This window comes from Rana temporaria, chromosome 6 (assembly GCF_905171775.1).
Source record: "Rana temporaria chromosome 6, aRanTem1.1, whole genome shotgun sequence".
Lineage (NCBI taxonomy): Eukaryota > Metazoa > Chordata > Amphibia > Anura > Ranidae > Rana > Rana temporaria.
The window spans coordinates 5571755-5622895 of NC_053494.1; the positions used below are offsets into that span (position 1 = coordinate 5571755).

A 51141-nucleotide genomic window follows, 5' to 3' on the forward strand; every position below is an offset into this window, starting at 1 on the left:
CTGATCCGCCGTCGTATCTGTGAGACCCGACGGTCGGATCTGTGAGATCCCACGGTCGGAGCTATGCGACTGATTCATAAGAATCAGTTACGCATAGATCTCCCTTGGATCCGACTGGTGTAAGTGACTTACACCAGTCGAATCTTAGGCTGTAATCTCCCGCCGGCCGCTAGGTGTCGTCGCGATTTTTTACCCGTCGCATATGCAAATGAGGAAAACCGCCGATTCACGTCCGTACGCCCGCCCGTCGCTCGTTTTCTACGTCGTTTGCGTTCGGGTTTTTCAGGCGGATAGCTACCCCTGCTTCTATGAGGGGTAGCCAATGTTAAGTATGGCCGACGTTCCCGCGCCGATTTAAAAATTTTCTACGTCGTTTGCGTACCGCGATCGGGAATACCGATGGCCGCAAACGACGTACCCGCCGCAAACAATGACGTCGTAGCGACGTCATTTGGAGCATGCGCACTGGGCTTTTTCGCCCCGGCGCATGCGCAGTTAAATCGGCGCGGGAACGCGCCTGATTTAAATTGTACACTCCCCCTAGCCGCGGAATTTGCATTCCGCCGGGGGGAGTTAGGATCCGACGGTGCAGTTTGCGAGGTTAGTGCTTTATGAATCATGCACTTGCCTCGCTAAATTGCACCGGCGGATCGTAAACCAGGTAGATCTAGCGGATCTAAAGGTCCCCAGATCTATATGAATCTGCCCCATTGTATTTAAGCAGATTAGGTTGTTATTCTTTGTATATCAAAGATGTGATAAAAAAATAAAAAATAAACTGGATTGGCAAGGATACGCATAAGCCCTTCTTGTTTGAGGCAATATCATTGACCTTTCTAATGGGATTATAGATACAAATATTATGAGAAAATACATTTCAAAGTTGCTGTGGCGTGTGCCAAAGGGAGCGTTGTGTGTTTCTAATTTGTAGCGAAACTTTATAAAAAGAAGGGAGAAAAGCTGACCTGTATCATCTGTGAAGAGCGGGCGTTGGGTCAGTTTATGGAAGCGAGGAATCAATACAGAAAGTAGAATTCCATAATGAGAGGCGGAATGTCCCTCTCCTTCCTCCTGGTCCTCCTGTGTTCTTCTAATGGATGGACACGTAAGTATTCCTCTTGACAATCTCTCTGTATATACCTGAATTGTGTGAGTTCGGGGAAGGAATGGGGGTTGGTATACTCTTTGGAGGACCATTAGCTACTCACCTTCTATAACAGGGGTGCCCAACCTTTTGAAGAGTGAGGACCACTTAAGTGACTTGGTAACTGGTAGTGGGCCACAATGAACGGAGTGGGCAGATGGCAGGTCCGTGTCCACTCTGCATATGCAGAGCCAACACGGACACATCCCACTCTACTCTATGGAGCCCACTCTAGTCTTTTTTTTTTATTAGCGGATCGTATTGGAGATAGGCCGATGTAAAGGGACATCTGTCACACCTTAGAGGTGAATGGAGGGTTTGATTGGGTCAGGCTGACCATGTGAAAGGGGCCTAAGGCTGCTTTTACACTGATGCACTGAGGTTTACCTGCACCACAGTGCACTTTTGTCTTTCCTGCTGGTTAGCTGCACTTTGCCATAGACTTCTATTATATTGTGCAGGTGTGGTGCAGAATATATATATATATATATATATATAGCTGTGATTTTAATAATAAACTTGCCTTTAACCACTTAAGACCCGGAACAAAATGCAGCTAAAGGACCAGGCCCCTTTTTGCAAATCGGCACTGCGTCGCTCTAAATGACAATTGCGCGGTCGTGCGACGTGGCTCCCAAATAAAATTGGCGTCCTTTTTTTTCCCACAAATAGTGCTTTTTTTTGGGTGGTATTTGATCACCTCTGCGTTTTTTATTTTTTGCGCTATAAACAAAAATAGAGCGACAATTTTGAAAAAAATTCAATGTTTTTTACTTTTTGCTATAATAAATATCCCCCAAAAAAATATATATATAAAAAAAAAAATCCTCCGTTTAGGCCGATACGATAGTTTTATTGCATTTTTATTAATACTTTTTTTTTTTACTACTAATGGCGGCGATCAGCGATTTTTTTCGTGACTGCGACATTATGGCGGACACTTCGGACAATTTTGACACATTTTTGGGACCATTGTCATTTTCACAGCAAAAAATGCATTTAAAATGCATTGTTTACTGTGGAAATGACAGTTGCAGTTTGGGAGTTAACCACAGGGAGCACTGAAGGGGTTATGTGTGACCTAATATGTGTTTACAACTGTAGGGGGGTGTGGCTGTAGGTGTGATGTCATCGATTGTGTCTCCCCTATAAAAGGGAACACACGATCGATGACGGAGCCACAGTGAAGCACGGGGAAGCTGTGTTTACATACGGCTCTCCCCGTTCTTCAGCTCCGGGGACTCCAGCGGCGATCGGGTCCCCAGGTCGGACCTTCGGACCAGGTCGCGGGCGCGCGCCCGTGATCCCACGGCTGGGCTTAAAGGGCAACGTACATATACGTTGATGTGCCCAGCCGTGCCATTCTGCCGACGTATATCGTCGTGCAGCGGTCCTTAAGTGGTTAATGAAATTGTTATGAAAACTTGTATTATTTTTATAGAAAAAAATTGTACAAGTTTCTATGGGCGGTGCCTTAAATTGCTTGTAAACCCACTTTGACAACTTGGAACCTACAGGTAAGCCTAGATTAAGACTTACCTGTAGGTGCAAGAAATATCTCCTAAACCTACACAGCTAAAGCGGAGGTTCACCCTAAAAAACATCTGTATACCATTACATCCAGCATACTTCCGACAGCTACAGTATGCTGGTATTTTTTTTTTTTTCGCTGTACATACCGTTTTATAGTTCTTTTTCTTTTCTTCCTCCCGCGGGGAATAGGCGTTCCTATGAAGAGGCGTAGATGATTGACGTGCAGATAAGGCGCGTCACGTGTTCCGAAAACAGCCGGACTGGGACTCGGCTCTATACGGCGCTATACGGCACCTGCGCACAGACTAGGAGCCGTGAAGAGCTGACTGCGCCGGCGCCGTATATAGCGGAGTTCCAGTTCGGCTATTTTCGGGAAACGCGTGACGCGCCTTATCCGCACGTCAATCATCTACGCCTCTTCATAGGAACGCCTATTCCCCGCGGTAGTAAGAAAAGAAAAAGAACTATAAAACGGTATGTACAGCGGAAAAAAAAATACCAGCATACTGTAGATGTCGGAAGTATGCTGCATGTAATGGTATATAGATGTTTTAGGGTGAACCTCCGCTTTAAAGGGTTAGTAAAGGAATTATTTTTTTCTTTTAAAATAACAAACATGTTATGCTTACCTCCACTGGGGTCCCCCGGCGGCTGTCTCTGGTCCTCCCCGCAAGTACTGACCACAGTCATGCGAGAGAGCTTGCATGGTGGTGAGTAATTGCGGGCGCGCTCCCGTGATACAGCAAGTGGCCATAGCCGCTCACTGTATCACTCGGCCCCGCCCCTCGGCGCGCCGCGTCACTGGATGTGATTGACAGCAGCGCCAGCCAATGGCTGCGTTGCTCTTAATCAATCCGCTCTAGCCAATCAGAGGCCAGGCTGAGCAGCGAAGAGGATCTCGGGACCGCGCGCGGGACTTTCGAGGGGTCAGGTAAGTATAACGGGGGCTCGGGGGGGGGGGGGGGGGGTCAGCATCCGATGTTTTTTCACCTTAATGCATAGATTGCATTAAGGTGAAAACATTTTTTACATTACAACTCCTTTAAGGAGATATATGCAGAAAACACTGCACCGATGTCTATGGTGCATGTGCGTCATAAACAACGGCGCAGGCGCACTGAGTGTCCCGGCATTCAGAATGGGATAATGCCGGTTACGTGCGGGAGTGACGTCATCGCCGCTCCTGCCAATCACAGCGCCGGAGCGGCGATACCAGGAAAAAGCTCAGAGGGGAAATGGTGGCAGCGGCGGAGGGGAACGAGGAGCACTTTGGAGGCTTTGATTTCAGGTAAGTGGCACATAATGAGCTAGTATGCTATGCATACTAGCTCATTATGCCTTTCTCTTGCAGGTGTTTTTTTTTTTCTGGATTGATTTAAGAGGGTTTACTTCCTCTTTAAAAATCTATGATTCATACTTTTACCAATATACTGTAGAGTATATGTACTCAGTATGATGTATTGTGCTTTTCTAGGGAGGGGGTTACCTTTATGCAGACAGAATAGTTTAGATTGTTGCCCCCTAATACGTTTGCTTTTCTTTTCAGGTACTGAAGGCTACCATTGTAAGCAGAGAGGTAAGTCACCACGTGAGGAATCTCTGATATAAGTACTCTGTCTGACAAAGAGGTCTACATATTGATTTGATTGGCCTCCATAAATCCAATAGAGCTATAGACCAGTGGTTCTCAACTTTTTTTGTGCTGTGACCCATTGATAAAATTTCCCAAGTTGTGGGAACCCCTAACAGTAAAATAATTTTTATTATTGAGAAATGTAGTGGGGACTTTTAATGGCAACTATAATCACAGGTAGTGTTACTCACTTTGTCTCCAGTCTCACTGTGTCTCTGACTTTGTGGTGTCTCGTAGCAGTGACACCCATGCCAAAATTAGGAGATAGGGTCACCTCCTGCCCCTCCCACTTCACATTCCTCACCAGTCAACTGACCTCTAGTCTCTGTATCCAAGCCATGCCGTGAACTGAATGGGCAGCTGCGAAGAGGCCGAGTGGGAGGCTGCAGGCTCCAGGAACAGCCCAGCTGGGCGGCCACAGGCTCCAGGAACAGCTGGGCGGCCACAGGCTCCAGGAACAGCGCAGCTGGACGGCCACAGCCTCCAGGAACAGCGCAGCTGGGTGGCCACAGGCTCTAGGAACAGCGCAGATGGGCGGCCACAGGCTCCAGGAACAGCGCAGCTGGGCGGCCACGGGCTCCAGGAACAGTGCAGCTGGGCGGCTGCGAAAAAGGTTGGGAGAGCAGCACAGGCTTCAGGAACAGCCCAAGATTTGGTGACCCCTGGCAAATCGTCATTCGACCCCCGAGGGGGTCCCGACCCCCAGGTTGAGAACCACTGCTATAGACTGTCTAGGGTAGAAATGACCCATCTTAGGTCTTCAGAAGACATGTGGTCTCAGGAGATCCTATCACTGGGGTTGATTTTCCAAAGGAGGAGACATTACAACGTTTTGGATAATATAGCTTAGTGTGATGCTGTTACATAGTTTCATAGTAGGTGAGGTTGAAAAAAGTCTATCAAGTACAACCTATGTGTGTGATTTTATATCAGTATTACATTGTATATCCCTGTATATTGTGGTCATTCAGGTGCTTATCTATTAGTTTTTTGAAACTATTGATGCTCCCCGCTGAGACCACCGCCTATGGAAGGGAATTCCACATCCTAACTGCTCTTAACATAAAGAACCCTCTACGTAGTTTAAGGTTAAACTGCTTTTCTTCTAATTTTAGTGAATGACCACATGTCTTATTAAATTAAACCCTTTTGTGGGGTCACCAGAACTGTATTTGTAAATTGAAATCATATCTCCTCTCAAGCGTCTCTTCTCCAGAGAGAAACAGTTCAGTGCTCACAACTAGAGTTGAGCGAACCCGAACTGTAAAGTTCGGGTTCGGTACGGACTTTGGGTTTTTCCCGACCCCGGACCCGAACCCGAATAATTGAAAAAAGTTTGGGTCCGGGATCGGAGTTCGGGAAAAAAAAAATGCGCGGAGGTCCCCGCAAATTCAATATCCAGACCCTTTAGGTCTGATATGGATATTCAGGGGAACCCCGCCGTCAATTTAAAAAAAAAATTATGTGCGGTTCCCCCTAAATATCCATAACCAGACCCGTTATCCGAGCACGTTGACCTGGCGGGCCGCAGAAAAGAGGGGGGGACAGAGTGCGGCCCCCCCCTCTCCTGAACCGCACCAGGCCACATGCCCTCAACATTGGAAGGGTGCTTTGTGGTGCCCCCCAAAGCACCTTGTCCCCATGTTGATGGGGACAAGGGTCTCATCCCCACAACCCTTGCCCGGTGGTTGTGGGGGTATGCGGGCGGGAGGCTTATCAGAATCTGGAAGACCCCTTTAACAAAGGGGATCCCCAGATCCTGACCCCCCCCCCTGTGTGAAATGGTAATGGGGTACACTGTACCCCTACCATTTCACGAAGGAAGTGTAAAGTCTTGTAAAAGAAAAAACACACACACACAGTAGAATATCAGTAGAACATTATTTTATCTGAACAATTTGTGTTATAGAGGGGACCTCCCTTACGATATTGATGGATGAAACTCCGGCCTATCACAGTCTTTCATACAGTTTGGAGAAAGTTCTGAATTCTGTATCAGCCAGATTTCCCTGCGTTACACGACAATATACCACAATAACTCTGGACCGCACAGGTAAATACAAAATCGGCACACTATAACGGTTATCATATTTTACATTGTAATTTATAGATAGTCATATGGAAACTATCTCTAACAATTGCCCCTAGCTTTGTATAATCTGCTTCCTGAAGTTTTTTTTTTATGTTGTTGAACGCCACATTTTACTGCTCTACTTTGCTACTACTCTGCTTTAACCCTCTTTTTTTCTAATCTTAAATTGTGTCAGTTTGTCCTCTTCAGGGACCATATGCCTCATACACACGCACAACCGTTTTTCACCGTCGGGAAAACTGCCATGACAGCTTTTGGCCAGAAAAACCGCCCGTGTGTATGCTCCACCGCAGTTTCCCAGACAGGAAAACTGCCGGGAAACCCGGCGAGAAAAATTAGAACATGTCCTCTATTTTCCCTCCGGGATTCCCGGCGTTTTTTAAGCCGACGGTTTACCTATGGGGAAAGCCTGCGGTGGAGCATACACACGGCCGAGTTTCCCGACCAAAGCTCTCATGGCAATTTTCCTGCCGGGAAACCCAGTCATGTGTAGGGGGAAAAAGCTACAGAGCAGGTTCTTGGTTTTCCCCTCGGTTTTCCCGGTGGACTTTTACCGCCGGGAAAAATGATTGTGTGTACAAGGCATTAGAGTAAACAGTTTACTTCAATTACTGAAATCACCTATGATAGTTTTGTACATTGTAATCATCACCCCTCTTATGTGCCTCTTCTCCAGAATTAATAATGTATATAAAATATAGTGTGCTGGTGCAAGGAACCATTGACGACACAGGGAATCCCCACCCCTTTTAAGCAAAGGGGCAGGTATAGCAGTGACATCACTGCCCAAATATTTGTCACTGGTTCCTAATGAAGCCATTGATGCTTGCACCCATGGCATTCATGGAAACCATTGATGTTACAGGGAATCCCCACCTCTTTTAAGCAAAGGGGCAAGGATAGCAGTTACATCACTGCTCCAATTTGGCCACTGACCATATGTCACTACTATCCCCACCCCTTCTCTAGTATAGCTGATGATGGGGCACTGTCATTTGGCTATGAGCACCATGGGGATAAGTCGTGCATTTTTTTTTTTAGTGAGTCAGTGAGTGGTGGGCATTGTGATTGATGATGGATTTTATGTTAGGAAAATAATCTATACTCATGGGGGATGTATCTGGGGCACCCTAATATTAAAGGGGATTCCATATTCCATAAGCCTCTACCCACAGACCTCCACAACTAGGCATCTCCCCGTGTTGAGGGCACATGGCCTGATATGATGCAGGTACATGCTTATCCCCTCCCCTTACCTGGACATCTAAGCTGAATACTTAGATTAAAGGTGTGGTATAGCTTTTTAGGGGGACTTCACACTTCTTTGCATGTATTCCCCCTTTAAAATCCCTTTAAAATCCATACCAAACCCAAAGGGTCTAGTATGGATTTCCTGGGGAACTCTTACATTACAGAAAATCACCATCCCTTTCAAGTAAAGGGACGAGGATAGCAGTGACACCACTTATCCAATAAGGTCACTGGAAATATTTTTGGGCAATAGCATTGACATATGGCCAAATTTGGTCAATGATGTCACCACTATCCTTGCCCCCTCTCTAATATAGCTGATGACAGCCCAGGGCAGTGTAATTTTGCTATCTGTACCATTGGGATCAAGAGACTAGCACAGATGTTCATCAAGAGAACCCAACTATGTCCACCCTTTCCTTCCAGCTCTTCCATTCATAGAAGCTGTACTACAGCTTCTATAAATGAAGCACAACCTGTGAATGGAGCAAGCAGGCTTTTAGACATTAGTCTTCATCAAGCCTTAACAAAGGATCAATAGTGGATCCTGTCATGGTTTTACTAACTTCAACTGCTCAAGCCCTGAAGAAGGGGAAAGCTTTTTAAAACCGGAATTAATTGGATGCATGTGATGCTCTTAACCTTTAAATGTTCAAAAAGGTCCTTTAAGTAGGGTGAACTTTTGTACCAGGTGCTCCTCCATTCACATGCAAGAATTTCCTGACTGAGTGAAATTTGACAATCATGGAGGGGGGATTTAGACTGCAACCAGACAGGATGGGGCTCTTTATGTGCAGTATTTTTACTACATCGCTAAGCTGAGGACATCAAGACTTGTAAAGGTGTTTTTTATCGCTTAAGGTTTTTTTGATGCTGTTGTTAGCGGTTTGCTTTAGGCTTCATGCACACAGGGTGACATCAGGGCGGTGAAAATTCACAGCCATTGCCAAGCACTCCTTTACACTGGGTAGTCAGAGCTGCAGGATCATGTGACCGCACAGGAGCAGACTAAAAATAAATACCGTATTTATCGGCGTATAACGCACGCCGGCGTATAACGTGCACCCCACATTTTTTAAATAAACAGCTTTGAAGCAATGTTTGCCAGTAATTTTGACAGAGGTACAGACTACAGGGCTATTAGGAGCCTCCTCTGCCATCCTCACACACACACCCCTCCCTCCCCCTTTCTATTCGAGGAGAGAATTAAAACAGATTTGGAGACGTTGCAAGAGAGCAGTGTCAATGCTGCAATACACGCCGGCTGATTTATACAATTCATTTGGGCCAGTGGAAAGGATTGGCCGTCCACCTAATAAAACTTAGTGTACAGAGTACACTTACCTCTCACAGATACCTCAGAGGGGAACGAGCGCCCGCCGGAAATCACTGAGCCGTCATCTCCTCTCCACTTGGCTGTCACGTCACACACGCACAGTCCCGCCTCCGCCATCGGCATTGGACCATCTCCTGTGATAGACAGAACACTGGTCCAATGCTGGTGGCGGAGGCGGGACTGTGCGTGTGTGACGTGACAGCCGAGTGAGAGCCGAGAGTAGATGATGGCTCGGTGATTTCCGGCGGGCGCTCATCCCCCTCCTTCCCCTCCGAGGTATGCTATCGGCGCATAACGCGCACCCACAATTTTCCCCTGATTTTATGGGGAAAAAAGTGTGCGGTATACGACAATAAATACAGTAAGTACACATATCTGTTTATACAAGTGATAAAGGATAGGTGTGGGTAAACACTTTTAAGAGTAGCTAGTATTAGTCTTTACCACCAATTTTATCATTAAGTTTCTACTTTTCAATTGAATATATTTTTTTCAGAAACAAATGAAACTATCACCAATGACAAGAGTGATTTCTTACAATGTATAACAAGAAAGTCTTGGGATTATGCCTATTACTATAAGCATATGTCGATCTGCAATCAGTCCCTCCTCTATGGGCTGAAGAGAGCTCTGGAGATTTCCCCATCTGAGTCCCTCATTTTGGTTTATACCTTTGGCTGCATGGCAGATTACAATGACACTCGGCTCCTGTCTGAAGTTTACACATTGCTGGAGGAGAAGAAGTCCCAAGTAAGAACCTTCCATGTAAAATCGTACATCGTCTACGTATCTCTGATCCCTAGGTAAACATTGTTTTTTCTCTACAGGTTTATTTTTTGCGGTACTCTTGGTATTGTAAGATGGAAGCTTCCCAGAAAGATGTGTTTAATGAAATTGCATCTCTTAGTTATGGAGGTTTTATCGATATGAGAATGACTGATAATTATGAGGTAAGAACGCAAAATGTTCTCTGATTGGATGAGGGGAAGAGTCAGGGCAGTGATGTCATGCATGAAAATAATTCTCTCAAAAGGTAAGTGTGCTGAGCCCTCAACCTCCTGTGTTTACTAAATAGCAGGGTAGCCTCTCAGAACTGGACCTGGAAGCTAGTGGAGATAACTGTAGTAGTGGTGTAGTAGCCGTGTCATCTACAGTATAGGGATAAGCCCGATGTTCGAGTCGAACCTAACATTGGGTGTTCGCCCGTTCACTGAATTTAGAACATTATTGGGGGGGTTGTGGGAAATTTGAGTGCCCGCAGAACACCCCATAATGAATGGCGGGACCATCAATTCACTGAGAGATCATTGAAATTAAAATTGTATAGCCGGATTCAGAAAGACTTACGACGGCGTATTAGTAGATATGCCGTCGTAAGTCTGAATCCGTGTCGTCGTATCTTTAAGTGTATTCTCAAAATGAGATATGCTTCTCAGTTGCTAAGATACAATCGGCATAAGTCTCCTACGCCGTCGTATCTTAGCTGCCTATTTACGCTGGCCGCTAGGGGCGTGTACGTTTATTTACGCCTAGAATATGTAAATGAGCAAGATATGCCTATACACGAACGTACGTACGCCCGTCGCAGTAAGCTACGCCATTTACGTAAGGCGTTTTTCAGTCGTAAAGATAAACCACCAAAAAGATGGCGCAGCCAATGTTAAGTATGGACGTCTGAACAGCCTTCGAATTTCACGTCGTTTACGTCGTTTGCGTAAGTCGTACGTGAATGGGGCTGGGCGTAGGTTGCGTTCAACGATTGAGTCGTCTCCAGTAAGCGACACCCCTTATGCTGCCGATAAAAGTGATCTTGTGGCGAATCCGCTGCGGAGACCACTTTTATCTGAAAGAGGACCGCCCGCCGTTGAAGAAAATACTGGGGTTATGGCAGCTTTCTGGTGCTATAACCCCAGTATTCTACATCAAAGTATCGATGTATAATGATGGTCGGTTTGTGGCAAGTAGCTAATTGCAAAAAAAGCTCCAAGTAAAAATGTTTTTTTTTTTATGAATATTTGTAAAAATATACAATGTGGCCCTTGTACTGAGAAGTTTGGAGATCCCTAATATATATATATAGATAAACGGTTGCTTCAAAGACTAAGGCTACATTCACACCTTAGCACGGCATTTTGTACCGCGATTTGCTGCGACAAATTGCGGCGTTTTTTACCGCGGTTTCCGCTGGAGGGGTGATTTACACATTGTCGGCTATGCCGAACGCCAAAGCCGCCTGAAAAAAAGGGTCAGGGACTTGTTTTGAGCTTCAGGCGTACGGCGTTCGGCGTGGAGATGTGAACCATCTCCATAGAGAACAATGTTAAATCCCCCCTCCAGCATATTTCAGGCTGCAATAGCGTCGGGCTTCAGGCGTTAAAACGCCTAGGTGTGAATGGAGCCTTATAGCAGAGGGTATGTGTTCATTAGCACATTCGTCCTTTTATAATTTTATGTGTTTGATTCAAATGAATATATCTTATTTTTTACTTTTTTTGGGCAGCTATGGCGATCATTTGAATTACTTTTGTCTAAGCCTCTAAATTCAACTCTGCACCTCCTAAACATCTGCTTAAAGGTCACTGAGGAATATACCAAAGTGTTTAGTGTCCCAACTTCCTTATCATATTTACTGATCACAAGAAATCAACGAGTCATTTTAAAATTTACTGATCCAAATGGTAAGTTCATGGTTGTAGAATTACAGTAAGAATGTCTTAATGTTTACACTGCCTTATTTCCATCAACCACAAGAACATAAACCCAATGCCTTCCATTTCTATAAAAAAAAAAACGTCTTTGCTGCCACCTGTCATGGGAAGTGTCTTGTGAGTCAGTGGATTTCGTGCACTACATTATTTCGTTTTAAATTTCAAATTCTCTAAAATCTAGTAGAGAGGTTTTCTTTTCTTCTTGGTTCACCAGAAACCTGAGATGTGAGCACATTAAAGGGGTTTCAAAGCTTTGTGCTTTTTCACCTTAATGCATTCTATGCATTAAGGTTAGGGTTGTCCCGATACCACTTTTTTAGGACTGAGTACAAGTACCGATACTTTTTTTCAAGTAGTCGCCGATACCGAATACCGATACTTTTTTTAAATGTGTCCCCATATGCAGCCATGTCCCTCTAGCCATGTCCCTCACATATGCAGCCATGTCCCTCACATATGCAGCCATGTCCCTCTAGCCATGTCCCTCACATATGCAGCCATGTCCCTCACATATGCAGCCATGTCCCTCTAGCCATGTCCCCCCCATATGCAGCCATGTCCCCCACATATGCAGCCATGTCCCTCTAGCCATGTCCCTCACATATGCAGCCATGTCCCTCTAGCCATGTCCCTCACATATGCAGCAATGTCCCTCTAGCCATGTCCCTCACATATGCAGCCATGTCCCTCTAGCCATGTCCCTCACATATGCAGCAATGTCCCTCTAGCCATGTCCCTCACATATGCAGCCATGTCCCTCACATATGCAGCAATGTCCCTCTAGCCATGTCCCTCACATATGCAGCAATGTCCCTCTAGCCATGTCCCTCACATATGCAGCAATGTCCCTCTAGCCATGTCCCTCACATATGCAGCCATGTCCCTCACATATGCAGCAATGTCCCTCTAGCCATGTCCCTCACATATGCAGCAATGTCCCTCTAGCCATGTCCCTCACATATGCAGCAATGTCCCTCACATATGCAGCAATGTCCCTCTAGCCATGTCCCTCGATGCGGCGGCGCGATGCGGCGGCAGCGGCAGGGGGGGGGGAAGTATTCTATTTAGGTATCGGGGGTATTTGCGCGAGTACGAGTACTCCCGCAAATACTCGGTATCGGTCCCGATACCGATACTGGTATCGGTATCTGGACAACCCTAATTAAGGTGAAAAAACACCTTGCACTCTCGGGCTCCCCCCCCCCCCCCCCGCCACCCGTTTTTCTTACCTTAGCCACAAAACTCAGTGGACGCGATGCTTTCCCCCAGCTTGAGGCAGCTCTTCATTGGAGATTGATACCAGCACAGCCATTGGCTCCCGCTGCTGTCAATCAAACAAATGACATGTTACTGGTTTTGTGCACCTGCAGATACAGCAGCTTTAGTATTCACTCGTACCTATTGACCATTTGGTACCTTATTAATAATCATTATCATTATTATTAATAGTTATTTTTCACTTGGTTCACTTCCCACTACTCGCAGTAGCGCAATAGACCACTCACCCACAAACCAATGACATGGCGTGCTGGGGTGGCGGGGACAAGTGATACACTTGGCGGCTATAGCTGCCACTGTATCACACGGGAGCGTGCCCGCAAGCTAACCCCCTTGGAAGAGAGCTTCCCAGAACGGGGATTAGCTCTTGCGGGGAGGTGCCGAGACAGCCACTGAGGGACCCCAGAAGACCAGGATCCGGACCACTCTGTGCAAAACGAAACTGCACAGTGGAGGTAAGTATAACATGTTTGTTATTTAAACAAAAAAAATAACCCTTACAACCCCTTTAATGAATTAGCGACCCTGGTTCCAGTTCATTCTAAGGGCCTTTGTTGACAGGCTTTGGGCTTGTGTTGATGGCTTCACTTTTTACTTCAATTTAAGATATGTTGGAGATTATAGAGTACATTGAAAGGTGAATTTGACTTGCACTTGACATTCTTCAGATCTGCATTTGTCCTGCACCATAGACTTATATGGGTTTGAAATTGTGCAAATTCAGCTGAACTCGCACAATTTCAAACCAGCATTTCGGTCTGACTTCAGGGGCAATTTAACAGACATATTTGCGGGTTCATCTATTGAAATGGACCGTAAAGTCCCCAAAAGTAGTGCCGAAAGGCTTTTGGGAATCGGTGCGGCGCCACAGAGTGGGCGTCGCACCGATTTCGGATGGTGCCATTGCCGGCAATAGGTTCCGATTTGGCACGCGGAACCCAGCTTACCCTAGAGAGGTCGGGAAACACTCCTTGTCCAGCTCCCACGGTCCTTCCTATGTGTAAGTCACCCTGTGTCTATTAGGGGCACAGGGCAACCTGAGAACCTCAGTTGGTCTGTCCTAACCAGACTCACCTTACAACCACAATGGACTCAGCATTTCCTTTTACTTCAGGGTTCTATATGTGTGGTTTGTGTTGAAAGAATGAAGGGGCTCTTTCACTTGGGACAGTAATATTTCTGAACAATCTCCCTCAAGAAATATATGAAGATAAATAATTCCACCTTTCAGACTTCTAGAATATTGTATGAGCTTGGTCTCATAGACTGTTGCAGACTTTTTACCAGATCGTTTGAGGTGGGGTCAGGGTTGCTCTGTGTTTATTGTTAAATGGCTGTATCCCATTGTTCTATTGTTTCTGTCTGCCTTGGGAGCAGTGTAAGTGTATGTGGATTAGCTGCTAGAGGGGAAGTGAGATTTCTCCTGCAGCCCTTCCTAAAGGTTGTCTGTGTGTCTCTTGTTACCGAATGTAGTTTACCCCACCCTGTGACATTATGTAAAGAAGGGGGATTGTCCCAGAGGGTATATCTCTTTGTACCTGTGTTTGAACACACAGGCTTAAGGCTTTTACCACCCTACACTGATATCTCGACAAGTGACTTGGTGGGCTAAGGGATCTTTCATTATGCTGGTACCGGGCAAGGGAAGCTTTTACGGTAGACATACTTCTCTTGAGTAGTTGTCCGTCACATTAATCATTGCTACTATATCTTATAATTAGTATTAATGGGATTAGCAAGGCATCTAACCAGCTTGGTGTTACAATGGAGGGAACATTTTGAGATTGGTGTAAAAATTGCAGAAATTGTAGAATTGTTGGGATCAGACTTTTACATTCCTGACAATTATTATCTCAAATCTAGAATATCGTATGTGGGATTCTTCAACCAGAACAATTTCTGCTGCCCTTCCCTTTGGAATGTGTTATGTTATTGGAATATTAAATGTATTTTATTTGCCTTTTTTTAACATACTTTTTTTCCTTTTTATTTTCCTTTTTTTAAATTAGGAAGCACGTTTGCAATTGACAATACCTATTATTACAACTACTATAATTATTATGTTCAAAGTTCCAATTTGATAAAAACTCCGGCTGAGGGGTCCTGGATTCTGAATGCTCGGGGGAATTCATCACTTTCTCTTCAAATATTGGGATTTACTGGTAAATTACATCACCTCAGTGTATATGAATAATTCTTAACCACACATTTGGATAATGTATATTTTATTTATTTCAGGTACATAGCGCTGTCAATTTACGTAGCGCTCTACATATACAGTGGAACCTCGGATTACGAGCATGATCCATTCCAGGAGAAGGCTTGTAACCCAAAGCACTCGCATATCAAAGCGAGTTTCCCCATAGAAGTCAATGGAAACAAAGATAATTTTAACCACATTGACTTCTATTGTATGCAGTACCGCATGTGGCCAGAGGTGGCAGGGTGCAGGAAACGGCTCGGGGAGGCTCGGGGAGGCTCGGAAACAGTAGGAAATCGCTCTGAGAGGTTTGGAAACACTTGAAAACCCGCCACCTCTGGCCAAATGCGGTACTGAACACATTCCATGTGAAAGAACCCTTAGAAATACCAGTGCTTCTGCCACTTGCCAGGCCCAAACTTTGATTACAATTTTAGCAGTGCATTTGGAATAAAGGGTTAATTCTTATGGATGGGATGTAGTAGACAGCCCATCCATTTGCCCTGCTAAGAGAGCTGGAACAAAGTAAATAAAATAAGGGGGTCGGAGACTTTATAACTTATTTTGCCTCAACGGTTTCTCATATAAGTCCCCCTCCTGCCCCAAGACCCCAGTAATTCAGGCTGCTATGGCTATAGTCATCTCTGCCTTTTAGAAATCTGAGGGTCGCATATAGCCTACCTCATTGGGCCCCCATACCTTTCCCCCACTTGGTGTGACTGTAGTGTCAGTGCAGAGCAGTCCATCAAAAAGTGCAATGATCAGTACAAAGTAACAGTGCGGTCAGTGAGCAGTATTTAGGGGCAAGGTGGTCAGTGAACTGTACAAAGTGGTAGGGTGGTCAATGAGCAGTATGTAGTGGCAGGATGGTCAGTGAACAGTAGAAAGTGGCTGGGGGGGTCAGTGAGCAGTATGTAGTGACAGGCCTTTAAATGAGCAGTACAAATTTGCAGGGCGGTCATTGAGCAGTACAAAGTTACAATGTGGTCAGTAAAAAGTCCAAAATGACAGAGTGATCAATGAGCATTATGTAGTGGCAAGGTGGTCAGTACACAGTACAACGTTGCTGGGTGATCAATGAGCAGTACAAAGTGACAGGGTGGTCAGTGAGCAGTACAAATTGGCAGGGTAGTCATTAAGCAGTATGTAGTGGCAGGGTTGTCAGTGAACAGTGCAAAGTGGCAGGGCAATCAGTGAGCAGTATGTAGTAGCAGAGCAGTCATTTAGCAGTATGTAGTGACAGGGCTTTCAATGAGCGTTACAAATTTGCAGGGCGGTCATTGAGCAGTACAAAGTTACAAGGTGGTCAGTGAGCAGTATGTAGTGGCAGGGTGGTCAGTGAACTGTACACAGTGGAAGGGTGGTCATTGAGCAGTACAAAGTTGCTGGGCCCCAGAGAGCCTCCCCCACTTACATCAGGGTCCCCAGAGAGCCCCCTTACATCAGGGTCCCCAAAGAGCCCCCGCTTACATCAGGGTCCCCAGAGAGCCCCCCTTACATTAGGGTCCCCAGAGAGCCGCTCCTCTCTGCTGCCCGTGGCTGTACAGTGAGAGCCGAACAGTGGTGCTCTTGTGGCCTGGCTGCAGAGAGGCTATCTCTGAAATACTCGGGGCTATGGGCCCCAGATTCGGGGCTATAGCCACAAAAGCCACCCCCAGCGACGCTACTGACTCCAGATTATGTTTCTGTTATATAGATAATAACCCACCACCCCCTCAAGAGAAAATGTTTTATTTTTTTAGGGAATTATTTGGATTCTGACTGCCACCCGAATGCCACGTGTTCGGAGTTTGGAGGATACGGGGAGTGCACATGTAAAAAGGGATTTTCTGGAGATGGGACAACTTGTAACGATATAGATGAATGTCAGGACGATTACACCAACAATTGTGATTATTATAGTGGCGGTTCCTGTGTAAACACAATCGGATCTTACACCTGTAATTGTTCTAGAGGATATAAATATATATCAGAATTTGGCTGTGTAGACATTGATGAGTGTGCGGACAGCTCTCTTAACGACTGTGACCCAATAGCCATATGTAGAAACCATTATTATGGATCTTACACCTGTACTTGTCCCGATGGATATTACGGAGATGGAAGACACTGCGAGGTCAATGAATGCCAACAAGGAACACTGTGTGACTCTAATGAAGACTGCATGAAGTACATTGGATCATATTCCTGTGTTGACCCTTGCTCCAACCACACCGTACTTGATGACTCCTGGCGCAGCACTTCTAATAAAGCTAATTCTAGTAACTATCAGTATGACTGGTATCATTGTGACTATGACCTGTCCGGCTGGTATCGGTTTAAAAGAGAATATGACCAGCAAATCCCTGAGCACTGCATACCAGTAGACAGCTGTGGGGCTGATTTCCCCATCTGGATGAACGGCTCCCACCCTACAGTCAGTGACGGCATTGTGAATCGGACAGCTTGTTCCAGCTGGTATGTCGGATGCTGCACAATACCTAATAATATTTCTGTGAAAAAGTGTCCAGAAGGATTTTATGTGTATAAGCTACAAAGTACACCAACCTGCTACTCTGTCTATTGTACAGGTAAGTACTGACAACAAAAAAAGTCATTCACAATGTTGTCTTCATTAATAAAATATTATAGATTCATAAATGGTTAAACCTTCTATGTGTCCCTTCTCTTCCAGAATCCAATCATAGCTGCTCAGGATTGGACTGCGCTCCCGGTGAGGAATGTGGAATCGTGGACGGAGTTCATGGCTGTTACTGTAGAGATTCATCAAATACTACCGATGGGATGCAACTGGGAAATGTAGAAGGTAGTTTCTTCATGACGTTTTCCATTTTAAGGGGACCCTGCGCTCTCCTACGTGAATCTGGGCCTATGTTACTACACCACAACCACGGAGGCTCTGCATTTGGGCCTGCTGGAATTTATCAAATCTTTTTGCAGAAGTGTGTGAACAATTATTACAAATTACAAAGCAGGTCTGCAGTTGCACCCAGCATTCAGAGCGGCAGCGACCATAATAATAATAATAATAATAATAAAAGTAAATCACCTGAAATGATTTGCAAAAAAAAATGAATTTCCATTTATATTTGCTCTCTGTTTCAGGGAAGTTGAAGAAGTGTCCCAGAGAAGAAAAAGAAGAAAAATAAAATACTTCTTGGAGAGCAAAGTTCTACTTCTGTTCCTATATGCATGCGTTGTTTTTCCTTCCATCCAATGGGTTATATAAGGGCCAGTTTGATTGTTGTCACTGTTTTACAGTACAGGCACATTTATTTCTTTGAACGCTGCTTAATAACCAAATAATTTTGCAAATTTTTGCACATCCTTTTGTTAATTCACCGTCAGCGCTTACCATTTCATCTGCTTTGCAAATTTGTATTTCTGTGTGACGGAAAAAAATTCTTGTCTAAACATTGTCTGATGATGTGAACATCTCCTTACTCTTCAATCTAGTTCATCATTTTTGTTTGTTGATTTATTTTGTGTTGGTATAGGGCAGGGGTGTCCAACCAGTGGCCCGGGGGCCACTTATATTGCGGGTTACCTGCACTGAGCCATAGATTTCTGTTATTACCTGAGAGTTTGGTGAGCTTTCTGAAAGTGCACCAAACCTGCAGAATATAATATAATAGCCAGATTCAGAGAGACTTAGGCTAGCGTATCAGTAGATACGCCAGCCTAAGTCTGAATGTGCGCCAGCGCTAATTTAAGCGTATTCTGGTAATCAGATACGCTTAAATTAGGCTCAGATACGAGCGGCATAAGTGTCTTACACCCTCGTATCCTAAAGTGTAATTTTTAGGCTGACCGCTAGGTGGCGCTTCCATTGTGGTCGGCGTAGAATATGTAAATCAGTAGATACGCCTATTCACGAACGTACGCCCGGCCGACGCAGTACAGATACGCCGTTTACGTAACACATTAGCGGCCTAAAGTTATTCCATCAAATAGATGGAATAGTAATGTTAAGTATGGCCGCCGTTCCTGCGTCGAAATTCGAAAATTTTACGTCGTTTGCGTAAGTCGTCCGTGAATAGGGATTTACATCGTTTACATCCACGTCGAAATCAATAGGCCCGTGCGGCAGACTTAGCCGCAATGCACACTGGGAAATGTAGGCGCACGGCGCATGCGCAGTTCCAAAAAAACTGCAATCACGTCGGGTCAAGCCTAATTAAAGCGGGAGTTCACCCATTTATTAATTTTTTTTTTCTCCCCTTAGATTCCTGCTCGTTCGGTCTAGGGGAATCGGCTATTTGTATTAAAATATGAGCCGTACTTACCCGTTTTCGAGATGCATCTTCTTCCGTCGCTTCCGGGTATGGGTCTTCGGGAGCGGGCGTTCCTTCTTGATTGACAGTGTTCCGAGAGGCTTCCGACGGTCGCATCCATCGCGTCACTCGTAGCCGAAAGAAGCCGAACGTCGGTGCGGCGCTATACTGCGCCTGCGCACCGACGTTCGGCTTCTTTCGGAAAATCGTGACGCGATGGATGCGACCGTCGGAAGCCTCTCGGAAGACTGTCAATCAAGAAGGAACGCCCATTCCCGCAGCCCATACCCGGAAGCGACGGAGAGGATGCATCTCGAAAACGGGTAAGTACTGCACATATTTTAAAACAAATAGCCGATTCCCCTAGAGAAAACGAGCAGGAATCTAAGGGGAAAAAGTGCCCTCTTAGGGTGAACCCCCGCTTTAACATAAAACACGCCCCTCAGCCTATTTTGAATTAAGCGCCCTTACGCCCGTCCGCTTTAGGCTACGCCGCCATAACTTAGCAGGCAAGTACATTGTGAATCATGTACTTGCCTCGCGAACTTACGGCGGCGTAGCCTAAATGCCATAAGCTACGCCGCCGCAAGTATGCGCTCGCCATCCTGAATCTAGCTATAAGTCTATTGCAAAGTGCAGGAAAGCCAAAAGTACACTGTGTTGCACCCATAGTGCGGGTAAACTGCAGCACATCAGTGTGAAAGCAGCCTTGGGCCCCTGTCACACGGTCAGTTCGACAGTCTGACGAATTGGACCCTCCTTTCACCTCTAAGGCCTCGTACACACGATAGGTTAACCAGAGGACAACGTCCTGAAGGACCGTTTTCATCGGTCAAAACCGATCGTGTGTGAGCCCCATAGGTTATTTAACCTTCGGTTAAAAAAATAGGAACTTGCTTTAAAATGTAACCGATGGACGCCTAACCGATAGGTCAAAACCGATGATCGTTAGTATGCAAAAGCATCGGTTAAAAACCCACGCATGCTCAGAATCAAGTCGACGCATGCTTGGAAGCATTGAACTTCATTTTTTTTCTGCAAGTCGTTGTGTTTTACGTCACCGCGTTCTGACACGATCGGTTATTTAACCGATGGTGTGTAGGCGCGAAGGACCATCAGTCTGCTTCATCGGTTAACCTAAGACAACGGTCCTTTAGACCGTTGTCCCCTGGCTATCCTATCGTGTGTACAAGGCCATAGTAGTGGCAGACATAAACCGACTTGTGTCCTACCTCCAATCCGATCCCCATAAAAAAAAAAGAGTATAGTGGGCTCTGTCCATGTCCGCTCTGCATATGCAAAGCAGACACGGACATGCCATCCACCCGCTCTGCTCATTGTGGCCCCCGATTGGTTACCAAGTCGCTTAAGTGGCCCTCACTCTTTAAAATGTTGGGCACCCCTCGTATAGGGGATGGATGTTTTGTTATTGATAAAAAATACAATAAATCATTTTTGGACCCTTCAAAATCAGCCATTCTTTGCTGCCATTTATATTTAGGAAAAAGCATGTATTGTATATATGGGGGGAGATCAAAGGTAAATGAGTGAGGGCACAGCGAGGCTGCAGATAGGCACAGTGAGGCTGCAGATGGGCACAGTGAGGCTGCAGATGGACGCAATGGGCACAGTGAGGCTGCAGATGGACGCAATGGGCACAGTGAGGCTGCAGATGGGCACAGTGAGGCTGCAGATGGACGCAATGGGCACAGTGAGGCTGCAGATGGGCACAGTGAGGCTGCAGATGGACGCAATGGGCACAATGAGGCTGCAAATGGGCAAAGTGAGGCTGAGAACTGGCACAGTGAGGCTGAAAATGGCCATTGTTGACCAGCTTTTCCACTTACAGTAGCTGTTGCATTTCCCACCCTAAGCCTTTACTCGAGTCAATACGTTTTCCCAGATTTGTGTGGTAAACTTAGGAGCCTCGGCTTATATTCGGGTCGGCTTATACTCGAGTATATACGGACAATGAAACAATGAATGTTGAATATATGAACATAAATCGCACTGTCAGAGCGATAAGTACAAAATCATGCAATAACAAAATATATGAACTGTAAGGCCTCGTACACACGACCAGACATGTCCGATGAAAACGGTCCGCGGACCGTTTTCATCGGACATGTCTGCTGGGATCATTTGGTCTGATGTGTGTACACACCATCAGACCAAATTCCCCGCGGACAGAATACGCTGTGACGTGGCGGCGACGATGACGCGGCGACGTGCGCACACCAGGAAGTTCAATGCTTCCACGCATGCGTCGAATCACTTTGACGCATGCGTGGGATTTCGGGCCAGCGGACATGTCTGATGAGTCGTACTGACCATCGGACATGTCCGACGGACAGGCTTCCAGCGGACAAGTTTCTTAGCATTCTAAGAAACTTTTGTCCGCTGGAAACCTGTCCACTAGGCCGGAAAACTGTCCGGTAGGCCCTACACGCGGTCGGATATGTCCGCGGAAACTGGTTCCGACGGACCAGTTTCAGCGGACATGTTTGGTCGTGTGTACAAGGCCTAACTGAATTTCCATAGAAGCAGATGAAAAAAAAAAAGGCATCCTCCATGTTCTCTGTTACACATACAGCAAGTGAAGGGAAGATTATTTGAACCTAATATAGGGAATCAAAGAAGATCCTGCTCCACCCCCAGAGTTCTACAAACTGCTTACCAGATGACCACTGAACTACGGGTGGTCAAACAGGGCATGGGGGAATAAGGTCTCCCTCAAACCATATATGTCTCTCTCCGCTCACACTGCTCCAGCAGAACCCAGAGATAAAAACAAAAACAACTCTTCCATAATGCAGTATGTAAAAAACAATTTAATTATAAAACGAATGAATGCACTTACAAGAATCCAGATAAAATCAGCATGTTATAGAATCCAAGCGATTAAAAGTTATAGCGTCTTCCCTCCAGGCCCCCAATCAGAGATGAATCATGTGATGATGTCACAGTTGTAGGCTCCACCCTACCTACGTGTTTCGTCACAAAGGATGCCGCCTGGGGATAGGCTGGAGTTCGGGTTACACTACTCTCTAAATGTTCCATGAATATACACATATATAATGCTACAAAATGGCAGAAGTGTAAAGCGGCAGCAAAACAAAAGCAAGCATGAAAAGTTTTCTTGTAGGTTCAGCAGTGCCTGGAAGACAGAAACAAATATAAATTATGGTTTTACAATACGTAGGAAGAACCCGTCAACATGAGATGACAGTCACCCTATTCAGGTTAGTATGTAGAGAAATTTAAAGTTTCAAGTGCAAAAGATCACCTTATCATTTACACTGCAGACCACTGTAGAGCAGTAATGTCAAGTATGAGCTATAGGGGGGCTTCAAATCTGGCCTCTGACATCGCCAAAGGGCCAGAAATAACGCTCAATATACGAAATGCTTGAGAGAACGGTCAGAAACTGCAGACCTAATAAAGGGGATCAGAGAGTGTGGGCAGGATACATTTTTGGCTGGAGATATGCCTCAGAAGGCAATATGAACTTGGGAAACATGAGTCTGGTAAAGATCAATGCTATTAACCTAAACATTGTTCCCACTACAGACTACTGAGGTCCGAGGGCCACACATCATATACCAAAGGGATGCATGCCTGGGGAGCAGGTTGAACATCATGACTGTAGAGGCTCCTTAGCCTCTTGCCATCCATGCCATGTGTATGTAGCATCAAAGAGGATGGACTTTAAAGTGGTTGTAAACTCTTTACAACCACTTTTACCTACAGGTAATCCTAGGTTAAGGCTTACCCGTAGGTGCTCGAAAAATCTCCTAAACCTCCACAGGTTAAGGAAATATTTGCAAAAGATGTTACTGAAGGTATTGTGATTGTGCATTTATACAGTACAAATCAGCATTGTACAACACAACTTAGGATCTGCTTCCTTCTAGTAAAAACGAAAGATCTATATAGAGGAATCAGGACCTCTTTCCTCCTGCTGGTGACCCCTCTAGTGATACAAAGATCTATATAGAGGAATCAGGACCTCCTTCCTCCTGCTGGTGATCCCTCTAGTGATATAAAGATCTATATAGAGGAATCAGGACATCCTTCCTCCTGCTGGTGATCCCTCTAGTAATATAAAGATCTATATAGAGGAATCAGGACCTCCTTCCTCCTGCTGGTGACCCCTCTAGTGATATAAAGATCTATATAGAGGAGTGAGGACCTCCTTCCTCCTGCTGGTGATTCCTCTAGTGATATAAAGATCTATATAGAGGAATCAGGACCTCCTTCCTCCTGCTGGTGACCCCTCTAGTGATATAAAGATCTATATAGAGGAATCAGGACCTCCTTCCTCCTGCTGGTGATTCCTCTAGTGATATAAAGATCTATATAGAGGAATCAGGACCTCCTTCCTCCTGCTGGTGATTCCTCTAGTGATATAAAGATCTATATGGAGGAATCAGGACCTCCTTCCTCCTGCTGGTGATCCCTCTAGTGATATAAAGATCTATATAGAGGAATCAGGACCTCCTTCCTCCTGCTGGTGATTCCTCTAGTGATATAAAGATCTATATAGAGGGATCAGGACCTCCTTCCTCCTGCTGGTGATCCCTCTAGTGATATAAAGATCTATATAGAGGGATCAGGACCTCCTTCCTTCTGCTGGTGATTCCTCTAGTGATATAAAGATCTATATAGAGGAATCAGGATTCTTTCAATGTCCCTGTTAGGAAGATTAACCCTCTCTAATCAGGCAGGAACAGAGGATTCCCCCCAATATTGAGGGATTTCTTCTCACTTGGAAATCTCTCCAATGGGACACAAATTACAAATAAAACCTGATGGGGTTACATCCCTGCCTTACTTCATTCATTAAAAAAAAATCTAAAAATGTATTGAAATATTCTTTTAATAATTTACCTGCTAAATTTCTCAGTTGGATCCCTTCAGGTACATATTATTAATTTTTTAAATGACATCCCTGAACTCCATCCACAATTTTACATTCCTTACCCGGAGCGCAGTCCACCGCTGAGCAGCTATTATAAGATTCTGAAATAGAATGTAATATATGAGAGTTTATTATATTGAGTTTAAACACTAAACTCTGATTTAAAAATATATTTATTATATTCAAGTATGTATTTATTTATTTTTTGTTTTTTATTTTAAACTTTTTAATAGTTTTAGGAAAAATAAAAATTGAAAAATTAAAAATTACAAAAGGCACAAATATTGGTCATGTGGTTGGAAACTAATTTCCGACCTACCCCAAATGAGAGCTGTCTGTAGGCGGAGCTTAGTTTCCAATAGACACGTGCACACTGAAATATTTTGTCTCTGAATTTATTTTTCATCCGAAAAATACATTTATTTAGTTACTCTTCGAATCTGTCATTGAAGGCTTATGGTGTCTGTCGGATGTTCTAAGAAGATTCGTCGAAGCAGCTAAACTGTACAACGCCGCGATCGTACATTTCTTTCTTTCTTTTATATTTTGGACTTACAGTGCACTCTTATTTATTCACATGTATTTTACAATCCTGTGACTGCTGTTTCCACTGGACACAGCGGATCAACGATTAAAGTACAGAGCAGCTGTGTTCCACCCTGTTACCATGTGATCACTGTGACCAATCACAACAATCACATGTCCATTAGTAAACATGATTGTCTAATGCCTTGTATACATGATCAGATTTTCAGACGGAATTCCGTTCAAGCTGTCTTGCATACACACTGTCACACCAAATTCCGACCGTCAAGAACGCAGTGACGTACAACACTACGATGAGCTGAGAAAAATGTTCTCTTTCTAAATTCCGAAGGAAAAAGTCTAATGGGACACACACACGGTCAGAATATCGGATGAAAAAATTCCGTCTGACTTTTTCCATCGGAAATTCCGATTGTGTGTACAAGGCATTACATCCAGCTATTGAGAACTATGTGATTGGTTACAGTGATCACATGATACAGGGCCAATCACCGCCAAGTAAGAGACAAACACAGCAATCACAGTAGTTCTCAATGGCTGCATAAAGGCAGCATAGAACTGTCAGAAATTATTGCTTATACAGCCATTAGGGCTGTATAAAAGTTTCATTTGGGTACAGTATTTGTCATTCAAAGTGTGAGGCCTTGTACACACGACCGGATTATCCGATGAAAACGGTCCGCCGGACCGTTTCCATCGGACATGTCCGCTGCCGGATTTTGGTCTGATGGCTGTACACACCATCAGACCAAAATCCCCGCGGAAAACAAACGCAGTGACGTGTCGCGACGTGGCCGCGCCGTCGCCGCGATGATGACGCGGCGAAGTGTGCGGCCCTGGAAGTTCAATGCTTCCACGCATGCGTCGAATCAGTACGACGCATGCGAGGGATGGCGGTTGGTCGGATGTGTCCGGTGAGTCTGTACAGACGAACGAACACGTCCGACGGACAGGTTTCCAGCGGACAGATTTCTTAGCAGGCTAAGAAATTTTTGTCCGCTGGAAACTGTCCGATCCGCCGGACAATTGTCCGGTAGGGCCTACACACGACCGGATCTGTCCGCTGAAACTGGTCCGTCGGACCAGTTCCAGCGGATAGATCCGGTCGTGTGTACGGGGCCTTAGAGTTCTGAAAGCTTAACATTGGCAGGGGCAGGAAAGGGTTGAAGTGTCCGGATATTGAGGTGGCTAATTAATGAATTTAAAGCGGGGGTTCCGTGGGTTTAGCTATTTTTTTTAAATCTCCAAAGCCTGGTAACAGAGCTAGCTAGGTACTACTCACCTGCTAGGCGCTGTTACGTCCGTCCGCTCCGTTTTCGTTTGAAAGAAGAATTTAGAAAAAATCCACCAGGGCTTTTCCATCTTGCTTGTGGGCATTTTGAATCCCACAAGCAAGCACTTCCTGGATTTCTTGACGGAATGCCCCCATCATGCACCGCAGGATCCCGCGCATGCACTGTTTTGACGGTGAGCAGCGTGAGCCTCGCCTTCAACACTTCCTGATTACAGTCAGTACCATGACAACGGGTGACGTCATTTAGAATACACGCCCCGTCACTCCCAGGAGACCTTGCGCACAGATCACATTACGCCGAAAGTAGTCGGGGAAAAGGAGCGACATGCCCACTCCCCGCAGGGAAGAAGACCCGGAAGTCAACAAGAATACAGGTAAGGGTACACATATAACAAAAAATGACAATGCTACACTGATTTATGAAGGCTGGAGATAGGTTAGCTATACAGTTCACTTTGAGGGTGAACCTCTGCTTTAATTAATTATTTAGAAATGCCTCAAGCAGGAACAAAATGTACTGTGGCCACTAGATGGCGCTGAGCATGTACTGTATATCAATCACACATAATAGAGGAAGTACGGCAATTTTCGTCCTGATTGTACGAATGTTTGTCATCCACACAACAATTTTTTTTTTAATACATAGACCTCTTAGTGTCACTCTAAGGCCGCGTACAGACGAGCATACATGTACGACGAAACCGGTCCGCCGGACCGTTTTCACCGTACATGTATGCCCGGGGATTTCTGTATGGTGGCTGTACTCACCATCATACAGAAATCCACGCGTAAACAATACGCGGGGCGTGTCCGCGCCGTCGCCGCGACGATGACGCGGCGGCGTGGGCGGCCCTGCCAGTTAAATGCTTCCACGCATGCGTTGAAGTCATTCGACGCATGCGAGGGAGGGCGGGCGCTCGGACATGTATGGTAGGTCTGTACAGACGACCGAACATGTCGGAGCGGGCAGGATTCCAGCGGGCTGTTTTAAAACAAGTCCAGGAATATTTGTCCGCTGGGAAAAGGCCCGGCGGGCAAATGTTTGCTGGAATCCTGTCCGCTCGGCTGTACACACGACCGAACTTGTCTGCTGAAACTGGTCCGCGGACCAGTTTCAGCAGACATGTTCGGTGGTGTGTATGGGGCCTAAGGCTGGGTTCACACACTCGTCACATGTGGCTCACAGCAGGGGTCCAGTGCGTCCCCATTCAACATTTTAGGTCCGATTTCAGCCCAAACTTTGGGCTGAATTTGGACCTGAAACGAACCAAAAGATGCACAGGACACCTGTGCAAATATGCACCTGAGCCGCAGCGGAGATATGTGAACTGGCTCGATGCTATTGCGAATTGGATGCGGGGAACGCGCAATAGTGTGATCCCAGCCTAAGAAAAAAGGGTATAGCATTGACCTGACATTGTGTAAACACTTACCTACGCAGTAGGCCAGGGGGCAAGTTGGTGTCCGCTGCAGTTTATAGACATAATATCCTTCAGCACACTTTTTTGCAGAAATTGTAATAGACCAGGAACAGCAATTTTGATTCCAGTTGCCACAGGCTGTACGATTCACAATGCCATCCTCCATTGTTGGGTGTTTGCCGTTTAGCCACATAGGAACGTGTGTGCCGCAGCTGTATTTAGGTACACAGTACTCGGGCATCCGCTGATCATATTGTCCTGTAAGCCGATACCAGCCATTTAGAGCATGGTCACAATGAACCCAATCATAGGAATAGTCACTATCATTATGTACATTGGAAGTACTGCGCCAAGAGTCATTAAATACGGTGTGGTCGGAGCAAGGGTCAACACAGGAATAAGATCCAATGGACTTCATGCATTCTTCATTAGAGGCACACGGTGTTCCTTGTTGGCATTCATTGACCTCGCAGTGTCTTCCATCTCCGTAATATCCATAGGGACAAGTACAGGTGTAGGACCGATAATAACTGGTACACACGGCTAGTGGATGACAGTCATTCAGAGAACGGTCCGCACACTTATTCATGTTAACACAGCCAATTCCCTTTTCATGCTCGAATCCAGGGTTACATTTACAAAAGTAATATCCATTATAATTGACACATACTGCTGGTGGAAGACAGTCATTCAGAGAGCTGTCCGCACACTCATTAATGTCAACACAGCCAATTCCTTCTTTATACTCCAATCCAGCGTTACATTTACAGGTGTAAGAGCCAATGGTGTTCACACAGGTACCACCATAACGTCTACAGTTGTTGGCGTATTGGTCCTGGCATTCATCCATGTCCTCACAAGACGACCCGTCTCCTGCAAACCCCTCTTTACATGTGCATTGTTGGTCCCCACCAAACTCTCCACACGTTGCATTCGGGTGACAGTCAGAGTCGGAGCAGTTTCCTAAGAAAGAAGAAACAATTTTTTGTTATTTTCAAAGTGAAGGTGAATATTTTGCTTGAGCAGAAATATAAAATAGGTTGATTCATTGCAAATTCGAGGGCTGTACCAAAGGTGATGCAAAGGTAGGTATTAGGGTTGTCCCGATACCACATTTTTAGGACCGAGTACGAGTACTGATACTTTTTTTCATGTACTCGCCGATACCGATTACCGATACTTTCTTTTAAATGTGTCCATGTGTCCCCAAATGCAGCCATGTGTCCCCAAATGCAGCCTTGTCCCCAAATGCAGCTTTGTTCCCAAATGCAGCCTTATCCACAAATGCAGCCTTATCCACAAATGCAGCCTTGTCCCCAAATGCAGCCTTATCCACAAATGCAGCCCTGTCCCCAAATGAAGCCTTATCCACAAATGCAGCCCTGTCCCCAAATGAAGCCATGTCCCCAAATGCAACCTTATCCACAAATGCAGCCCTGTCCCCAAATGCAGCCTTGTCCCCAAATGCAGCCTTATGCACAAATGCAGCCATGTCCCCAAATGCAGCCTTATCCACAAATGCAGCCTTGTCCCCAAATGCAGCCTTATCCACAAATGCAGCCCTGTCCCCAAATGAAGCCATGTCCCCAAATGCAACCTTATCCACAAATGCAGCCCTGTCCCCAAATGCAGCCTTGTCCCCAAATGCAGCCTTATGCACAAATGCAGCCATGTCCCCAAATGCAGCCTTGTCCCCAAATGCAGCGTTGCTCCCAAATGCAGCCATGTCCCCAAATGCAGCCTTGTCCCCAAATGCAGCCTTATGCACAAATGCAGCCATGTCCCCAAATGCAGCCTTGTCCCCAAATGCAGCCATGTCCCCAAATGCAACCTTGTCCCCAAATGCAGCCTTATCCACAAATGCAGCCCTGTCCCCAAATGCAGCCTTGTCCCCAAATGCAGCCTTGTCCCCAAATGCAGCCATGTCCCCAAATGCAGCCTTGTCCCCAAATTCAGCCATGTCCCCAAATGCAACCTTGTCCCCAAATGCAGCCTTATCCACAAATGCAGCCCTGTCTCCAAATGCAGCCATGTCCCCAAATGCAGCCATGTCCCCAAATGCAATCTTATCCACAAATGCAGCCCTGTCCCCAAATGCAGCCTTGTCCCCAAATGCAGCCGTGTCCCCAAATGCAGCCATGTCCCCAAATGCAGCCTTGTCCCCAAATGCAGCCTTGTCCCCAAATGCAGCCATGTCCCCAAATGCAACCTTGTCCCCAAATGCAGCCTTATCCACAAATGCAGTCTTGTACCCAAATGCAGCCATGTCCCCAAATACAGCCTTGTCCCCAAATGCAGCCATGTCCCCAAATGCAACCTTGTCCCCAAATGCAACCTTGTCCCCAAATGCAGCCCTGTCCCCAAATGCAGCCATGTCCCCAAATGCATCCTTGTCCCCAAATGCAGCCATGTCCCCAAATGCAGCCTTGTCCCCAAATGCAGCCATGTCCCCAAATGCAACCTTGTCCCCAAATGCAACCTTGTCCCCAAATGCAGCCCTGTCCCCAAATGCAGCCATGTCCCCAAATGCAGCCTTGTCCCCAAATGCAGCCGTGTCCCCAAATGCAGCCATGTCCCCAAATGCAGCCTTGTCCCCAAATGCAGCCATGTCCCCAAATGCAACCTTGTCCCCAAATGCAGCCTTATCCACAAATGCAGTCTTGTACCCAAATGCAGCCATGTCCCCAAATGCAGCCTTGTCCCCAAATGCAGCCATGTCCCCAAATGCAACCTTGTCCCCAAATGCAACCTTGTCCCCAAATGCAGCCCTGTCCCCAAATGCAGCCATGTCCCCAAATGCATCCTTGTCCCCAAATGCAGCCATGTCCCCAAATGCAGCCTTGTCCCCAAATGCAGCCATGTTCCCAAATGCAACCTTGTCCCCAAATGCAACCTTGTCCCCAAATGCAGCCCTGTCCCCAAATGCAGCCATGTCCCCAAATGCAGCCTTGTCCACAAATGCAGCCTTGTCCCCAAATGCAGCCTTATCCACAAATGCAGCCATGTCCCCAAATGCAGCCTTATCCACAAAGCAGCCTTGTCCCCAAAGAGAAAGCCAAGGACTCCCCCCTCCCGCCGCCGCCGTCGCCATCTAGTTGATCAGTGCAGGGAACATTACAGCTTTCATTTGAATAGCTGTGTGTTCCCCGCCGCGCCTCGTCATGTATAGCCCCTCCCCCTTGTCCGGGCACTTTGATAGACAGATCACCCATCCAAAAATGGCCCGGTCTTTGGGCAGCCAAATCCTGCGGGGCTGAAGTGGTTTTAGGAACAGGCCATCAGTCAATGGGACCATTAGTAATAGTTCAGTTTCACAGCCAAATCTAGGTAGAAGCAGTCACCTTGTCTACAGGACTGAAATGGTAAAGCTGTAAAAAAAAGTACCATATCATCTATGAAGATCACCATTTTCCACCAGACTTACCTGAAATGTTCAACCCTGAAAAAAGATGTGAAGATAAGAGAGTTAGTTATTGTTTCCCTTGTATCTCTTTCAATTTGCATGTCGTTATTTTATATCAATTAACATTTTATGACAAAAATTATAACAAATTCCTAATTTACACAATATGCACAGGTTGCTTTACTGTTACTGGTGGAGAATAAAACGTCTCCTTGCAGAATGGAGCTTCAGGGTTCAAAAACTTTTAAGACTTTGATTATTCTCTTGTTCCTTTGTCTCCTAACCACCTGCTGAATAAAGCTTGTTGTTTGTTAAAATCTAATGGGTTTAGTTACATTTAGATGCATTATTTCTTTAGAACTGACAAAGCATTCTTTACTCCTGGAGTAAAAAGCTAATACAGTGGAACCTCGGATTACGGATTCTAGGAGAATGCCCGTAATCCAAAGTACTCACATATCAAAGCGAGTTTCCCCATTAAAGTCAATGGAAACAAAAATAATTTGTTCTGCATTGACTTCAATGGCCTGCAATACCGCATGTGGCCAGAGGTGGGGGGGCTCCGGAGAGCCTCGGAAACAGCAGGAAAGGCCCGAGGGCGGCTCGGCTGACCTCGGCAATCCTCGCAAAGACTCGTAGTATTTCTGAGTATTTCCGATCATTTCCGAACGGCCCCGACCGGCGCCCCACCTCAGGCCAAATGCGGTACTGCACACCGCTTTGGCCTGAATCCTGCTCGTTTTGTGAGACAACACTCGCAAACCGAGTTAGGATATTTCAAAATACAGTGGGCCAGATTCAGGTACATTTACGTTGCTCCGCGGCAGCGTAACGTATCTGATTTACTTTACACCGCCGCAAGTTTACAGCGTAAGTGCCTGATTCACAAATCACTTACCTGTAAAGTTTGCGGCGGTGTATTGTAGCTCCGCCCTAATCAAACCGTACCATTTTCTATGGCCCCACATCTGAAGCAGGACCCAGAATGGTGCAGTATGGTTCGGTTGTATGGGCCGCTTTCATAATGGAAACACTCAAAATAGCGTACCGTACCGAACCAACCCAAACCGATCCGCTCAGTGAAAACATTGAGCATTCGGCTATAGCCTTCACATTCACAGGATCCCGGGGGGGAAGGATATCAGCAAACACTCGATAGTAACAAACTCAACCAGCTGATTATCAGAAATTCTCAGATCGTCTCAAGATCCTCATTTGGATTCTCAGGGTCACCTGCAAATTCCATCGACTTGCAGTGGAAACGCTCACCTGAATAGGCCGGACCATTCTAACCCTTCCAAACTGTACCGACTCGAACCGCTCCGCTCAGTGTAAATGAGGCATTAGAGGCGCCTCTCTTCTATTTTATACTCAGTTGTGATATGATGCTACTTGTATATCAAGACATCGCTTGTGTATCAAATCAAAATGTATTAAAAAACCTTGCTTTTCTTGCAAAATGCTCTCAAACCAAGGTTTAACTGTACAATGCATCTTCACTGCCTGTAAAATGCTCTCTGAAGAGTGACCCAAACACAGATAATTCTTCAGAGATCAACGCACATGTGAACAAGCCCTAAGGCCCCATACACACCATAGAATCTATCCGCAGATAAATCCCATCGAATGGGTTTCAGCGGATAGATTCTATGGTGTGTACACTCCGGTGGATATTTATCCGCGGATATTTCCGAATTCCAGCAGATAGATATTTGTCGAGATGCACAGAATATCTATCCGCTGGAATCGGATCCCACGGATGGATCCGCTGGTCTGTACAGACTCACCGAATCCATCCGTCCGAAGGGACCCCCCGCATGCGTCGCAATGATTCAACGCATGCGTGGAATTCCTTATATGACAGCGTCGCGCACGTCGCCGCGTCATAATCGCGGCGACGGCGCGAAACGTCATCGCCAGAGGATTTCGGCGCGGATTTCAATGCGATGGTGTGTACACTCCATCGCATTAAAATCTGCTGAAATCCTCGAGAGGATTTATCTCGCGGAAACGGTCCGCTGGACCGTATCCGCGGATAAATCCTCCCATGTGTATGGGGCCTCAGAGACATGGGTTTAGCAGACAGGGCAAAGAACTAATGAAGTTCTATTATTCTATTGTTTAGTGTATTAGTCATATTATTTTCATATTCCGAGCCAGTAAAACTTACCAGAAAATCCTAACATTCGAACAGTAAGTGACCCTTCCCCCTGAGCATTAAGAGTCCAGGTTCCCGCAGCCGGACTTTTTACCAAATGATAACTTACAGAATCTAAAAATTTCTGTCTGCTGTAATAATCGGAAGGTACTTTTTCAAATTTGATCGTGTTTCCTAAAATTAAATGAAATAAACAAATCAATCAATCAATAAATAACGGCATATGCAACTTAAAAACAATGGGCCAGATTCACAGCGGAGATACTCCGTCGTATCTCTCAGAGTATCTATGCGGCTGATTCATAGAATCAGTTACGCATAGATATCCATAAGATCCGACAGGTGTAATTGTTTTACACTGTCGGATCTTAGGATGCAGTACCGCGGCCGCCGCTGGGGGGAGTTTGCGTCGTAAACCAGCGTCGGGTATGCAAATTAGGAGTTACGGCAATCCACGATGGATTTTCACGTTCGCTACGTCGCTGCTAGTCTAGTTTCCCGTCGCAAAGTTAGTCGTCGTTTTGGGTGCCTTAACTTTACACAGCAAACGTATTGCTGTATAAAGTATGGCCGCCGTTCCCGCGTCGAAATTTAAAAATTCACGTCGTTTGCGTAAGCCGTCCGGGAATACGGAATTACGCTACGCGCGTCGCCGTTCGAAAAAATTACGTCACTGCGGGCAAAGCACGGTGGGAATTTCGAAAACGGAGCATGCGCATTAGGTCCGGCGCGGGAGCGCGCCTAATTTAAATAGCACACGCCCATTTAAATTACGCGGGCTTACGCCGGAGGCCGCCGGCGTAATTTTTCACGCAAGTGCTTGGTGAATCAGGCACTTGCGATGAAAAATTGCGGCGGTGTAACGTATCTACGATACGTTAAGCCACCGCGATTCTACCTGAATCTGGCCCAATGTTATTTATACATTTGTATATCTCTAGTTTCTAATTAGACATGTGCGTTCGTTTTCGTCCGAATTTCAGGTATTTTCGTTATCGTTTTAACAAACGAAAACGAACGTGCAGAATACGAAAACCGAAAGATCCGACATAAACAAATGCTTTATTTTCGTTTTCGTTGGTCAAATGTGCCTAACCTTAACTCTATTAGTCCACGATTATTCTACATAAAGAGAAAAGATTCAACATTATAGAGAGAAAAGATTCAACATTATAGAGAGAAAAGATTCAACATTATAGAGAGAAAAGATTGGACATTATAGAGAGAAAAGATTCGACATTATAGAGAGAAAAGATTCAACATTATAGAGAGAAAAGATTGGACATTATAGAGAGAAAAGATTCGACATTATAGAGAGAAAAGATTCGACATTATAGAGAGAAAAGATTCAACATTATATAGAGAGAAAAGATTCGACATTATATAGAGAGAAAAGATTCGACATTATAGAGAGAAAAGATTCAACATTATAGAGAGAAAAGATTCAACATTATAGAGAGAAAAGATTCGACATTATAGAGAGAAAAGATTCAACATTATAGAGAGAAAAGATTCGACATTATAGAGAGAAAAGATTCGACATTATAGAGAGAAAAGATTCGACATTATAGAGAGAAAAGATTGGACATTATAGAGAGAAAAGATTGGACATTATAGAGAGAAAAGATTCAACATTATAGAGAGAAAAGATTCAACATTATAGAGAGAAAAGATTCCACATTATAGAGAGAAAAGATTCCACATTATAGAGAGAAAAGATCGCTGCTGGAATTGGGTGGGGGAAGTAAAATAAAAATAATGATGATGATGAATGTTATTGGCTGATTGTAACCAAAGAGGAGGAGCAGTAAAATAACTAGAACTAACATGACAATTCAACATGAACGACGAAGATTCGACGAAGCATCGAAAAACATACAAACGTCGAATCTGTCATTGAGGGCTTATGGTGTCTGTTGAATGTTCTAAGAATGTTCGGAATGGAATATCTTAAACGGCGTTAACCCCTGTCCCATTTGGGGTTCCGTTACAATCACTTTTAGCCGGTTCTCTACAACAACGATCTTACCTTTTGGATCAGTGAGTTGCAGGGCGAAGGTTTCATCTCTTGCGATCAGTAAAAATATCAAGGATTGTCCAACATTAAATGCTTCTGTATATGTGTCTGTAACACTTGCATTTACATCCAGGATTCGCACAGAGGAATTTAGAGGTTTAGACATAAGCAATTTCAGAGACTGAATAAACTGCCAAATAAGAGAGAGAAAAAAAATCAACCTTAAAAATAAATAAAAAATAAAATGAGGTCAAGTATGAAGTAGTATGTGCTGTTGATTGTGGTAAATCAGTATTTACTTTAAATGCCTGGTCTGCCCAGGGAGAAAAAAAAAAAAGCTACTGTATAAAGCTTTGAGAAAACTGTTCACACTATATAAAGCCTGTATACAAATTTCTATATTAAATTTTGTTTTTAACGACTTGCTTACTGGGCACATATACTCCCCTCCTGCCCAGGAGTCTGATATTGAGCCCCTGTAGTTCACTAACTCAGAGTTCCCCAGGGCAAGGAGTCTGAGCCCCAGCCTGCTTCTTCACCATGGGGGTGGACTTGCAGCAAGCTGGAACCAAGTCGCGGCCCCAAGGTATGCCCAACTGGGGGAGACAACTAGCATATGCAGAGTACAATAGCAGGAGACTGAAGGAAAAAACGGGAAGCAAGCTCAGGTTAGGGCACTTCCATTGATCTTTGTTAGCCTATCCAATAGACCCGATAGGCAGACCAATGGTCAACTGAAGAAGCACATAGGGCATGTTGATAATGCTACTGCTAATTGTAAGGCAATGGCTTAGGTGCAGATTTATTGTGCTGAGCCTCTGCCTCTGCTACTGCCTTGTGAACCCCTTTAGTTGACAATTGGGAGACTATCCAATAGACTTCATAGGCAGACAAACGGTTAACGAAAGGAGTACATATGGCAGGTTGACAATGCTTCTGCCAATTGTAAGGCAATAGCTTAGGTGCAGGCTGAGAGTGCTGAGCCTCGGTCTTTGCCACTGCCATGTGCACCCCTTCAGTCGACCATTGGGAGCCTATCCAATAGACCTGAAAGACAGCCCAATGTTCAACGGAAGGAGAACAAATGGCAGGTTAACACACTTGCTAATTGAAAGCTAATGGGGGGGCTCTTAAACTCAGTGGCTGAGCCATGTTTTTGAACCCCTCTCAACATCTCCCTTTAGCTGCAGTGGCCATAATTACTTTACAGTTGCGGCAAGAATTATATTCTGGGGGCAAGCTTCAAGGGATTAAAACAGGCAGTGAAGACGCTATACACTGCCTGTCAAACACTCTCTGAAGAGGGATCCAAATTCAGTTTGCTCTTAAGAGAGCAAGGCTCATATGAACAAGCCTTTTGGGACTAGACTCTAATGCCGCATACACACGGTTGTTTTTCGGCATTAAAAAAAACAACGTTTTTAAAAACGTCATTTAAAATGATGGTGTGTGGGCTTCACATCGTTTTTCGGCTTCTGAAAAACGAAAAAAAAAATTTCTAACATGCTGCATTTTTTTATGTCGTTTTTTAAAATGCCGTTTTTGGGGTTGTAAAAAATGATCGTGTGTGGGTTAAAACTACGTTTTAAACCCGTGCATGCCCAGAAGCGAGTTATGAGACGGGAGCGCTCGTTCTGGTAAAACTACCGTTCATAATGGAGTAAGCACATTCATCACGCTGTAACAGGCAAAAAAGCGCGAATCGTCTTTTACTAACAAGGAATCAGCTACAGTAAAAGCAGCCCAAAGGCGAATAGAACTTCCCCTTCAGAGTGCCGTTATACGTGTTGTACGTCACCGCACTTTGTTCATCATTTTTCAAAAACGATGGTGTGTGGGGAACATCGTTTTTAATGATGAAGTTGGAAAAACTTTGTTTTTTGAACATGCAGAAAAATTACATTTTTTTTTCATGCCGAAAAACGACCGTGTCCACGCGGCATCAGTCAAGAGTCACTGCCCTACAAATTAGGATTTTAGCTCCCAGCTAAACATTATAACTACCCAGACAAATGGGGGTAAATATCTTCATATCTAAAAGGAAAAATAAACCATTATCTGGGGAAAAACTGACCAATTGCCCACTTAAAGGAACACTAAAGGCAAGATTTAAAAAAAAAAAAAAATAAACATGTTATACTTACCTCCACTGTGCAGATTGATTTGCACAGAGTGGCCCCCGATCCATGTCTTCTAGGGTCCCTCGGCGGCTGTCTCGGCTCCTCCTCGCAAAAGCTTTCCACCTTCATGCGAGCTCACATGGTGGAAAGCTTTTGCGAGCGCGCTCCCGTGATACAGCGGCGGCCATAGCCGCCGACTGTAGCACTCGGCCCCGCCCCCCAGCACGCCGCGTCATCCGCTGTGATTGACGGCAGCGCCAGCCAATGGCTGCGCTGCTATCAATCCGTCCAGCCTAGCAAATCAACGGCCAGGCTGGGAACCGAACAGGATGACGAGAACGCGCCCGGGACTTTCGATGGGTGAGGTAAGTAAAATGGGGGCTCGGGGGGGGGGGGGGGCGGTGCTGTCAGATGTTTTTTTACCTTAATGCATAGGATCAGAGGTGTATTTAGGATTTGTGCTGCCCTAGGCCTGACTAAACTTGCACACCCCCTAATTTAAATATGATACACCCCCTCCTGGCAAGGTCACGCCCCTTTCTGTTTAAGACCCACCCTAAAAAAATTGAGTGGGGACACTAGTTCTGAGGGCCGTTTGGTGGGGCAATGAATTCCCTTAATTTGCGTAGATTTCCTCTCACTTCCTGTTTGGCTATGGGGTAGGAAGTGTAGGGAAATTTCTGCAATGGGACGGGGATGGTAAAAAATAAACTGACAGGGGCTATAACATCCCCCTTAATCTATCCAAAGTTAAAAATAATGGGGGTGCTAGACTAATTTGTCTCTCAGCCCAGTCCGCCGCATAAGGCTGCCGCTACAAGCCGGCGGGGACTCTTTCCGTGCTGCCCCCCTGAAAAGTGCTGCCCTAGGCCTGGGCCTTGTTGGCCTAGGCCAGGATACAGCACTGCATAGGATGCATACAACCCATGTAAGCAAAGGGATAAATAAGTAAGATTTTGTTCCGATATCCTTCCAGACCCTTCTGTCACTCTTATTGCAAACACATACATTAGGAATTTGTATATAATGTGAAAGTATTTTCTAAAGTATTCTGAGGCTGTCCACACCAAAGTCATAATCTTCACTAATATGCATGTAAAGATGACTTCCTACCTTGAAGTTTTGTATATTTGGTGCACTGATAAATTCTCCAAAACTAAGAAATGACAACTGATTGAATATATCTCTTTGGTCATCGTTCACTGCACAAGACCAAAAGTGCCACACAAAATAAACCTGCAGAGAAAGATCAAAGATTTACCCATGGGTCAGAGATACGTAGACGATGTAAGATTTTATCTGAAAGGTTCTTACTTGGGACTTTTTTTCCTCCAGCAATGTATACACCTCAGACAGGAGCTGAGTGTCATTGTAATCCGCCATGGAGCCAGAAGTAACTATGGCAATGATGGACTCAGCGGGGGAAATCTGTAGAGCTCTCTTCAGCCCATAGAGGAGGGACTGATTGCATTTTGCCATTTGGTCATACAAATCAAAATCATCAAATTTAGATCTCCAATCGTCGCCTATTAAGCTTTGCAAGAAAGTGCTTTTGTCAGTGGTGATTGATTCCTTTGTTTCTGAAAGTACAACAACAATTGATTTATTTTTTAGTAAGTAAGGGCCAGATTCACAGCAGAGATACGACGGAGTATCTCAGATACTCCGTCGTATCTCTCAGAGTATCTATGCGGCTGATTCATAGAATCAGTTACGCATAGATAGCCCTAAGATCCGACAGGTGTAATTGTTTTACACTGTCGGATCTTAGGATCTTAGGCCGCTGCTGGGTGGAGTTCACGTCGTATTCCAGCGTCGGGTATGCAAATGAGGTTTTATGGCGATCCACAACGGTTTTTCGCGTTCGGTACGTCGCCCATGTATGTGCTGTGTAAAGTATGGCCGTCGTTCCCGCGTCGAAATTAAAAAAAAAAAAATTCTTGCGTAAGACGTCCGGGTATACAAAAGTACGCTACGCACGTCGCCGTTCGAAAAAATGACGTCACTTCGCGCAAAGCACGGCGGGAATTTCAAAACGGAGCATGCGCAGTAGGTCTGGCGCAGGAGCGCGCCTAATTTAAATGGCACACGCCCCTTTGAATTACGCGGGCTTACGCCGGAGGCCGTCGGCGTAAGTTTTCATGCAAGTGCTTGGTGAATCAGGCACTTGCGATGAGAACTTGCGGCGGTGTAACGTATCTACGATACGTTACGCCGCCGCAGTTCTATGTGAATCTGGCCCTAAGTACTTATTCTGTTGTAAAACATTACAAAAGCTTTAGGCAGCTTTGTTAAACATTGTAGAGAAAATTTTAGGTTAAAGCGGTTGTATACCCGCTGTAATTTTTTTTTTTTTAAACCTAAAAAGCAAAAGCCATAATCAGCTAGTATGCCTGGTATGATTTTGGAGGGGGAACCAATGCCGTTTTTTTTTATTTAAAATTTCCCCCTCATGATTCATACCATACACAGTGCCTGGTATTGGCATAGATACAAGTCGGATCCCTGTTCAATATTGTGCCGCAGCTAAACGCAACCGCATGTAAACGCAGCTAATCGCACCGTACAAATGCAGCTGATCGCTGTGCCTGGAGTCTTTCATTTCACAGAAAATAAACATGCTTTTAACTGCGGCAAAACAGCCGTCCGTGTGAAAGGGGCCTAAGGGGGGGTGGAATAATCTGGGCTACAGATATTTCCTTGGGGAAATTAAACCTTGAATACACTGTGAATGAATGAATGACTTGTATAGCGCTACAAACGCGAACTAACTCGCCTGGGAAAGATACAATCCATACCCGATCTTTGAGGAATAAATGATTATGTATGAAATGTGTTATCAATCAAAAACCTTGTAATGGATTTTCCCTGGCTCAATTCCAGGACACGTGTTCTATTCTGCCGCTGAGCCGAATCTATGATGATGTGAGCATGCAAAACACGAGGAAATAGTCACGCTGCTGTCTTCGTCATCTCCAACCGAAAAGGGTGGAATTTTATTCAAATCACAGCTTTAATAGACAAAGTGACATAAGCAAGCATCATCATATATGGGTGCATCTGATTGGTTCATCCACATATGGTGTTCTATTGTGACGTCTGTCTCTTGACCACAAGGCCAACACAGCTCAGCTCATGGGGGCCATGGGGTTCAAAGACATCTGGGGCCAGATTCAGGTACAGCGGCGTATCTTAGATCGGCGTAGTGCATCTCATTTGCGCTACGCCGAAGTAACATAGAGAGGCAAGTACAGTATTCTCAAAGCACTTGCTCCGTAAGTTGCGTTGGCGTATCGTAAATGGGCTGGCGTAAGCCCGCCTAATTCAAAGTAGGCAGGTAGCGGGCGTATTGTATTAAAATTAATCGTGACCCCATGTAAATGAAGCGCCGAACGAACGGCGCATGCGTGCGCATGCTCAGAATCACGTCGAATTTACTCCCTAAGATACGCCGGCTCAATTCATAAGACGTGACCGTAACCTACGCCCAGCCATATTCACGTACGACTTACGCAAACGATGTAAAATCCGACGGCAGTTCCAACGTCCATACCCTACACGACTTAGACCAGCTATTTAGTGGTTTATCTTTACACCAGACGTACGCCTTACGTAAACGGCGTAGCTTACTGCGACGGGCGCAAGTACGTTCGTGAATCGGCGTATCTAGGTCATTTGCATATTCGACGCGTAAATCAATGGAAGCGCCCCTAGCGGCCAGCGTAAATATGCACCCAAGATACGACGGCGTAGGAGACTTACGTCGGTCGTAGGAAGCCAAAATTCAGGCGTATCTTGTACTGTGGATATGGCGCATAGATACGACGGTGCATCCGTGGACTTACGCGGCGTATATAAAGATACGTCGGCATAAGTCTTTATGAATCCGGGCCCTGGCTTTCATCTTTACTCTGGGAGGATTTAACTCTATAATGACTTTCATTCAAGGAAAATAATACTGTTTTGTCACAGAATACTGAAATACGCATATATATATATATATATCTCAAGAAATAAAAGGAATAAAAGAAAGGAAAGCAATATTTGAGTTGTTAGGAGGAAGAGAACATAGACACAAAATAATCATTTTATCAACTCCATCACAACCTGGATTGGCACTTACTTGTATAGTTCAGGAGGATAGAAGTGTATTGTCGGGTAACACAGGGAAATCTTGCCGATAGGTAATTCAGGACTGGTTCAAAGTAATATGTGAAACCAAAATAGGTCATACATTCTTCTATCAGTACGGTAAGGGAGGTCCCTTCTGTAAAATAAAACGGTTACATGAAAACAATCGCTAATGAACATTTTCTATAGTGAGCAATCAGAATCACTGGTAAAATAATTTACACTTTATCTTGGTAAGTTCACAGGTGTTGCCCTTCCATACCGAATTTCTGTTGGTGAGTTTAACCACTTTAGCCCCTGAAGATTTTACCCCCTTCCTGACCAGGGCACTTTTTACAATTTGGCAATGCGTCGCTTTAACTGACAATTGCGCGGTCGTGCGACGTTGTACCCAAACAAAATGTTCTTCTTTTTTTTTTTTTCACAAATAGAGATTTATTTTGGTGGTATTTAACCACTTAAGCCCCGGACCAAAATACAGCTAAAGGACCGGGCCCCTTTTTGCGATTCGGCACTGCGTCGATTTAACTGACAATTGCGCGGTCGTGCGACGTGGCTCCCAAACAAAATTGGCGTCCTTTTTTTCCCACAAATAGAGATTTCTTTTGGTGGTATTTGATCACCTCTGCAGTTTTTATTTTTTGCGCTATAAACAAAAATAGAGCGACAATTTTGAAAAAAATGTACTATTTTTTACTTGTTGCTGTAATAAATATCCCCCAAAAATATATATAACAATTTTTTTTCCTCAGTTTAGGCCGATACGTATTCTTCTACCTATTTTTGGTAAAAAAAATCTCAATAAGCGTTTATCGATTGGTTTGCGCAAAATTTATAGCGTTTACAAAATAGGGGATAGTTTTATTGCATTTTTATTCATTTTTTTTTTTTTACTACTAATGACAGCGATCACCGTTTTTTTTCATGACTGCGACATTATGGCGGACACATCGGACAATTTCGACACATTTTTGGGACCATTGTCATTTTCACAGCAAAAAATGCATTTAAAATGCATTGTTTATTGTGAAAATGACAGTTGCAGTTTGGGAGTTAACCACAAGGGGCGCTGAAGGGGTTATGTGTTCCCTGAAGTGTGTTTACAACTGTAGGGGGGTGTGGCTGTAGGTCTGACGTCATCGATTGTGTCCCCCTATAAAAGGGATCACACGATCAATGCAGCCGCTACAGTGAAGCACGGGGAAGCCGTGTTTACATACAGCTCTCCCCGTTCTTCGCGGTCCCGGTCACGGTGCTTTGGACCAGGTCTCGGGAGAGCGCCGCGTGCGCGCCTGCGACCCACGGCTGGGTACATGTACAGGACGTACCTGTACGTACATCTGCCCATCCGTGCCATTCTGCTGATGTACATATGCAGGATGCGGTCCTTAAGCGGTTAATTACTGCTGCCCTTTTATGTTCTGCGCTATAAACAAAATAATAGTGACAATTTTGAAAAAAATATATATATATATTTTACTTTTTGCTATAATAATAATAAATATCCCCCAATTAAAAAAAAAAAATTCTTCATCAGTTTAGGCCGATTTGTATTTTTCTACATATTTTTATTTAAAAAAAATTGCAATTAGCGTTTATTGATTGGTTTGCGCAAAAGTTATAGCGTTTACAAACTATGGTAAAAATATTTATGGCATTTTTTTTACTAATAATGGCGGCGATATGTGATTTTTAGCGATACTGCAACATTGCGACGGGCAGATCTGACACTTTTAAAACTTTTTTGGGACCATCCACATTTATACAGCGATCCGTGCTATAAATATGCACTGATTACTGTGCAAATGTCACTGGCAGGGAAGGGGGTTAACACCAGGGGGCGATCAAGAAGTTAAATGTGTGTTCCCTCTGTGTTCTAACTGTATAGGGATGGGAGTGACTAGGGGAGGAGACATATCGTTGTTCCTACTTAGTAGGAAATAACAACAAGTCTCCTCTCTCCTGACAGAACAGGGATTTGGGCGTTTTTACAAAGACATACGGATATCATCTGTTCTAAGAAGACTTTGCTGTGCTATGCAGTGATTTGGTTGGAGGGCTTTTTTGGTTCCTTTAGTCCCTTCTCACTATAACTTGTATGAGTATACTGTAGACCAGGGGTCTCCAAACTTTCTAAACAAGGGGCCATTTTACTGTCCTTAAAACTTTAGAGGGGCCCAGACTGTGGCCAGTGGAGGTAGACAATGTCTTATCATCGCTATTAAGGTGAAGAATAGTTCCCAATTATTGGTGTCAGTGGGAGGAATAGTGTCCCATCATTGGTATCAGTGGGAGGAATAGTGTCCCATCATTGGTATCAGTGGGAGGAATAGTGTCCAATCATTGTAATCAGTGGGAGGAATAGTGTCCCATCATTGGTGTCAGTGGGAGGAATAGTGTCCCATCATTGGTGTCAGTGGGAGGAATAGTGTCCCACCATTGGTGTCAGTGGGAGGAATAGTGTCCCATCATTGGTGTCAGTGGGAGGAATAGTGTCCCACCATTGGTGTCAGTGGGAGGAATAGTGTCCCATCATTGGTGTCAGTGGAAGGAATAGTGCCCAATCATTGTAATCAGTGGGAGGAATAGTGTCCCATCATTGGTGTCAGTGGGAGGAATAGTGTCCCATCATTGGTGTCAGTGGGAGGAATAGTGTCCCATCATTGGTATCAGTGGGAGGAATAGTGTCCAATCATTGTAATCAGTGGGAGGAATAGTGTCCCATCATTGGTGTCAGTGGGAGGAATAGTGTCCCATCATTGGTATCAGTGGGAGGAATAGTGTCCCATCATTGGTATCAGTGGGAGGAATAGTGTCCAATCATTGTAATCAGTGGGAGGAATAGTGTCCCATCATTGGTGTCAGTGGGAGGAATAGTGTCCCATCATTGGTGTCAGTGGGAGGAATAGTGTCCCACCATTGGTGTCAGTGGGAGGAATAGTGTCCCATCATTGGTGTCAGTGGGAGGAATAGTGTCCCACCATTGGTGTCAGTGGGAGGAATAGTGTCCCATCATTGGTGTCAGTGGAAGGAATAGTGCCCAATCATTGTAATCAGTGGGAGGAATAGTGTCCCATCATTGGTGTCAGTGGGAGGAATAGTGTCCCATCATTGGTGTCAGTGGGAGGAATAGTGCCCAATCATTGTAATCAGTGGGAGGAATAGTGTCCCATCATTGGTATCAGTGGGATGAATAGTGCCCCATCATTGGTATCAGTGGGAGGAATAGTTCTCCATCATTTGTATCATTGGGAGGAATAGTGTCCCATCATTGGCATCAGTGGGATGAATAGTGCCCCATCATTAGTATCAGTGGGAGGAATAGTGCTCCATCATTGGTATCAGTGGGAGGAATAATGCCCCATCATTGGTATCAGTGGGAGGAATAGTCCCCCATCATTGGTATCATTGGGAGGAATAGTGTCCCATCATTGGCATCAGTGGGAGGAATAATGCCCCATCACTGGTGTCAGTGGAAGGAATAATGCCCCATTATTGGCATCAGTGGGAGGAATAATGCCCCATCACTGGTGTCAGTGGAAGGAATAATGCCCTATCATTGGTATCAGTGGGATGAATAGTGTCCCATCATTGGCATCAGTGGGATGAATGGTGTCCCATCATTAGTATCAGTGGGAGGAATAGTGCTCCATCATTAGTATCATTGGGAGGAATAGTGTCCCATCATTGGTATCATTGTGAGGAATAGTGCCCCATCATTGGTGTCAGTGGGAGGAATAGTGTCCCATCATTGGCATCAGTGGGATGAATAGTGCCCCATCATTGGTGTCAGTGGGGGGGATAGTAATTACCTCTCTGTATGCAGTGCTCAGTGACTTACCTCTCTGTATGCAGTGTTCAGTGACTTACCTCTCTGTATGCAGTGTCTAGGCTTACCTCTCTGTATGCAGTGTTCAGTGACTTACCTCTCTGTATGCAGTGTTCAGTGACTTACCTCTCTGTATGCAGTGTTCAGTGACTTACCTCTCTGTATGCAGTGTCTAGGCTTACCTCTCTGTATGCAGTGTTCAGTGACTTACCTCTCTGTATGCAGTGTCTAGGCTTACCTCTCTGTATGCAGTGTTCAGTGACTTACCTCTCTGTATGCAGTGTCTAGGCTTACCTCTCTGTATGCAGTGTTCAGTGACTTACCTCTCTGTATGCAGTGTCTAGGCTTACCTCTCTGTATGCAGTGTTCAGTGACTTACCTCTCTGTATGCAGTGTCTAGGCTTACCTCTCTGTATGCAGTGTTCAGTGACTTACCTCTCTGTATGCAGTGTCTAGGCTTACCTCTCTGTATGCAGTGTTCAGTGACTTACCTCTCTGTATGCAGTGTCTAGGCTTACCTCTCTGTATGCAGTGTTCAGTGACTTACCTCTCTGTATGCAGTGTCTAGGCTTACCTCTCTGTATGCAGTGTTCAGTGACTTACCTCTCTGTATGCAGTGTCTAGGCTTACCTCTCTGTATGCAGTGTTCAGTGACTTACCTCTCTGTATGCAGTGTCTAGGCTTACCTCTCCGTATGCAGTGTTCAGTGACTTACCTCTCTGTATGCAGTGTCTAGACTTACCTCTCTGTATGCAGTGTTCAGTGACTTACCTCTCTGTATGCAGTGTCTAGGCTTACCTCTCTGTATACAGTGTTCAGTGACTTACCTCTCTGTATACAGTGTTGAGTGACTTACCTCGCTGTGTGCAGTTGTAGGCTTTAGTATCTAAAGTGGAAAAAAAAAACATCAGTATAAAAAAAAGTACTCCGAATGGATTAGTCCGTGATTTATTGTAAAGGTTTATTGATAAAGTGCCAGTCAAAGAATAATCTCATTAAAACAGGTAAATGTGGGGGATAAGACACATTTAGTCTAATATTTAGGATTAGGACTAGCATTTGGGTTACTGATAAAATATTATTTTAAGATTAAGAGCTCTTTTGTAGCCCAAAGCTCTAAAACACTCAACATCCAATATTCAGCCATACAGCGACATTAACCACTTCAGCCCCAGAAGAATTGGCTGCTCAATGACCAGAGCATTTTTTTGCGATTCGGCGCTGCGTCGCTTTAAATGACAATTGCGCGGTCGTGCGACGTGGCTCCCAAACAAAATTGGCGTCCTTTTTTCCCCACAAATAGAGCTTTCTTTTGGTGGTATTTTTATTTTTAGCGCTATAAACAAAAAAATACCGATAATTTTGAAAACAAAACACAGTGGCCCGGATTCACAAAGCAATTACGCCGAGGTATCTCGAGATACGCTGCGTAAGTGTAACTATGCGCCGTCGTATCTGTGCGCCGTGCCCACAAAACTAGAAAACAGGCTTCCTACGACCGACGTAACTTGCCTACGCCGTCGTATCGTGGGTGCATAGATCACCTGGCAGGATCACCAGGTAAAAATAAGGGAAAAAAGACCCAAAAATTAAAAAAACTTAACTTATGTAGCCACCACGCCTAAGAATCAGTGAGCAGCAATATAATAAATATAATACATTTTTGGTTTCGGGTTCAATATCACTTTAAAGCCATCTGTCTTAATTTTAGTGTTCTCGTTAGTGAGATAAAAATAAATAAAAATAAAATACAATTACAAACAGAGATAACTTACCAAGGCTTGGAGAGCTGCTGGTCTCTAGAAATAAAAAAGAAAAGAAATAAATAAAAATAGGTAAAATATTGTTTTGAACAATAATAGCGACCCTCTCTGTCTAATATGAGAGAGACCAAAGGGACGACTACCACATGTAATGACATAGATTGCTCAAAAGTGCCTTGTTTTATTTGGAAAACGACTTTACATGAGTATTAAAGAAAATACTAAAGCCCGGTAGACACTAGTAGTATTTTTTCTTTCAAACCAGTGGGCTGAACAAAAAAGAAAACTGAAGAGCTATGCAAGGTTGGTACAGCGATCTCCCCCACTGAGCTAATGTGTTCTAAAAGGGGTAAGCCCCCCCCCCCCCACTAGAACACACCGGTCAGCGATCAAATGATCAATGATCAAATGCCAATCGGCAGACCTTTTACGTCATACCTCTTTGTCAGAAGACAACTGTCGACTTTTGTCAGACAGGCAGCTGTACATATGGGCTGACCGTTGACCAGTTTCCATTGAACTGACTGGTGAGCAGGGGAGGGCTGGCAGCCTTAGGCCTGGGGGGGGGGGCAAGTCCAGTCGAGTGGCCCATAGAGCGTGGAAAAGTGATGGATCGAGAAAAACAGTCTAAGATTTTTCATGATCACAAGAGTCCGCACAGTGGCCCCCCTTACATCAGAGTCCGCACATAGCCTCCCCTTACATCAGAGTCTGCACAGAGGCCCCCCTTACATCAGAGTACGCACAGAGGCCCCTCTTACATCAGAGTCTGCACAGAGGCCCCTCTTACATCACAGTCTGCACAGAGGCCCCCCTTACATCAGAGTCCGCACAGAGCCCCCCTTACATCAGAGTCCGCACAGAGCCCCCCTTACATCAGAGTCTGCACAGAGGCCCCCCTTACATCAGAGTCCGCACAGAGGCCCCCCTTACATCAGAGTCCGCACAGAGCCCCCTTACATCAGAGTCCACACAAAGGGCCCCCTTACATCAGAGTCCGCACAGAGGCCCTCCTTACATCAGAGTCCGCACAGAGGCCCCCCTTACATCAGAGTCCGCACAGAGCCTCCCCTTACATCAGAGTCCGCACAGAGCCTCCCCTTACATCGGAGTCCGCACAGAGCCTCCCCTTACATCAGAGTCTGCACAGACCCCATATACATCAGAGTCCGCACAGACCCCATATACATCAGAGTCTGCACAGACCCCATATACATCAGAGTCCGCACTTCCTGTCCAGTGCCCACACATGCCCGGGGAGTGTGGGCAGGGCAGACTCAGAAGGAGGAGGAGCAGATGAGCTCTATCTCTCCTTGTGTCTGTGCAGAGAGAGACTGGGATGTCAGCGCTGGTGTGCGCTGAGGCTGAGCTATGTGTGAGATGAGACATAGCTCAGCTCTGCAGCCATCTACCTTGGAGCTGACACAGGCACGGCTGCACAGTGGGAGGTGAGCAGCGGCCGTGACCTGTGTTAACAGAGCTCCAGCAGGCATATTCCTGCTCTGCAAAAACAGCATTTGGTAGTGGCGGCCGGAGGCTGTGCATAGTGTCACCAGCCCGGGGGGAGATTTCCACCCTGCCCCCCTGCCAGCCCTCCCCTGCTGGTGACACCTGAAATTCAGTCCACGTGTAAGGCCCTTTAGTGTTTATAAGCTTCCCAAAGCTTTCCTAAAAGAAACGATGGGGTAATACCCCAAAATATATTGACTATCCATCTTAATTGATCATTATATGATAAGATTCTCAGTAATTCTTCATGATATCAGGATTGGGACATTCACTGAATTCAATGAAGATTAGGTCTAACTTTACAGACTCGTAATCAATAAAAAGAATGATTCTGGTGATACTTGAATTTCTTAAGTATTATACAATGAATGTGTTAAGGGATTTATTTCCAAAAGATGAAACTAAAGTTTGGTCAAAGGTTCCTAACATGAAGATACTTAATTATAAGATGGTAGGTCTTCAGTACTGGTGAAGATTACCTGAAGTTACATTAACTAAACCCGTTTCCATGGTATTAAAGCAATTTAGAATAACTAAAAAAAATAACTAAAGTTAGCATTCCTATGGTCTCCCAGGTTCTCTCCAGTTTAGATATTGGCATCTTCGTCATGCACTCAATTCGCAATTCCCAAACCCACTAATACCTCTGTCTCCTTTGGTAAATGGAGGGCGGACATCCTGGACCTAGAGCAAGAAGCTTGGGAGGAATGTGTCTCCTCATTCATCCCCTCCATATTTGCGGCTAGAGACCGCTTCTTTCAGCTGAAGTTCCTACACAGGGCATATTACACCCCACTGCGGCTATCAAAAATCTACCCATCCCTTAGCCCACTTTGCACAAAGTGTGCCCTAGAACAAGGAACGTTCTTTCACTTGGTTTGGTCTTGCCCTAGTCTTCGCACCTATTGGCAGGAGGTGGCAGATACCCTAACAGACATCTGTGGAGTGATGATCCTTTTGGACCCCTTGGTTTTTCTTATTTGGAGGATATATAGGGAGATAGATACACCAAATTGAGCATCACTTTCACCCTATTCTATGCTAGAAAAGACATTTTGCTGAGATGGAAGGATAAGGAGCTTCCCACGAAGGCCTCTTGGCAGGCCGCAATCAACAGGGTTCTTCCACTGTAAAAATTTACATACGAGAGGAGAAATTGCCCAGCTAAGTTTGATCTGGTTGGGCTGGGTCGACGCTCATGGCTGGGACCGGTCTGATGTGGGACTACTTGTCCGGACGGGTGTCTGTGGTGGAGGGCGCTTTCATTTGGGGGGTCGTGGTTGAGTTCCAGCACCTATTGTTTGAGAACAAAGCCCTGTGTGTATGTATATATATACATATATATATACTATATATATATATATATATATATATACCGTATTTATCGGCGTATACCACACACTTTTTTCCCTTTAAAATCAGGGGGAAATCGTGGGTGAGCAATATACGCCGATCCCCGCTGTCTCCGACATTGTCCGAGCCGAGTGTACTGCTCACTGGGGTAGGCTTGGCTAGGCTCGGCCACGCTCGGCTCCGCCCGCAGCCACGCGAGAGGAGCCGAATGCGCAGGAAATCCGGCTCTGCACAGCGCGCCAAATTCAAACACACAACCCTGCAACCCCGGGCAAGGTGCGGATGGACACCTCCAAAGCCGCAGACGGACACCCACAAGGCTCGACGGACCCCGCGCACGGCCGCAGACGGACGCCGGACAAGGCCGCCGATGGATGCCGGGCAAGGCCGCCGATGGACGCCGGGCAAGAGAGCAGATGGACACCGACAAGGCTGGATGGACCCCGCGCAAGGCCGCAGACGAACGCCGGACAAGGCCGCCGATGGACGCCGGGCAAGACATCCAAAATGTACGTTTTTTCCCTAAACTTCCTTTCTCAGCTTGGGGTGCGCGATATACGCCGACGCATGGTATATGCCGATAAATACGGTATATATATATATTTTTTATATATATATATATATATATATATATATATATATATATATATATATATATATATACAGTATATATATAAATTATCAAGAGGAAATGTTAAATACTTCTAAAAACACTTACGTGTCCATCCATTAGAAGCACACAGCAGGACCAGGATAAAAATGAGAGACGTTCGGCCTCTCATGATGGAATTCTATGTTCTGCGTCGATCGTTCACTAACACTAACTGCTGCCAACACACACTATTCATAGGTGTTTTGAATCAGTTTTACTTCCCCTCTTTACAAATGGAAAAAAAAATTAAAAATCAGCACGCCCTTTGTCTAATGCCAAAGCAGATTTCAGATTCACTTCCTCATTACCAATATTTACAGTCATATCAAAATAGAGATGAATCGCTGAAGCATGAGAAGATTTTTGCATGTCTGTTCATACAGAAGTTGTCAATTAAAATTTGTGTAACATTTTCAACATTGCTCCATTGTGTGTGTATTATGTATTTACAGTGCCTAGAAAAAGTATTCATACCCCATGAAGTTTTCCACATTTTCTCATGTTACGACCAAAAACGTGAATGTATTTTATTGGGATTTTATGTGAGAGACCGACACACAGTGTCACATAATTGT

The 51141-nt window shown here is 45.1% G+C and overlaps 2 protein-coding genes across 4 annotated transcripts; one reads left to right on the forward strand and one right to left on the reverse strand.

Moving 5' to 3' along the window:
• Positions 1–947: 947 nt before the first annotated feature.
• LOC120942946 lies at positions 948–18630 on the forward strand. Its single transcript, XM_040355926.1, has 10 exons — positions 948–1105; positions 4224–4253; positions 6220–6363; positions 9486–9739; positions 9817–9939; positions 11490–11667; positions 14985–15137; positions 16918–17745; positions 17850–17981; positions 18281–18630. Exons 1-10 carry the CDS (start codon positions 1042–1044, stop codon positions 18322–18324), a joined length of 1950 nt encoding a protein of 649 aa, XP_040211860.1. The 5' UTR covers positions 948–1041; the 3' UTR covers positions 18325–18630.
• Positions 18631–22262: 3632 nt separating this feature from the next.
• LOC120942947 lies at positions 22263–50805 on the reverse strand. 3 transcript variants are annotated; one of them, XM_040355927.1, is made up of 12 exons: positions 50633–50799; positions 47065–47088; positions 46146–46175; positions 41453–41596; positions 38644–38909; positions 38443–38565; positions 35222–35399; positions 33205–33366; positions 31056–31070; positions 27644–28594; positions 24433–24471; positions 22263–22606 (listed from the first exon to the last, which is right to left on the reverse strand). In XM_040355927.1, the coding sequence occupies exons 1-12, from the start codon at positions 50694–50696 to the stop codon at positions 22530–22532; spliced, it is 2073 nt and encodes a 690-aa protein (XP_040211861.1). In that variant the 5' UTR covers positions 50697–50799; the 3' UTR covers positions 22263–22529. The 3 variants fall into 3 exon arrangements, with proteins under 3 accessions (XP_040211861.1, XP_040211864.1, XP_040211863.1); XM_040355929.1 differs by having other exon boundaries at positions 22520–22606; positions 24340–24471; positions 50633–50805; XM_040355930.1 differs by lacking the exon at positions 46146–46175 and having other exon boundaries at positions 50633–50795.
• Positions 50806–51141: the final 336 nt, after the last annotated feature.

Excerpts from the sequence above, each read along its gene's own strand:
- LOC120942947 (XM_040355927.1), bottom strand. The coding sequence starts at position 50,696 with ATGAGAGGCCGAACGTCTCTCATTTTTATCCTGGTCCTGCTGTGTGCT. Across the intron at positions 38,910-41,452 it reads TATCCTCCTGAACTATACAA|AAACAAAGGAATCAATCACC; the intron begins GTAAGTGCCAAT and ends TTGTACTTTCAG. Across the intron at positions 35,400-38,442 it reads CAAATATACAAAACTTCAAG|TTTATTCAGTCTCTGAAATT; the intron begins GTAGGAAGTCAT and ends CTTATTTGGCAG.
- LOC120942946 (XM_040355926.1), top strand. The coding sequence starts at position 1,042 with ATGAGAGGCGGAATGTCCCTCTCCTTCCTCCTGGTCCTCCTGTGTTCT. Across the intron at positions 1,106-4,223 it reads TTCTTCTAATGGATGGACAC|GTACTGAAGGCTACCATTGT; the intron begins GTAAGTATTCCT and ends TTTTCTTTTCAG. Across the intron at positions 9,940-11,489 it reads GAATGACTGATAATTATGAG|CTATGGCGATCATTTGAATT; the intron begins GTAAGAACGCAA and ends TTTTTTGGGCAG.